Source organism: Sceloporus occidentalis, unplaced genomic scaffold (genome assembly GCF_023333645.1).
Source record: "Sceloporus occidentalis isolate IW3139 unplaced genomic scaffold, rSceOcc1.0.p SCAF_4, whole genome shotgun sequence".
Classification (NCBI taxonomy): Eukaryota; Metazoa; Chordata; class Lepidosauria; order Squamata; family Phrynosomatidae; genus Sceloporus; species Sceloporus occidentalis.
Window position 1 is genome coordinate 72,471,403 of NW_028316984.1, and position 72,089 is coordinate 72,543,491.

Genomic DNA, 72,089 nt, shown 5'->3' on the forward strand with positions numbered 1-72,089 from the left:
GGTTAAGAGCAGGAATTGATGGTATGTGGCTTATTAGCTAACAGAGACAACAAAACAATGCAGGCACTGTCTACACTGGATTGATTCACTGTATTCCACTATTGTACACCACTTTGAAATGTATTGCCCCAAAACTAATTGGATCATTTTGAGGTAACGCATATTGCAATCTGGATCTGGATCACAATGGAGAGGCAAATATTTAAGTTCCCCCCCCCCCCCCACTGCTGCTGCTGCTTCCCTACATAGGGATCCACAGAGCTTACTTCAGAGAAAATATAAATAAGGAGATGGAAAGTCATTTTTGTTAGCTAAGTCTTCAAAGTAATGTGTAGTTTTGGTCTCTGTCACTGGCAAAACAGAAGTTCCTAGGAAGCTTAGAGTAGCCATAGTGGTCTGAATAGAGAAGATTCACTGAATCAGTAGGGACTTGGTAAGTTATGTACATTCCATTGATAGAATGACTCTTCTCCAGCTGGGAGTAAAATGGATTTAGGGTAAGATTTCCTGAAGAAAATAGATATCAACATTTTTATGGTTAGGTAGCTAATTTTGGATTGTTTAACCAGACATTCTTTCATTTTTAAAACAACAACAACAATAACAACAATATAGCTATGGAATCATCTTATAAAAAATTACTTACACATGTTGAGGTATCATGGCTTCTCTCAAAGAATTCTGGGAATTTTGTTTGGCAAGGCTGCTAAGAACTGTATATCACAGATTCCTGGATCATTTCAGAAAAGTTTAGTTTTGAAAGTTTCTTGGGGAGATAGCATGCCAATTAAACCAGTTTAAGCCTCTGTGGTAGATTTGCCTGTAGTATTTTGCAGCCTAATAGGAGAAAGCAATAAGAAAAGGGAGAAAAAACAAGAAAAAGGCATTCCCTATGTAAGAAGAATGGCTTTTCTTGATGCCTTATTCTATTCTTTGATGAACGTAGTAATAGGAATGGATAAATATTGTTCTATTTTATTTCCTTGACACAATCTTTCTAACATGAATGAGGCAATATTTCTTACTGCCTTGTGTTGCTTCTGAATTATAGAAACCCGCTCTGTAGGTCTGACCTTTTCTGTAGGCTATATTTTGGATAGATGGGCCTTCTACTCCATTTTATCAGCCTCACTTAACTGGTGGAGTAAGGATAGAAATATTTAAGTAGGAACAGTTGAAGATGCATTACTAAAAAGCTTCAAAGCGTAGGATGTTATTTCCCAGGACGCATTCAGCATTAACATCCTGCTATCTCTTTGGAGCTGAGATAACAGAAAATTGTGTTACTGAGAAGCCAACAATTCTCATACTAAAGACTGAAATAGCAAAGCTGAACAGTGTATATTTATGCTCATTCATTCTGTAAGGCAACGATGAGGAATTCTACATTTGTCTTGGACAGAAATGTAAAGGCACACCTTTGATGACCAACCTATGAAATAATGAGACCACACACAGTCTAGTATGTTGAGATAGGGACCATTTTTAAAAATTTATTTCCAAGATTTATATCCCGCCTTTCTCCCACAATGGGATTTAAGGTGGATTACAATATATTTAAAAAGACAGAGCTAAAACATTGATTACAAAAGTTAAAAAAATAATTAAATACTACCAGCATTAAAACACAGCATAGTTAAAAACAGTAAAACTCATTAAACATTAAAACAGCACACCACATTACTCAAATAAAATCTACCAACCAAACATCTGCCTAAATAAAATTTTCTTCAGCTGTCGGTGGAAAGAGAGCAGGGAGGGGGCTGACTTGACTTCATGTGGCCGGGAGTTCCACAGTCTGGGAGCAGCCACAGAGAAGGCTTTCTCTCAAGTCCTCACCAAGCACACCTGTGAAGATGGTGTGACTGAGAAAAAGCCCTCTCCTGCCAATCTTAGTGCTTGGGCTAGCTTGTGTAGGGAGATATGGGCCTTCAGTTAGTCTGGACCCAAGCCATTTAGGGCTTTAAAGATCAAAAGCAGCACCTTGAATTTTGCCCGGAAATGGACCGGAAGCCAGTGCAGCTGTTTAAACAGGTGAGTGACATGATCCCTGTAGCCAGCCCCAGTCCACAGCCTGGCCACAGCATTTTGCACCCACTGCAGTTTCTGAACAGTTTCCAAGGGCAGCCCGATGTAAAGCATGTTAAAATAGTCCCAACAGGACGTAATCAAGGCATGTGTCACCATAGCCAGATTTGACTTCTCAAGGAACAGGTGCAGCTGGCACACTAGTTTTAACTGTGCAAATGCCCTCCTGGTCAGAACTGAAACATGGGTATTCAAGCTCACATTTGAATCCAGGAGCACACCGAAGCTGCAAACCTGAGATTTCAGGGGGAGTGTAACCCCACCCATCACAGGCTGAATCTCTGTTGTCATGGTTTCACCACAGTTTCTTTTAGACAAGCTGGGAACATGCCTTGCTGTAGTGAGGCATTCACCACTTCCCTTACCCAGTCAGCCAGTCCTCCTTGGGCTGCTTTCAACAGCCAAAATGGGCATGGATCCAGTATGCACATGGTGCCTCTAACCTCTCCAAAGATTCTATCCACATACTCAGGTTGCACAAATTGAAATGTATCCAATAACACTGAGCAAGCACGTGCCAAGGTTACATCTACCAGACCTGTATGAACTTCAGCATCAAGTAAGGGCGAGTCAGAGTAATTTTATCTGCAAAGTGTTGTGCAAACTCTTCACAGCAGCCTATTGAGTGGTATATATACTGCTCTTGTGGGGCAGAATGCAGAAGGTCCCTGACCACTCGAAACAACTCTGTTGTGTGGATGCAATGGTGGCAGCAAAGTAGGATTTCTTTGCTGCTACCACTGCCACAGCATAGACTTTCCAATGAGCTCTAGCCGATGTTGAGTCGGACTTGCTCCAAGTCTTCCACCACTTTCCCTCTACTCTGCATCCTACTTGTTTCATCAACATCAGCTCCCAGGGAAACCAAGGTGCCTGCTTGGTTCCACTCTGTGGGAAGGGATGCTTAGGAGCAATCGTGTCTGCAGCCCTGGCCATTTCACTATTACAGAGATCAGCCAAGTCTTTGACAGGATCACCTGCCAAGGCAAGAGGAAACTCCTCAGTAGCCATCAGGAATCCATCTATATCCATAAGCTTTCTGGAGCAAACCATCTTAATCAGTCCCTCACCCTGCAGAGGCTCTGAGTTCCAGTGAATCTAAAGCCCACTAGGTAGTAATTTGTCAATGACAACAGAACTACTGAAACCTCCTCCACACCCAGATCATCAACATTCTGTCCTGCATGTAAAACTAGGTGTAGAGTGTGTCCTGCAGCACAGGTGGCACCAGATACTACTTCGGACAACCCCATGGTTGTCATGGCAGACATGAAGTCCTGTGCTACTCTCACAATATCAGTTAGTTGGAGACCCAAGTGCCATGTAACTGAGTGAGCACCCATAATTTCTCCCAGCTTCTGCCAATCTAGCAGTTCAAAAGCATGTAAATGTGCAAGTAGATAAATAGGTAACACTTTGGTGGGAAGGTAACAGCATTCCATGCAATCATGCTGGTCACATGATCACAGAGTTGTCTTTCACAATGCTGGCTCTTGAGCTTATTAATGGACATGAGAACCACCTCCTACAGTCAGACACAACAACCTTGTCAAAGGAGGAAACCTTTAATGTTACCTTTTAATCTTTATGGCAGGGAATGTTCAAATTACAGTGTGGTCTTGGTATCTGCTGAGATATGGTTCCCTATGGATACTAAAATCCACATGTCCCATTATACAAGTGCATAGTAAAATGGTGTCCCTTATATCGCCCACAAAACTACAGTTCCCAGAATTTCATAGCACTGAACCATGGCAGTTAAAGTGGTTTAAAACTGGATTATTTCTTCAGCATGGATGTAGTCCAAGAGACCAATGCCAAAGGGAAAGGTCTTATATGACCTTCCAGCTCCTCCCTCGTCATGGGGCACTGCAGTTCTAAGCATCACTATGCAGAGTCCTTGCCTCCATCCTGGAGGTGTACAAACCTACTCTGAAACCACAGCCATCTATGGGTGCTGCAGAGGGTGAAATTATGAATCCAGTTCAGACAAATGGTCCACAGTGTTTGAAGGAAGACAAACAGAATATACATGGTTGGGGGTGGAAACAAGAGTGATATAGTTTGGTGACAGGACCTAATTGAACAGATTGTTAGATGCCATGCCCTTCAATAGACATTTCCACCCTAGCAGTTTCCAGGGGCATTTCAATACAAATTCCACCACCATCCCCACCCATTTGTAGTCCAACATATTTGGCATTATATTGGGGAAGGGAACTTTAAAATGGGAGACATAGGGGAAGTTCAGACAGGTAGGTCTGACTGCTTGTTAGTGCTGAATTAGGGCTGAGCATTTACATGCTCAAAGCCCAGTTCTGTTGCACATGCACCATTATGACACGTGGCCGTTGACATGGGGCATGCCATTATGACGTACAGGTGGCACAGTGTCCAAATGGCGCTGGCTGGAAGGGGCATCATCCTGGCGCATGAGCGCCACTATGGCACCCCTTCCAGGAAGCTGCTTATAGCAGCTTCTTTTTGCTCCTGAGAGGGAGTGTTTCATTGCCGTGGCATGTGGTTGCCACAGGAACATTCTGGGGCTAAAAGGGGCAGCATTTAGCCGCTTGTCTTTTGAGCCCTATAGCCACTTTTTTAGAAGCCAATAACAAATTGTGCCACTAAAATTCAAATGCCCAAATTCTGTAGGTACATGGTGGTTCAGTAGTTAAGACACTGACTCTGAAGATTGCAAGATTGTCATGTCTGCAGTTCAAGGCCCAAGTGCCGCATGACAGAGTGAACTTCCATCATTAGTCCCTAGCAGCTTGAAAACTTGTAAAAGTGCAAGAAGATAAATAGGTACCACTTTGGTGGGAAGGTAACAGTGTTCCATACTGTCATGCTGGCCACATGATCACAGAGTCATCCTTGACCATGCTGGCTTTCCCGGCTTAGTAATGGAGATGAGAACCACCCCCTACAGTTGGACATGATTTGACAAACTTGTCAAAGAATAAATATTTACCTTTTTATTCTTTCTGAAAGAAAGAATACATCTTGTTTACTTCTTTATTACAGAAAGCAGTTCTAGACCCAGTACAGACTGCCTGAAAGCAGCAGTCTGGGGCTGACTTTAGGGCTCGGGATGTGGAGCAACTGCATGGTCTCAAGCCCTAGTGTGCAGCGGCAGTGCCATCATGGTGAAGCCCCATCCACATGGGGGCCATCATGATGACACAAGTGTGGCACAGCATCCACAAGTCGTGGCACCATGCTTGCATCATCAACGTGCGACAGTGCACCAATGGTGCCCTCATGGGATCTGCCACATGCCAAAGAGAGCCCGCTTTTAATGTAGGGAGGCCACACAGTTTGGCTGCTGCGGCATCCCTCAGCAGCAAAAATGGCTGCAGGCCACAATTTTGTTTGTAGCATGAAGTGCATGGACCCAAGATGAAACTAAACATCTCTAGATTTCTTTAGTACCTGGATAGGAGACTTTGTGGAAACCATATATAAGCTGGCCTGATTTTATTGAAAGACGAAAACTGTTTGCACTCAATGAACTCAGCAGGGGGGAGAAGAGAGGAGGGGGCAGAATCTTGCCCTTCACAGTAAGGTCAGGCAAAAGCAAACTGTTGCAGCTTTTCCTAGTTTGGGTGTTCTTCACTACTAACATTTGCCATCTTGACCACACTCTGATGTTGTTTAGCCAAATGTGTTCTGGTCATCATCTATATAAATGTTGGAGGATCTGTCAATGGCATGTGCCCAGATGTGATAGTCAATCTGCCGCTTCTATATGCAGACTGTTTGAGATTGTTTGATACAACATTGTGTGGAGTGATTCTATGTTGCCTCAGCTCAAGTTCCAAGGGTGGGAATTCACAGCAGTCTCTAGTTTCTTCACTTTTATTAAGGAAAATATACTAATAAAATCAGATGAGCCAGTGACATTTTCCTTATTAAACCTTAGAATGATCTGCTAAATTTCCTTTTTCAGATCTAAAAGCCACAGGAAGGACCTTTCTGTGTGGGCATGTTTGCAGCACACATTCCCTAATTCCTAGTAAACCAAAAGCAAACAGTTTTATCCTTTTGTGCTTCATGTTTGCCAGAGGGAAGCTGAGAGTCATAATTAACTGTCAGACTCCACATGGACAAACAGTTGCGTGTGTGTGTGTGCTTGTGTTAAACAAGCCTCTGTGTGAAATATAGGAGGGAAAGCAGAAATCCAGAATAAACAAAGGGTCATGTCAAATATGCTGTGTAGTGCAACCATAATATGATGCATCCTTGATATATTTATATGTGTATTTGTTAGTCAGAAACACACATTACTGAACAGCACCTGTTTCTGAATAAACAAGGCCTGATATGAGAAGAATTTGTGGAAAAATCTGTTTTCCAAGAGAGGTGGGTGGAAAAGTTTTTTTTATTTCATAATTAATTTCCCTAATTTGTATCTCATCTTTTCCCTAACACAGGACCCATGGTGGCTTACAACAACTTTTGAAATACTCCATTCCTTTTTGCAAGGAATAAAACACTTATCTGAAGCTGAACAGAGACTATCTACTATGTATGAGAATACTTTTGTGTACTCTGTGGCTTGAAGCAATCTTTAAATAGCACCTTGAATAGGACATGTTTTTGTAGTTCTGTCTTTCTCCAAAGCATTCTTTAAGAACCTTTCTCTCCCTGCACCTCAGTTTCCCTGAGGAGCAATGGTTTTCCTGACCAGCAGGAAACTTGGGTGAAAGACAGAAATGGCAGATTCTCTCCCCACTTTTCCTGCCCTTCTACAAAGTATCCTGCAAGTGAAAAAAATCCAGGCAATCATAGTGGTCTTGAAGGAGAGTTGTTGTTGTTTTTATCTTGTGCTACATCTTGTTTTCATTAGAGAAGAAACTGTGAGCATTTCTGCAACTGTTTCTTATCCTGAGCCACACTTTGTGCATGGAAAAAAGATCCCCATCTCTGTACTCACCAAAGGGCTTGAAGGAGAGAGAGAATAAACACCACAGGAGTGTGCCTATGGGTGGGCAGAATGAGGACTTTGTTCCTGCCAAATAAGAATCCATCCCCATTAAATTTTCCTTCAGTCTCAAGGGATTTAGATTGAGAGAGGGGGGAGGGGACATTGTTCACACCCAGAACTCTTACTTTTGCTGTGTATGCATTCCTTTGGGAATTTTGCCTGCTCATTTTCTTTGGATGGCTAATTGTATTTGTAAATACTCATCTGAAGTTTTAAGTTATTTAAAGGACAGAAATTTGAGTACTAAAGGAAAATTTGATGCGGGAGCAGAGATCTTATTGAAGGCAAACCCTGCAACCCTGAAAGTAGATCCCTATTCCAAAAGATGTTTGTGGAAAGTTAGAGAGGGAGGTGGGAGGGAGGGAGGCTTGTTCCCCTCCTTTTCTTAATGCATGTTTATCACATGCCCAAATAAAAAAATCCATAGCTTTTTCAGGAAGCCTTCTCCACATGCTAATATGAGGTTTCAAGGTACAAAATGTAGTGAAAGAATCCTCTGTAGTAAGCCAAGTAGATAGTGGTTGACTTCTGCTCTTACGTCCTTGTTTGTTTTGCTCTTTTGAAATAAAAATGAGATCCCGTGTGGACTAAAAGAGAGTCTGTCATTTTGTAATTTTGCTGCCATTGCATCCAAGTAGAGCATCCCGCAAAACAGCAGCAAAATCAAATGTTTATTCTCTCTCTCCTTTGTTCACAAATGTTAATAAATGTTAATAAATCCATGCCCATCTTGTGTACCTCAGTTTCCTCAACTGGCAGAAAAATTCACCATCCAGGGACTTCAAACCTCCCTTTTACCTTTACTAGGAAGGACTAGTGAAGAAACCCATGTGCCAATGGCCAGCCCTGTAGCACGAAAATAATTCTCAATAATATGAATACCCTTCCTGGTCATGTGGCAAACCCTTGGGAAAATACAGAGGGCCACCTGCCAATACTTATTAAAATGTAAATGATTACATACTCCAGCTAGCTCATAATAAAGTTGGTCAGTCATGTTAATAAAGTATAAGCTGCTGATTTAACTTTGAGTCAATGAGGCAAGGGGTTCTTTCCAACCAATCAATGTTAATTGTATCCACTGGCTACTTTTCTTGGTTAATGGGTTTTTTTAAAATATTGTGATAACAATGGAAGTGGGGGCATAAGATCCTCCTCTTTCCATCCTCTTGATATTTGCATTGTTTTTCAGTCCTCTCATCTCCTTCTATAGGAAGAGTTCAAAGGGGCAACTCTCTTCATTATCTTAAGCCATGCTTTAATGAGAGATATGTACTGAATACATATTGCTGGGTTGGGCAATGGGAAAATATTGTTGGGTCAAGTTTATAAACTTTTGCAGAATCAAGTACTAAAGCCTGTGGGCCACACCAGTTCAGGCAAAAAAGGGTGTATGTGTGTGATCTTTGTGTGCTTGTGTCTTTCAGTAGTGTCAGAATAAAGTATAATCAATTTAGTTATGAATTAAGATCAACATTTTCCTTACAAAAAGAGAAAAATTAATATATTTTAACTAAGGTTAAAATATAAGGTTGAGTTAGTATTTCAGCGTGAATTTCATTCCAGAATTATGTTTTAATTACAATATTAATTAATTAATCTAAGTAAGAAGTAATGTTGCAAAAATCCAACATGTGGGAAATGTAAAAAAAAAATGTTTTCTCTTTGGCACTGCCTCTCATTTACTGAATCAGTTTTGCTTCAGTAAATTCTGTTGGATTTTGGCAAAACTACTTGTATGGTGATCTTGAAAAGCCTAGTTATATTTTTTTATGCAACATTACTTCTTTCTTATTAGTCCCTTGTCAATGAGGAATTACAATGTTTGAGGTCCAAAACATACTGCAGAAATAATCCAGTTTGAGACCATTTTAACTGCCTTGGCTCAGCACTAGGGAATCCTGGTAATTGTAGGTTCTTGTGGCACCAGAGATCTCTAATAGAGAAGGCTAGATGTCTCACAAAACTACAGTTCCCAGAATTCCCTAAAATTGAATCTGGGCAGTTAAAATGGTGGCAAACTGGATTATTTATGCAATGTGTTTTGGACCCAAGTCACAAGATCTGAACTGCTTACTCAAGGGTCATTCCAGTGGGACAAGGTGTGTTAAAGACTTTTGAAGTCAGTCAGTCATAATTTATTATGGTCCATAGACCCAAAATTTAAGCATTCAGTCAAAATATACATAGCATCAAATTCCCCAGATAATATTCCCTACTCTAGTTCAAGAATCACAAATGTTGCTCAACTTTGTCCTTTTGTACATAGAGGGTTCTAATCCTAACTGCTTCAGAGAGAAATTTGACAACTACAAGAGTGTCAGTTGGGCATATATCTTCCAGTAAGAATTTTACATAAAAAAGGTCTGATCTCCCTTTCATCTTACTTAATAATGGATAGATTTAGGCATGTCTAATCTGATTATAAAGGCTACAGTGCAAAAAAAAAATGTACCATAGGCTACTTCCAAGTTATTACATGGACATCCTCTTTTGGTGCAAGGAACACCAGCAAATCTGCCACAAAGTAGTTTGATGGAATATACATTTCACCTTGCCTTATAGAAAAACTGACGATACTTGCCTAGAGGCTCACCAAATAACTGGCAATATGGACAGAGTCCACATAATGTATGTGCATTGTACTGGGGAAACAAGAGAAATAGGAACGTGAATGCAATTCACGGAAAGCTATTTCCAGTAGCATTAGTTTAACAGACTTAGGAGCAATGTCTAAGCCCAGATGTGAAAGAAGAAATGGGGAGAGGCCAATAGATGCAGCTTTCTTAAGCGTGTTACAGACGCGCCGAAGGGGCGTATTAGGGTTAGGAGGGGGCGTTGTAGGGTTGAGAAGGGGTGTCACTTCCGGATGCCCCTCAACCCTAGTACGGACCGAGTCCGTACAAAATGGCGGCGCCCGTCCACACGGGGGCCGCCATCTTGATGTAGCGGACGCATTGCATCCGCATGTCGTGTGGCACAAATGATGCCGTGAGTACGCCATTGGCGCCTCGCAGCATCATAACCAAGCCACAAAGAGAAGCGCCATTTTGGGGCTTCTTTTTGCAGTGCGGAGGAGCCATGCAGTTTGTACGTTGGGGCTCCTCCGTGCTGCAAATGGCGGTGGTGGCAGACTGCCCATTTTGGGTGGTCTGTAAGGTGCCTTTGCTACATGCTTGGACCAGGAACTAACATAGGGCTGAAACACACTTCCCATATAGCTCTGCTTGGGGCTGGTTTGGGAGCATTTACACACACCATGCCTCCAAGCCAGACAGAAGCCAAGCCAGAGATTACATACCAGCCAGCTTCTCTCCTGCTTGGGGTGTGGCACTTAGTTGCCACTTTTCTCAGAGCTGGCTTGTTCAGAGAAAAAGCTGGCTCTTTAGAAGGAGTAGCTTTTTTTCTGTCCTAAAAAGGAGCAGATTTTATCTGCTACTTTTTGAGGTGGAATCTGGCTGGATTGGGGCCAGGCATCTGTTTGCCCTCACCCTGATCCAGCCTAAAAATGCCAGCTTTAAGCCACCCCTTTTGGGCTGTCTATATCCCCCACTCCATAATTATCTTGTGTTAAGGAGACCTAAGCCCTCACCAAATACTATAACCTTCATCCATAATTTAAGGACAAGCCATCAAGCTCTGCTAGATAAGGGTCTTTCCCTTGTTTCCAGCAACAGCACACAAATAACAACACATTTTGGAAATTGAAACAATGATCTCAGGAACTTGGTATGTTGTTTGTCCAATTCAGGAGATAAATCCCCTATCTAAGTATTGGAAGCATATAATAATTGTGGCACAATTTTGGCATTAAACACTTTCATTGCTGATGGAATATAGAGGCTCCCTTTTGAGGGAAAAAAACAAATTATTGCAGATGACCTTCTTTACACTAAATAAATAAATAAATATCCTGAAGATGCGGCTTCCAGGTCAGGGAATGATGAAAATCAATCCTAGGTATGTCAAGCTTTTTAAATATTCCAGTGTATTTCCATTATTGTCCAGTGAAATTTATAAAATCTGTTTTCAAAGACCATTACTCTGGATTTTCCAGAGTTTATTTTCAGTTCATTTCTTTTGCAGTAATAAAAAAAAATTGAAATAGCAATAGCAGCTTCATTTATATACCACTTCATACCACCTAAGCAGTCTCTAACCGGTTTACAAGTGTAAGTTAATTGTCCCCAACAAATTGGGTACTCATTTTAGCAACCTCGAAAGGATGCAGGTCTGATTTGAGCCTGAGCCCTTGGCTAGGAGCCCTGGTGGCACAGTGGTTAAATGCCTGTACTGCAGCTACTCACTCAAAGCCATAAGGTTGCGAGTTCAGTACCATCAAAAGGGCTCAAGCTCAACTCAGGCTTGCATCCTTCCGAGGTCACTAAAATGAGTACCCAGATTGTTGGGGGCAATTAGCTTGCACTTTGTAAACAGCTTAGGGAGTGCTTTAGTGCACTGATAAGTGGTATAGAAATGTACTTCCTATTGTTATTGCTATTGCTAGTATTGAACTCACAACCTTATGGTTTGTGAGTGAGTGGCTGCAGTACAGGTATTTAACCACTGTGCCTCCAGGTCTTATACAACAGAGTAAAACAGCATCATCTGCATATAATAGAAAAGGAACTTTATTTTTGAAGTTGTTTCAGTAACTGAAAGTCCACTCAGTTCAACTGGAAGTCATAAGGAAAATCTCATCCCCCTCAAAAGAAAAAGAAAAAAAAAGCAGGTGATGTAGAATCACAGCCATTGTTTTTATTTGAAAGCATTTGTAAAATGGCATCCCAGGAGCTGTATACTTCCAGTGATCTGAATGGTCAGAGCAATTCCCTACTAAACTGCTGGTTTAACAAACAAGGCTCTCAGAAGTAAAACATCTCATAAAACATCTTCCTATACAGATCTACTATCCGGCACCCTCTGTCCCACCCTAGTAATACTTTATCCTCAATATAAAGGCAGATATTCATTATGGACAAAGATCCATCACTGTCAAATCCACGAATGTTATAGATAGATTTTTAGAACACATACAGCATGTATCACCATTAAAACAGGATCAAAGCAGAAATGACAAGAAAGAATGATCAAAGGGAGGAAAGAATCAGAATGAGAATAAAAGGTGTTGACACTTTACTCTCTCCTAAAAACTCAATAAGAGAAATATAAGATAACCAACTGCCTTTGTTCATCCCCACCTCCACTGGAATTATCAAGAGGTAATAGATGTACCATTCACGACTGATATACACTATTGCACAAGTGGGCAACTAGTGATCTTGGCAGCAGGTTCATCATGCTGCAATGAAGCAGACAAAAACAGTGGCTCACATATCACTTGGAAAAGGTGCATGAAACTGGAAAGATATTCCAAATGTCTTTTACTGTATTCCTCTTTCATGTCATAGGATCAAAGATAGATGAAATGTGTCAAAAATCCTCCTGTTGTTTAGGCGATCAGTGGATGAACTTGTGTGAATATACTTCATGCAACAGAAATTGGATCATTTGGTGAGAACAAAGTTGGTGAAAAGCCATGGGGGGGGGGGTGATGAAGTTGTTCTGACAGCCGTGGAGAATAACACAGTGACCATTGAAGACACAAAGAACTTGTTCTTCCTACAATCAATCAATGTTACAGTCTATCATTTTATTTATATACCCCATCTTTCTCCAAAAGTAGGACTCAAGGTGGCTTACAGGAATAAGGAGAGATACAAGTCAAATCCCATATAGCTAAAAGCATAAAAAAGGTACAGACTGAAAGAATACCAAACTATCTATAGACATGGAACCATATAAAATATTAATTTAAAAGCATACATTAGCAACTGTGAAACAATAAAACAGAAACCCCATAAAATAAAATAAACAAATAAAAATAAATCAGTTCCAAATGCCTGCTGGAAAATAAAAGTCTTCAAAGCACAATAAAAGGCCAATAAGGAAAGAAACATCCTCCCTAGAATGAGAATTCCAGACTCTTGAAATATCTGTAGAGAAACCCTTGTAATGTATTCCCACCAAACATGCCCATGAAGGTACCTGTGCCTCTGCATCCCACTCGCTGGCCATTTATCTCTGTGCTAGGTCTTTAAATAATGTAAACTAGTATCAAATCCACTAATACTAGTGGTGACCAGCATTACAGTTCTGGAGGACTTTTGAATCTAATAATTGTTCCACACCATACTTTGGAGTCCTCCTCCTCAACCTGAGACTACAGGACAGCAATGCATCATGTATGGAAGATGTTATTTATATCCAAACTTCAGTGTTGTCATTTCCAAAAAAACCCCATGTGAATTAAAACAAATACTTGGAGAGTCCACTGGTTGGATCATCACAACAATTGAGTAATTACTGTTAGGATTACTTGCAATATTCTTCTTTCCTTCTCCAATCTATAAATGTCTCTCCATCAAGCATCTTTCGCATTGCTTGTGGCATTCAACCACCTCAGAAATGTTTTATTTATTTATTAATGGTGGCATACATTAAGAAAAGAAAGCATTGGGTGGGATTAAGGCTATTGTGCTCAGCTGCCGGGCAACCTTTATTCAGAATAAAAGGACTTACTGACAATTTGATTGCAATCATTGTATTTATAGCTGAAGCCTTTGAACTGATACATCATTTAGAAGTAGTATTCTTTTTTCAATTCAAAATTCATTTAGCAAAGTCTAACAATTGATCAAATTATATCTATACAGTCAAAAGCCTCAGTGTTTAAAGAACAGGTCCTTTTGATGGTGAATTTTTGACAAGATCTGAACAGTTTGTTCATGTTAATGACATTGTTGTTATTTTTGTTCTATCTCAAAGCCTGAGGATGGAGATATGAAGATTATTAATTCAGTGTGAGAATTTTCTTAATTAGCCTTCCCTATCTCAGGTTAACACAGAATCTAGAAAGAAAGGTTAAACCATTAATCAGAGATAACAGCTATCGTATGGCAGTGATATCTGCTGATGGATGTTTGAACCCATTGAAATCTTTTGAAATACACTGAGCAAATATGTTGTGTGTGTGTATGTGTACATATGCCTTCAAGTTGTCGGTCAATATATGGTGACTCCATGAATTTCATAGAGTTTTCTCAGGCAAGGAATGCTCAGACGTGGTTCTGCCAGTTCCTTCCTTGGAAATATAGGCTAGCTATAGCACCTTTTGTTTGTTGGTGGTTTCACATCCAAATACTAACCACAGTTTGTATGGGATCTGGTACCTTTAGACACCACAAAGCAGAATATCACATATCTGTATCTGTCATGCTGGGAGCTAACAGAGAAAGGAAAATGGACCTCATTCATACAATCTAAAGAGAGATCTATCTTTCCTCACTTTGACATTTACAGATGCACACCTCATATTCATGCCTATAATGAAAAAACTGTAGCAGCAAATGGTGCCATTCTATACTGTTCCTGTGCCGCATCAATGATATCAACCATGTAACATTCTAGAATGCCTGAGGGAGTTGGGAATTGGAGGCACTGTGCTCCAATGGCTCCATTCCTACTTCTAGGGTAGATTCCAGATGGTGAGGCTGGGGACAGCTGCTCTTCTAAAAGATAGCTGACATCTGGTGTCCCTCAGGGAGTCATCCTGTCCCCCATGCTATTTAACATTTACATGAAGCTGCTAGGTGAGTTCATCCGGAGACATGGGACGCGGTGTTATCAGTACACTGGTGACACCAAATATGGTTCTCTATGTCTCCAACCATTGCAGTGACTAAGGATGGCATCTCTCCTCTAAATGCCTACCTTGGGTCGGTAATGGGCTGGATGAGGGAAAACAAACTCAGACTGAATCCAGAGAAAATGGAAAAACCTTTCAGCATCCTCTATTAAGTTGCTGCTGGTATTATATCTTTGCAAAACAAAACAAAACAAAATCTAGGAAAATGTGGGCTAAACAATGCAAATTTTAGGTGGAACTGTAGTTGGCTGAGAGACTGCACAAAAGTGCTCAGCAATGGCTCTATACCGCATAAAAGTGACCAGGAGAATGCCAATGGTTCATGTGCTGGACCCAGTGCTATTCAATTTATTTATCAGTGACTTGGATAATGGAACAGAGGGCATGTTTATGAAATTTGCAGATGACACCACATTTGGAGGGGTAGGATCAGAATTAAAAATGACTTTAAGATTTGAGAGCTGGACCAGAACTAACAAAATGAATTGCAGCAAGGAGCAATGCAAGGTACTAAGGTAGAAAAAATGAATGCACAAATATAGGATTTGACTTGCATTGACAACAATACATATGAAAGCGATCTAGGATTCTTAGTGAACCATAAGCTAAACATGAGTCAACAGTTTGATGAAGCAGCTAAAAAGGCTAAGATGATCCAAGGCTGTATCAATAGGAATGCAGTGGAAGATCAAGGGAAGTAATAGTCCCACTCTATTCTGTTTTGGTCAGACTTCAACTGAAATACTATGTACATGCCTGGGCAGGGATCAATGGATTCACACTACAAGAAAAGAGATTCCACTTAATCATTAGGAAGAACTTCCTGACAGCAAGAGCTGTTTAATAGTGGAATATGCTGCCTCAGAGGGTGGTGGAATCTCCTTCATTGGAGGTTTTTAAATGGAGGCTGGATGGCCATCTGTCGGGAGTGCTCTGATTGCATGGCAGGGAGTTGGACTGGATGGCCCTTGTGGTCTCTTCCAGCTCTATGATTCTATGATTCTATAATGTGCTTGCAGTCTGAATAGGAATAGTCTCCCTCCACCTTAGAATCCCAGTTAGTGCCTATACTAGTGTCATTCCAGCACCTAGTCAAAAGATGCTATTTTATTAAAGCCAGCTGACCCTAAGTGATTTTATCCAACATGCACATGTGTTATGATTTACATTATTTTATATAGTGTTTTAATTGTGTTCAGTAGTTTCATGGTTTTTAATCCTTTAATAATTTTAAGTGGTTCTAAAGAGATTTGCTGAGAACCTCAGATATAAGGTAGGAAATAAATATTCCAATAAATAAATAGAAATAATTACAATACACACAGAGGCATATCCAATTTTTTATGATAATCTGTGTCCTCAGTTTTGATTATTTATCTGTTGCTGTCTTAACTTGTACCCTGAGGAAAAGCAGGATGTAAATAAAATAATAGGAAAAGCAAGAATATCTCCTACTCCCATTTTTATTTAAGAGTTTTTCAAGTTATTTTTATAACATAGAAAAAGTGCAGTTAATTTTATGAGGAAAAGGGGGAAACTTTAACTTTAAATTAATATCTGGACAATGCTGATAGGGAAGAATTTTATTTCAGATCATTTTTCAAGCATTTTCCCAGTACACATTCCTGCCCCCCTTCATATGTGACATGAAAAGATTTTGCGGTTTTAAAAATTTCTAGTGCGAAAGAAACTGAACCTGATAGACTTTACCTTCCCTCCCTTGGCTGCACTATGACCTGAGAACAAGTTGTGTGAGGAAACGTAAGTTCAAATTATAGTCTTTATTAGTTTCAAAACAACAAGTTAATACTTAATAATAATACTTAATACATATACATACACATAGAGGGGGGGGGGGAAAAGAAAAGAAAAGATTAAGTTCAAATTCTGATCCTCAAATTTTTCACTCCTGGTTTTCAAGCCATGGCATTTGTTGATGTAATGAAGGAAAAAAGAAGAACAATGAAAATGGTATTTCTCCCAGTTTTCTCTCCAGATAGGGCATCCTTTTGCATCATATGAGGATGTATTGATATCAGCAAGTGGCGTTTCAGCAATTACTTTGATTATAAACTTTGATGATCTTGTGGTGCTTCCCAGCAGATTTCCTAAACAACCTGATCTCACAGGTATCCTCATACAGCTATTAGGAAGCTTCAGGGCTATTGACAGAGGGATTTAAGACTCTTTGGAGTGTAAGTGCTATTGGGAATGTGAAGTTTATACCTCAGATGAAAGATGGATGCAACTCAGATCCAGTAACCTTAAGAACTTCCTCTCTGCTGTCACCCAGTTATAGAGGGTCTAACACATGTCAGAAAAGGAGAGAATCCTTTCAGATTTTGACTTATGGTGAACCACAAGGTCAAGGAAAAAAAATCTTTATCAATCCAATTCACATAAAACCCAATGAAAATCCTTTCCCTATTAGCTGTGCAGGACATTACCACTCATGTTCTCAAGGATTATGAGTTAAATCTCTCATGTGATTCCCCCCTCCAATAATTAAATAAGCTGTAATGAAATTATGTTGAAGTAGTCAACTATCCACAGGGCAGATATTAATGAAAATAGCTTGATCCTTTTTGACACCATTACTATGCTTCAGAATATATGAAGACAGCATTAAGGAAATGATTGGTATTTTTTTTAAAAAAAATCCCTGACATCAGATCTTTTTTTTTAAAAAAAAAAAGATTTTGAAACTTATTGCAGAACTTTTGAGCAAGCAACTTTAATGACACAGCTGCATTTAGTTGTCAAGAGTGAGAGCTTTCAAAGTACTTTGCTGATGCAGACACTGGCGAAACCCGCCAGGCACTTTGCTGGGAGAAACAACACTGAAGAGGTTTGTGTCACCAGAGGATTTATAAAGCTCAAAACTTTTGGAACAGAAATTAATGAGACACAAGATAAACTGGCTGATTCTCTACATTTGCCACCGCTAAAGCTACAGTATCCCCCTGAAAACAGAGCAGACCTGTGGAAATCAACCACCTCTATGTTCCCTTCTTTTTTAAAGAAAATTTTAGGGAGCAGGGAATGGGGTAAATGTGCCCCTCCAGATGTTCATGGCTTGCAATTTCCATCAGCTCTAAACAGCAGAGCAAAGATTTTTATTTTTCTTTATTGCAAAGCCTTTTAAAATGTTTTAATTTTGTGAGCTGCCTTGTGTCCCTTTCTGCGAGAAAGCTAGCATGGAAATAAAATATATATATATAAATAAATAAATAAATAAATAAATAAATAAATAAATAAAAGTGAAGGATGCTCACAGTTGCTGCCAAGAACATTTGGAGAGCCCCACAGTGCTCATCCCTCATATCCAAGGTTACACTGACCTTGTTGAATATTTCTTGATCTCTTCTGTCTAACAGCCCATATCCTTTGGGTGTCACCTGGTGCACCTACACACCGCCCACTCCTTGCATCCTCTAGTGATGCTCCTGACTACAGGTTGAGTCCTTGTGGTACTATATGTGCGTGTAGAAATATGCATGAGGGGAACTTGGGTGAAACCTGGCTAACGAAATAATGCTGCAACCCTTAGCTGGGGTCAAGACATTATTTTTTTGGCAGCTACAAATCCAGCAGCTACAATTTTTTCCCCACTTCTTGCATCTCAAACAGCCTTCTTTATACAAATAGAAAGTCTTTCCAATCCTGTGCTGCTGTTGGGACTTGTGAAAGGGTAACTGTCAGCTCAAAGGAAGCAAAAAACCAAGCAGCTATGGGAGGATCACAGTAAATCTGCATTGAATACTGAGGTTTAGTATAAAATTTGAAGGATATATACAAAATACTGAACCTATTGGGCAATAGGTTTGTCACCTTTAAAATTCAGATTAAAATCTGCAGTGGTTAATGACCCCAATAACATGGAAGCCACCACTGGGCACAAGCTCAAGGCTTGCCCTATTATTTTAGACAGAATGAGGGGGGATTTCAGTAGGGATTCAGTAGGATTCCGTCATAAATGTCATTCTTATGAGCCACAATAAGTAATTTGACAATTTTCTCCTTACTGTGAGAAAGTTATTAAAAACCAACAACCCTGAAATATTTGAAGACTATTCACATTTGGGGATTTATTTTGTCCCCCAAATGTTCTTTTTTTAAAATAGAAAAGGACATACTTCCTGCACAAAACAGTATTGTCTGTGCAACAACAAACAAAAACCTACACAGAACTGCTATTGTGGAAATTTGTTCTGTGCAGGAAACTTATTTTATTTTGTGCTATATAACCTGGGCTGAAATAGTCTATAGTTTGGAGAATTCACTCTGCCTCTGCCTTCCTAGAAATCCTAATTTCAACCTGGCATCTAATCTTTTTTTTCTGTACCTTGCTTTCAACTTGTTTTGAATACTTGCAATGCTTAGTAGATATTTCAATATGTGTCAGGTTCTGTAATAACTCTATATAAATAAACTAATATGTAGAAGCCATCAAAAATTATTTATTTTCCATTTTAAAAACTGAAGTAGATTGTCTGTCCTTAATCTGGAAGGGAGGGAAGCAGGCAGGCAGGTAGGCATATACTTTAATTTTAAAGAGATGATCAAAATGAAATGTCTGTACTGGTAAATGGCTATCTTGTCATTTCCCTACTATCTCAAAACATTGCTACAAATCTGCTGTTCTTCAAAATGTTCCCCTCAAACTTGGTATTTCACATTAGATAACATGGTCCTAATGGAAGTAGCTTTAAAAATATAAATTTCCAATGAGTTGTGGCAGACCCTCTTTTTACTTTCTATGAAATCCTGTTGTAATTTTGTAATTTTGACTTGCAACTTGCTTTTTTATTAAAGGCCTGGCAAAAAAGAAAAGATCTTCAATTGTCTATGAAAGGATACCAAGGTGACTACAAATCTAATCTCTCTCAGATGGAAATTCCAGAGCCTGGGAGCAGTTACCAAGAAGATTCTTCCCCATGTTCCGACCTGATGTGCCTGTGAAGACAGTACGAAAGAGAGAAGGGCCTTCCCCCTACCATGCAGCAGGAATTCCTATGCCGGATGGTTTCTTGGTTCTCTAGGAAATGTTTTTGGGTGGTTAGTGGCCTGCAGAGAGAAGGGAAGATCATTCCATGTATTAGTTATACACTTATGTAAGCAGATGTACAGTGCTAGACATCTAACACTTGCTTGAACAGAATAAAATTCAGTCTCTTATGCAGATGTAACACCATGTTATCATGCCAATATTTCACAGATGAAAACCAGGACATGTGTGGACAAGTAACATCGGAGTGTGGTCAAGATGGCAAAGGTTTATGATGAAGAAGAACAGGCAAGCTAGTAGGGTCTTTCCAGGGTCTACAGGGAAGGGCAAGAGTCCACCACCTTTTCTTCTCTTACTCCCCCCCCCCTTAACTGAGTGTACACTAACTTTACACTTTGAACTCAGGTTGGAGAAACCAGAAAATGCCAAGGATAAATAGATAAAGTGGGAGAGGAGATTAAAAAACAACAACAGGGATATTTTAAAAGCAGCTGGAAAAAAATGAGATGATAGATGATTAATAGGCACTAACTCTGCCAAAGCAAGATAGTGAAAGGGTGTAGCCAACTAAATATGCTTTGTTGCATATGCTTTCATAGACTTGGGGACCAAACAGACAGGCCAAAATAAAACTGCTTTGAGTCACTTTGGAGGTATGCTTTTTAAATGACACACACATCTGAAGAGGCTGGGAGCTGCGCCAAAACCATGGTCTAGATGCGTGCGGCATTTAAACAGCATACCTCCAAAGTGACTCGAAGCAGCTTTATTTTGGCCTATCTGTTCAGGCCCATAGTCTACAAAGCTTATGCTACAACTTATTTTGCACAATTAGTCTCAAAGGTGCTACAAGATCCCTTTACATACTGATATTTCAAACGAACACAGCTATGTCTCTGAATTCTATGTCTACTTAGTTTGCCTAGTTCCACTAGGCAAACTAAGGGAAAAGGTGGCTGAATGTACCAGCTTTCACAGATTGTAGTTTAATAAGCCAGTATTCTTTCTTAATGGGGCATGCTAATGTAGCCAGAATATTGTATTCTTCCTAACCCTATCTAGGCCACTTATTAGAAAGAACTTCCTTGCTTTCCAGAAGATGTGGATAAATGTAAGAGGATTAACATTTCATCCTTAGTCTCAAAACGGGAGGGGTGGCATTGTGCCTCCAGGAAACCTTAGAGAACTGTACCCTCCCCCACTGCCCCCATTACAATTTAACCCTTATGTTTAAAACTTTCATGTGGGGGTGGGGGTGATTTCCATGCCCCAGAGAGCATTGCAGTGCAGTTTAACAATGGTTTAGCCTTCCTTGCCTATTTAGGCCCTGGAGAGGCTTTGCCACCTTTCTCCCAGAATGGGATTCAAGGCAGGTTTTAGAAATAGCATTTTTTAAAACAAACAAACAAACACATTCACAATACAATTCAAAAACAATTAAAATTGCCTCATCAAACACACTGAAACCATTTTAAAAACTGCCAAAAGTTTAAAACATAGAGTAAAAGTTCAATAGGCTTTCCTTCTTCTTTTTTAGAAAGCTCTTCTGGTGTTATGATGCCTCCAAGTGGTAAAATTGGCCCCAGAAAATGTAGGAACAATTTTGACCACCATCACTCCCCAGAGTTGGAGGCCTTTGGGTGGCAAAATTGGCCTTGGAGTCTCCATGTAACCCACATCTCATCTCCCTTCAACCTTTTGACCATGATAGATCATTAGGTAGTCTTTGGGCACCTTGAAAACTAACAGATCATTTAGTTTAAATGTCTATGGAATAAGAATGTGGGGCGTAGCCCACAAAAGCTTATGCCAAATAAAACTTATTAGTTTTTAAGGTATGTTCTGCTGACTTGCTTATAAAGCACTATGCATGCTGTGGCAAGTGTGCAGTTGCATTATCATTCATCATGAATAAATCATTAAGCAGGGATATTTATTTGTCAGTGTTGATAGCAAATGCTATAATTTCTGGTCTAATAACAACAAATCTACAGTTGCTGAGCTACTGTGCTAGTAAATGTGAAAAGAAAAGGGGGGAGCTCTTTTCACATTTGTATTTAGATACTAGCAGATGAACAGTTTGTTAAGCAGCCCTTCCTAATAGCTACTCATCATTTCATTTTCTTTTAAATGGACTGTTTCCTCCTGTTTTAGTGTGGCAATGGAAAGAAAGATCTTTGTAAACAACCTTGCTGAGGATATATATTTCTTGCTACCTAATGGAGGTCATAGATTAGCCATTGGTGTCATTCAGTATTATCTCTCATTTGACTAGGAATATATTGCCTCTTAATGTTTTCAGAAATTTTTTTGTTGCTTTATGCTTTCAATTTGACCTCATCTTATGGTGATCCTATCATAGGGCTATCTTGGCAAGATTTATTCAGAGGAGATTTGACATTTCCATCCCTCTGAGTCTGGCTTGCCTATGGACACTCACTGGAGTTCCAGCACTGAATGGGGATTCAAACCCCCTGGTTTTCCCAAGGCCTAATCCACCACTCAAACCAAAATACCATTCTGGTTCTCTTTCAGATGGAAGAATATTTTTTCCCGTCTTGCTATTATGTAGTTCAAAGGTGAGTATTGTACGGCCCTCCAGATGTTGCTGGAATGAAACTCTCAATATATCTCACTACTAACACTGTTGGCTAGGGTTTCTGGGAGTTGCAGTTCAACAACATCTGGAGGATCAGGTTATTTCCACCCTTTTCCTGACAGTAAGCGCTGTTCAATAGTGGAACACACTCCCTCAGAATGTGGTGGAATCTCCTTCCTTGGAGGTCTTTAAACAGAGGCTGGATGGCCATCTATCGGGGATGCTTTCATTGATAGTTCCTGCATGGCAGGGGGTTGGACTGGATGGCCCTTGTGGTCTCTTCCAACTCTACAATTCTATGATTCTATGTGATGGTTGTTGCCAATTGCCTGAAATCAACCTGAACCTATGCCATTTCTATGAATGAGAGACCTCCAAGTCACCCTATTATCATGAGCCCTGTTCAGATCTTGGAGACTCAAGCCTGTGGCTTCCTTGATTTCAATCAGTAATGTAGTGTTTTCCTACTCTCTCCCATTTTATCAAACATTGCCATCTTTTCTAATGAGCTATTAGATGTGTCCAAAGTACAACTGTCTCAGTTTAGTCATTTGGATTCTAGTTAGAGTTAGACTCTAATCTTTCCTGACATGTGAAGTCAAGCTGAAAATTGACATTAAGAGGCACACATTCATAATTCAGTTTAGGAGTAAAAAGTTGAACTACATAAATGATGACCAATCAGACAAGTTGAGGAGCATATGAAACCAGTTCCAGGTGGTCAAAGAGGAGCATAGAATATATGAGACCCAGTAGCAATATCGAAGTCCAGATGTAGCACCTTCACAGATGCACATGGTGGGAAAGACCTGCTTCCAGCATTGCTTTAAAGAAGTCATTTGGAGCCTGCCCAGTGCTATCTGCTCTTAAGTAATTGATACAAAGATCATTCCTGCCTCTAGGATATAGCAATTGCCTTTGAGTTAGAGACATCAGAACCTTAGCTGAAGTGATTTGATCAGAAGGAGATGCATGTAAACAAAGTAAAATGTATGGAATCACAGGAGTCAATCATCATTTTTGGCATGGCTCTGAGTCCAGTCAAAATATTTTTGAATGACAACATCATTTAAGGCAACTTAAAAGAAATGAAGGAGACACTGCCATCAGCATCAGAAAAGAGAAAACAAAATGAGATAAAACTGGAGATTAAGGTAAGATATGAGTGAGGGTAATCGAACGTGCCCTCTATTTGGATGGAACCATATCACTTTAGTGATAAAGCAAAAGTATGTTATTTTCTATTTCCAAAGCAAAAATGTAATATTTGCTGTTGGAGATGTGTGTCTTCCTGAAAAAGCAACTCATTTGCAAAAGTAACATTGGATCCAGTCTGTGTGAGGATATGTGTATGTGGGGGAAGGAGGGTGGTAACTCATTTTGCAATTAAACCAATTGCCTCCAATTAAGCAGCTTGAACAGCGAACATGTTTCTAGCCAACAAAATGTTCTGAATAGGGAATGAACAATGAGCTATAGCAAGGCACATTGTATAATACTTTGGGAAAAAATGCTTTGAATAGAGAATGTTCATTGACAACAGTGGAATATATGTACTGCCCTTAGCTGAGCTTGTGCTTTCAACAAAAGATGAACATTGAGCTATAGCCCAACAATGAAGCAAACTAGTAAATTGACCCTTTGAGACATTTGGAGTGGCAGGAATACAGTATCTACTTGCAACTCTGAAAAAACTTGTGGGTTTTTTGAGCTATGAGGCTGTGTTGTAGAGGAGTTTATTCCTGATATTTTGCCAGTACCTTTGGCTGGCATCTTCAGAGAATGCTGGCATGGAAGAGAGTAGGGTATATATACTGTGGGTTGAAATAAATAAATTTACATGTTAATCTGTGTATTGTTCTGTTGTTGAATGACAAGGCCTCAGGGTATCTGTTTAATTAATGATCCATCGTCTGCTGGGAAATCCCCCTGACCCTGGGTGGTTTTCATTTGCATTTATTGGGTCTTGATTTTGGTATTTTTCAGGACCAGCAGCCAAACTTTGCTTACTTTAAGAGTTTCTTCTTTCCTGTTAAAGTTGTCCAGGTATTTATGGATTTCAATGACTTCCCTGTGCATTTTGACCTGATAGTTGTTGTCATGGTCCAGAATTTCAGTGTTTTCAAACAGCATTTTATGCCCAGGATGGTTTATAACATGTTTTGCAACTTTTGATTTTTCTGGCTGACCCAGTCTGCAGTGTCTCCTATGTTCCTTGATTCATATTTTAAAAATGTGTTTGGTGGTCCCTATGTAGACCTGTCCACAGCTGCATGGTATGCAGTAATCTTCTGCAGCTGTGAGTGCAGCATTTGCAGACTGGGTCAGACAGAAAGTAAACAAAGTTTGGCTACCAGTCCTGAAAAACACAAAAATCAAGACCCAGCAAATGGAAATGAAAACCACCCAGGGTTTCCCAGCAGACAATGGATCATTAATTAGACACCCTGAGGCCTTGCCATTCAACAACAGAACAATACACAGATTAACATGTAAATCACTTCCTCTCAAACAACAGTATATATACCCCTCTCTCTTCTATGCCAGCATTCTCTGAAGATGCCAGTCATAGCTGCTGGTGAAATGTCAGGAATAAACTCTTCTAGAACACGGCCCCATAGCCCCAAAAACCATCAACACACAAAAACAAACTATGCTGCGACCCATGAAAGCCTTTGATTTCAATCTGCAAAAACTATCCTAAATATGTAGCTTTCATAGTCATGAAGCCATAGCCAGGAGCAGAGTGGGGAGGGGGGAGGGGAGAAGGTTTCATAAATTTTTCCTCCACTAGTGCAATCTGTCCATGAGATCTATCCCAATATGCTGCAAAACTCTAGGGCAAAATGAACTTTTCATTGTTCATCCCAAGCACATAATTCCACAAGCCTCTAGATGAATCTGTTGCTTCCAAATCACCCAGAAAGAATATTGTTGGAAGAGAATTCTCCAATTCCAGGCTACCTAGGCACCTGATTACATTTTCAGATTTGCAGAGTACCAGATTCTGTACTGAAGTCTGATTGCTCATAATGGCTAGCAAATTACTGCTTTGCTGCATTCTAAAATTAAGCTCCGTTTTTCACTTCAGTTAAATATAAATTCTCCGCCTCCTGTTTCTGCAGCTGGAAATGTTCTTTTTTCTTTTACAAAACCACTTCTAGTGCTCTAGATATAATATGTGTGTGATTCTGATTGCTCAGAATACAAAATAAAATAAAAACCAGTCAAATTCACAGTTTTATGCAAGGGGATACTTGTCTGTATGAGCTTGAAGAAAGAAAAAGAAAGAGAGAGAGAGAGAGAGAGAGAGAGAGAAAGCCAGAAAGAAAAGTTTTTGAAGTTTGCACTTCATCACCTTTCTCATGTGCTTTTATATCAATTTCCATTATTTCATAGACAAGGGGTGCTATTTTCACTTAGGCCATGTGCCATCACCTTACTCAACTCACCATAGACAACTTGGCTTGTCTAGATGGACCCTAATCTGACAAGGATGTGCTGGTACAAAGCAGTAGTCATTCTTATATGTGTGCTTGAAAATATTAGCTTGTATGGAAGCTGATGCCTTGACCCATCATCAAGACTATGTTTAAACCAGTAGCACAACTAATGGATGACAAGTTTGCACATAGACAACCGGTTGCTCAGTAGCTTTGCACAATCACCTGCACAATAGAAACTATGCTAACTCTGAAATATGCAACTGTTAAGACAATGGCAAGAGAACAGTCCTGAGGACAATGTGGACAGCCAAAAATGCAAACAAATGGGTCCTTGAGCAGATAATGCCCAAAAGCTCCCTGGAAGTCAAGATGATAAAATTGAGGCTGTCATATTTTGGCCACATCACGAGAAAAGACAATATGCTAGGAAATGTGGAGAGCAGTAGAAAGAGAAGAAGACTGAAGAGAAGAAGATGGATAAACTCAATGAAGGAGGACATGGGCTTGAATTTATAGGACCTAAGTAGAACAGTAGAGGATTGGGGGTCTTGGAAATATCTCATCCACAGAATTGCTATGAGTCAGGGACAACTCAAGGGCAGTTAAGAACAACATCGAGAAGACAATGGTAGATGTCGAGAACTAAATCTTTGGGAGACAGAGTGAGTGAGAGACAGAATGAGAAGGGGGCTGCAGACACTAGCTACGTAAGTGAGAGCAAAAGAATGGAGGACATGGGAGAGTATTGGTCTACAGCCTATGTGCATTCCTACCCAACCTGGGATTTGTAGTTTTGTGAGGCGCCAGCACTCTTTGGCAGAAAATGCTTAAGACCTTGTAAAACTACAAATCCCAGGATTCCATAGAATCACCAGCACTTAAAGTGGTGTTAGATTGCATTGTTTCTACAGTGGAGATGTACCCTTTTGGAATGATGGGCCTAGACAGGCCAAAATAAAGCTGCTTTGGGTCAGTTTGGAGGTATGCTGTTTAAATGAAAAACTCATCTTAAGAGGCCAGAAGCTGTGCCAAACTGCACTCTTTGGCATGGCTTCTAGCCTTTTAGGACGCATGCATCATTTAAACAGTATACCTCCAAAGTTACCCAAAGCAGCTTTATTTTGGCCTGTCTGTTTGGGCCCTATGATACTAAAAAGACTGTTTAAGCCAAGCTGCTCATAATGAGATTGTATTGAACCACTTTCTTATGCATGAGCCATCTGTTGATATGGATTAAAATTTGTTAACTTTCCTCTGTATTTCCCTATCACTGCTGTAACACACTATTGAGCTTACTTTCCTAGTTTTCTTCTGTTTCAAATAATACTGAACACATATTTTCAGTCTATTTGCCTATCAACAGCCAATAAATATGTATATTGTTTTCTAAAACCGCCTGACAACAGCTAATACTGAACAATATAAAAGCTAAATTCCTTCAGTAAAACTAGCACACTAATTTTTGTGTAGGATGCGCAGGTGTAGTTGTGTGCACTGTTTTACCCATTGGCTTATGAAAACAGATCAGTATTTTGAACTAGGTCAATTTAAATCCAGCAGTTCCACTAGTCTCCATAGGGGATATGGGAAGAATATCAGAAAGTTACTGAGAAGCAACCAATGATAAGGTTGGTTCCAAACCTGTTCAAAGTCCTATGTGCTGGCTGCAAAGGAAACATGGAAAGTATGGAGGCCACCATCTTTTCCTTGGTGTATGCACATCTTCCTTGCAGGAAGATCCATCTTCACATTAGCTGTCATTATGATTCTGGAACTAGCCAGTAAATTAGAGGTAGGTAGGCTGACTGGCTGATGGGTGGGACTTTCTGGGCAAACTAGTTCCCATTCACACTACTCAATTATATCATTATTATTCCACTTTAAGTATCATGTTCTATGGGTCCTGATGGATCTCAGCTGATGCTGCGATTGTCTGTATCTCGCTATAGGGGCATATTCAAATGCTTCTCCCATGTCCCCTAGTCACCACCAGCCACTGAATGGCCATGCAATGGCTGAATGTTGAGTATGGTGGGTGGGTATTGGGTGGAAAGATGTTATGTATTACACTACACTGTGGCATACACTGGCATATAATTCTTTACTGAGTTTGTTCTTAAAGGAAGCCATGAGTAATTTTGGCAATTTTCTTCTCACTGTGAGAAAGTCTTCAAAAACCAGACAGTTTTTGAAGCCCATTCTCAGTTCAGGGTGTATGTCATGCAAAATCCACACGTAGTTGTTTTGTGCAGCTGGCGCCTCACAAAACTACCTTTTTTTTTTTTTTTTTTTCCCCAGGAAACAGAATTTACTGCTCAGAGAAAAATGCTTTTTTGTGAAGAAAATGATGTTTCCTAAGCAAAATTGTTGCATGTGAATTTTGCACAGAATAAGTTCAGAACTGGGAAGATTCTCATCAGGTCAAGGTTCCTCATACCACAGTTTCTTGACACTGGAAAAACATAATTCTGACCATTTGTTCTGACTATATATTTTGAATTTTTGCAAATAGTCTATACATTCCAAGTCATACAGGATGTTGGCTACTATATCATATGCAGAAAAGAAATTTTTCTTTTTAAAAAAAGTTTTTAAAAACTCAGTTCTCTTCTATCTAATTAGCTTCGTGTGTATATTTTGCCCTCTTGTTTTTCTTACAGCTTTCCTTTCCTTTCATCTTTAAAAATATGACAAAGTAAAGAAAATCAATTCAAGACATTTAACATGCATCATTCATCACATTAAATAACCTGCCCTTCAGCAGCCAATATATTAAGCATCCATTCCAAATTGTATGTCATGCAATCAAGTCAGACTTCTTGGGAGACTGTAACTAGTTCTGTCCCATGAATTAATTTCAAGATTGAGACTCCTAAATCTTAGATTATTTCAGCAGCTGAACAGTAGCTGCACTGCTGTTGCTTCCTGTGCTGCTGGCTAAGGTAAGAAAAAAGAAATATGTGAGATGACCCTGGTCAGTGGCTACCTTTTCTCATTGTTGATACCAACCTATCAACAATGGTGATAATACAGTGGGTCTTTGTTATCTACTTAGGTTTGGACCCAGGACCTCTCATGGATTCCAAAATTCATGGATGAATTATTAAATATAATGGCATAGTAAAATGGTGTCCCTTATAGAACATGACAAAATCAATGCTTGCTTTTTAGTGTGTGTGTGTGTGTGTGTGTGTGTGTGTGTGTGTGTGAGTGTGTATATATAGTTGATATTTGAATCTGTGGATAAAGAATCCATGGATATTGAGGGTTGATCACCAGGACTGAGTTTAAGAAGATGATCACACAACATTTTTTGCTCAATCCAGGCTTGAACGGGTGTTATCACATGGGAAAACACTGCCAATGCCATTGGGCAACCACCACCCATCTCCCTGCCATGCTTAGCCAGCCAATTCTGAAGGACAGAAGCTTGCTAAGTGTGGCTGGGAAATGGGTGGTGGTCGCCTGGCAGCATCGGCAGTATTTTCCTGTGAGTTAACACCCGTGCAAGCCCATGTCTGGATTGGGTAAAAAATGTAATGCGCTAATTTCTGAAGATTTTTCTATCTGTCACAGCTGGAATTAGAGTGGCACCAATACAACTTTCAGACACCAGGTTGTTTTGGATTATTTGGGGCGAATATAAAGCAATGAGAAGAGTAAATCAAAGCCCATCATTTTGGAGATGGTGGCCCAGATCATGTATGTATAATTCTCCACTACTGTTCTTCCATAGGAAGTCTTCTTCCAACCCCATGTGTAAGCCCAGTTGAGAGTGCTAGGGCATCTTCTTTCTGGCTAGTGTGGGCAGAGGGATCCTGAGAACATCCAGCGGCACCTTCACCACAGGGATAAAAGGTAGGCATTGCTGTATTTCCCTAGATAACCTGCCAGCTATTCAGAAGATTAATTCTTTTCCTTTTTGCTGGCTTTCAAAATTCAGCCAGATTACTTCCACAAGCCACTGATTTGCTGTGGAAACAACGTGGGCGTTTGGGGTTGATTTCAATGGATAACCCTAAGTTCAAATCATATGAAAGGGAGGAAGACATCCATTTGTCCACTTTTCCCACAATATGCATATATTTAATGAGCCTTTGTATCTATGTCTATCCTAATTTTTTCTAAGATCATAAGTCAGGTCTTCTAACTCCACAATACTCTTTATAGTCTCTTTTCCAGCTTAACCATAGCCCCATTTGGATGGTGAGGCAGTTAGAAGTTGACATAGCATTCCAAATGAGTACATTACATTACATAGATTTGTGGGGGGGAGGGGGAGCTACAATATGCACACTTTGATTTTCAGTCCCTTTGGAAAAACTCCAGTATGGAGATGTCCAAAACGTATTGAGCTGATGTTTTCTTCAAACTACTTTTGTCTTTTTCCAAGTCCACCACATATAAAAACAGACCCTTACCCTGACATCTCCAACTGAGATTTATGATATTCTTATACATCCTTGCTATCTTATTTGGAGTTAAATACCCTATTTATAATCTTACATATATTTTCTTTCAAATTATTAAACAAAGTAAATTGTATATCCACATTTTCCCCATCCATTTGTATATTATGTCCAAAGTTTTGGGCCCACATTATAATGTCCTCTTTTACAGATTTATCTTCTGTCTCCAATTTCAAAAGACATTTATATACTTTTTAAATTACATCATCATCATCATTACACAATTCTAAATAAAAATAATTTTCTCCAAGCTCTTTAACCAATTCACTATTATTTTGTTTAAATCTCTCCCTAAATTGCAGATAAGCAAACTAACTGAGAGCTATACCCTTCCCCAAAAAAACCCATCTCTTTTGATTTAAACTCCCAATTTCCTTGATCCAAATACAGAATATTATTGTAGTGTAACTAATTCTGTTTTTTAACCCATTGTCTACTAAAGAAAGCTTCCCATGGTGAGAACTAATAATATTTTAGGAGGAAAGTATTTGCTTATATTTACACCAAAGTCACAGGAAAGTCTTCCTGATACAGCAATTTTTTCTAGCATGCATCTTAATTTTGTCATAGCAAAGATACCCATACTAACAAAATTTTAAATCATGACCTTCAAGATCCAGGAGTCTTTCATTCCTAGATAAAATCTATTTTTTTCAACCAAACAAAACAGCAGGTCTTATAATGCAGTTTAAGATTAAGTAATCCCAGTCTACCTCTTTCTTTACCATCTCACAGTATCTTAAATTTTATCCTGGGTTTCTTTGCCTGCCAAACAATCTGGAAATATATTTCTGTCATTTTGCAAATGATATTGTTATTATGACGATCATTTAAAAATAAAATAAAAGCTTTGGTTTTCTTACTGCATCTGGTTTAGCTCCACTCTGTGATACGGTACTCTTAGATGTGATCATGTCAACTGCCCTGGTCCTTTCCCCATTCCAGAGATCAACCATGGCTTCAACAGGGCCATCTGCCGAGGCATCAGCAAACTCCCCAAAAGCCATTAGGAGACCATCTGGATCCATAAGCTTCCTGGGGTGGACCATCTTAATGGGTCTTCCACCCCTGCAGAGGTTCTGAGTTCCAGCAAGTCTAAACCTGCCCAAGAAATGATCTGTCCATGACAACATAACAGTAGAAAGTACCTCCATTCCCAGATCACCATCATCCTGCCCCCTGAACAGAATATAAGGTCTAGAGTGTTCCGGCAGCTTGAATGGCTCCAGATACTAGTTGGGACAGACTCCTAGTTGTCATGGAGGACATAACATCCTAAGCCATCCCTGATAGGGTAGCCTCGGCATGAATGTTGAAATCCCCCAGCAATATAACCCATGGAGAATCCAATACCACCTCCAGGACCACTCCAGCAAGCTGAGACAGGGAGACTGTTGAGCAGTGGGGGTTGGCGGTACACCAACAGAATCCCTAATCTGTTCCAGCTGCCCACCTTTAAATAAACACACTCAAACTCTGCAGACTTAGGGATAGGATGCCTGGTCAGAGGGATATTATCCCAATAAACCACTGCAACTCCATTTCCCTATCCTCCAAGTCTTGCCTGCGGCTGCACAGGAAATCCTACTGGGCAAAACTGAGAGAGATTAACCCCTTCTGCAGCCTCATCCAACCATGTCTCTGTAATACATGCCAGGTCAGCATGTTCATCCAAGATCAGATCCTGAACAGGAGCTGTTTTACCATTCACTGACCTGACATTCAGCAGCAGCATTTTCAACGTGGGGGAACTGCTGCCTTGGCTATCCAGATTATTTGGGATAGGAGACCGTTTGGGGGTGGCTAACACCCTATCATAAATTCTACCCACAGGATAATGCAACTGTCTGACATTTCCATATCTTCCAATACCCTGTAAAACTTCAATGGCTGCTCCCTGAGTAGCATTACCTCCCTCTTTATGCTGGTTACACATCGCCCCTCCCCACATGAATAGCCATTGTTTACCAAGATTCAGAATATACATCATTTTAGGATGTGTATTTCTGGCCTGGGAGGGAGTGAAAGGACAGGCCCAACGCCATCGGGCCCAGCCTCGATTAAGGAAAAGAGCCCTCCCTCTAGTCCATCTGCCTTGGTCCAGGCCTCAGAGGGAGAGAAGAATTCTGGAACTGTTTCCCTTCCCACCACCATTCCCCTCTCCTTTTGTGTCGTGTCTTTTAAATTGTAAGCCTGAGGGCAGGGAACCATCTATTATCCACTCTGTTGTAAGCCGCCCGGATTCCCAGTGATTGGGCGACATATAAATAAATAAATTATTATTATTATTATTATTATTATTATTATTATTATGTGTGGTCTTCTCTTTTTAAGTAATGTCATGATACTCTCTTTTCTTCTTTTTCTTAATATGGTGGATTTTAAAATCCACTCTTATATCCATAATGAAAAGGAATATCACATGGTTTTTATTGCTTTCCAGAGCCAAGTTGTTCTGAACTTTTCAATTATTCTGGGTATTTGTGTTGTTATAAACAAACATAAGAAGTCAAAATGGAGATTAGACCATTCCCTTTCTCTCTCTTCATGTTTTCATTGCTCAGAGTCCATCCTAAATAATATTTTGTTTCCAATCTCTGATGCTGTACAATAATCAATGGTAGTTCTAATGCAAAGTAGGCCATCACACATGGTTGAGAAATGCTATAAAAAGGTATTCAGCATGATGATAATGAGAACAAGGGAAGAGGAAGCTGGCTGAATTGAAGTCAAGACTAATTTTGTGTCATTATACAATATCAGATGTAAATTGCTCTGTAATGCATGCATCCATTTAAACTGGGTTGGTCACTTGGAAATGAGGCCATTCCACAGTCTCTGAATTATTGTCTTTTTCTCCTTTCTAGTGAGATTGTTTTGCAGTTTTAGTTTCCCCTCCACTCTGCAGAACTGAATGACAGGACTCAGTAGGACATTTGAAAGGTCAGCCATTCTGAGCACACAAAAAGAAGAAACACTTATTTCAGCCATTTTCATCCATAACAGCAAAGGAAGTGATAAATTTCATTTCAATTGTCATTTTGATGAACAGGAAAGGAAAAAAAATCCCACAGAGGTTGGTTCAAGTTCAGTAGATGAAGCCACTGGCCAAGAACAATGGAACCACTGGGTTGTATATTCAATGACATATTGCTCCTGGATTCCCATCTCTTTATCACACTTTAGTGTGACACAAAGATTACCATCTGAGAAACACTTTCAGCCAACCATATATAAGTCTTTCACTGTATCAGAAACTTGTACGTTGGCAGAATAAAATTGAAACAATGAACAATTTTATTTTATATTATGTTATTTAAAAATCTGCCTGTTCATCTTGAAATACATTTTACTCTTATTTATGTGCTTTATCTGTTGATTTATCTGATTTACAACTCATTTTTCTCTGGAATGGGATTAAAAACAGGAACTTTTTATACCTATTGTCCAGTTACTATGTATTTTCTGAAACCAGACAAAAGTCTAGTCTTCTGAAGAGGCCTTTTTAAAGAACTACTGGCCTGTTACAGACTGCCAAAATAAAGCTGCTTCGGGTCTCTTTGGAGGTATGCTGTTTAAATGATGCATACATCCTAAGAATCCAGAAGCTGCACCAAAGCTGCACTCCAGTGCTTAGGAATGGAGCGTGGCTTTGGCGCGACCTCCGGACTCTTAGGACCCATGCATCATTTAAATAGCATACCTCCAAAGAGACCCGAAGCAGCTTTATTTTGGCAGTCTGTAACAGGCCACTGTTTAGCAAAATGAGGTGGGATTAACGCAAGAGATTTCAGATAAGGAAAACACAATGTGCCATTACAGATTGTGGAGATTCACATTTATGAATACTTCCCTACATAAATAATTGCTTATAAATTAAAAACTAGCATGACAGTATGGGTGGACAGGGCTAAACACTTTATGCATAATGTGCTATGTTTGAAAAGAAAGATTCAAGAAAAGTTTTATGTGGAAGCATATTCATAAAATCTATGCATTCCCCAATTTGATACATTGGAGTCTATTCTACAAAAGCCTGGATAAAAACAGCCTCCCAAAATGTTTCACATTATTCATGGACATGGTGGCAGCTCATGGCTCCAATGTCAGTTGGTTGGTGTATCTGCTCTGGATTTTAGACTAAACATTAAATGAGTTAACCAACATGCTAAGCTTTGGGGAGGTAGCAATCTTGGATTAACCAGGTAGACTGACCAGGTTGCCAGTACATATAGTCTAGAAGTGTGTCCCACCCAAGACCCAACCTGTCAAAGTCAGGTTGTGGGGGGCGGCAGGGAGCAAAGGAAGGAAGGAGGAGGATGGAAGGAGGAGGAGGACTCTTGCATGTTCAGTTCAGAAAAAGACAGGGCAAGTCCCTCAGTGGTCAGGTAGGTAAAACTTATTCAATCAGTCAATAGGCCACATCAAAAAAGACAAAACATACATTAAAAAATTATCAAGTACATCCAAACTGTATTCAATTTGAAAGAGAAGAAATTCAAACCTATTATATTACTATGATATTACTATTAGGAGACTACTGAAACTGAATCATATTTCTGCTGCTACTAGCTATGCATTAACCCAAGGCTCTTCTATCCTTGCTACTGTGATGAACTGACTCAAAATCCAGCCAATCAGAAGCCAGAGACCCTAAGCCAATCAGGTGCTGGCTGAGGAGTTTGAAGATTCCGCATGGCAGTTGGTTTTAATCAGTTAGGGTTTGGAATCTTGAGGGAGGAAGCTGGTGTTCAGTCGAGGAACAGTAGAGTCCAAGAGAGGACTGGGTTCCAGAAGTTCCTGAGGGAACAGCATTTTGTTAGAGTGAGGGTTGATCATAGACCAAGAAAGGGTCTGATAGGTCCAGAGAGGGACAGTATTAGTTTGGGAGTCTAGAGAAGAGAGACTCAGTGTAGCCAGACTCTGGAAGAGGGGTTTCGGTTACATAATTTCCTGAGGGATATTATAGCCTGTGTGGCTGAGTTATTAATTGGGATTTAAAACAAACCTGTATATATGTAACCAAGAAAGACACAGTAACAACTTCATGTCCAAGTTATCTTTTCCCATTCTGTTTTAAAATAAACTTTTATTCTTGTTTGAATATGCGCTTGGCCTGTGTTTTGAAATCAAACCACGCTACTGATCTTTAGATGGTGTTGGGCCATCATAGGAGTGTATCTTGGGGCCCTCCACAAAAATTAGGTGGGATAACAAAAGTCCCAAGCACCTGCCACAGCTACCACTTCAAGCTTCATTCATTTTTTTTGTCACTGCTGCTGCTACTCATTATCCAAAGCCTCTTCATGTCTTTTCTATCACCTTACAAGCCTCTGGTCTTGTATTCTTCCTTCTCTCCCAGTGTTCTGAGCACCCAGCAATTATTATTATTATTATTATTATTATTATTATTATGGCCATTGTTGGAGCGACAGACAAAAGGGCAACCAGCAAGCTAAAGAATTCCAGAAGAAAATTAGCATGTGCTTTATAGACTATAGCAAGGCCTTTGATTACATAGATCATGAAAAGCTATGGAATGCTCTTAAAGAAATGGGAGCACCACTGCATCTGATAGTCCTGATGAGTAATCTGTATTTAGGAGAAGAGGCTACTGTAAGAACAGAATATGGAGAAACAGAATAGTTCCCAAATGACAAAGGGGTCAGGCAAGACTACATCCTTTCTATTGAAATTTTATGCAGGAAATATCATACAAAGAGCAGGCTTAGACACAGAAGAAGGACTTAAGATAGGAGGAAGAAATATCAACAACCTAAGATATGCAGATGACACCATACTACTAGCAGAAAACATTACAGACTTCGGAGAATCACTAAAGAAAGTCAAAGAAGAAAGTGCAAAGGCAGGCCTAATGTTAAACTTAAAGAAAACAAAAATAATGACCACAGAAGATTTGCCTAAATTCAACCAAGATAAAGAGGAAATCAAAATAGTTAAAGATTTTACATACTTTGGATCATACATTGTACTGTCGTACTGTCCAGTGCCATTTCTGCAACCTTCAGTCTGTTAACTCTGACCATCTCAGTAAGACTTTGAATTCATCTCTCTCTTCTCTTGATCTTGGAGACTCTGCTGATTCAGCAATGTCTTTATTTAATTCCACTCTTTCTTCAACTCTCGACAGCTTTGCTCCTGTATCTGTACGCATGTCTTCCCCTATGACTAGGCCTCAGCCCTGGCTCACTCCCACTATCAGGTTCCTCCAGTCCTGCTCTAGAGCGGCCAAACGTCTTTGGAAAAAGTCTAGGGAACCGGCCGATTTCATTCATTATAAATTCATCCTTTTATCTTTTTCACATGCTCTGTCTATGGCAAAACAGAACTATTTTAAATCACTGATCTGCGCTAATGAGAGGCGTCCGCGGCGTTTGTTCTCCTGCTTCAATACACTACTAAAACCTTCCTCTCCCCCTGTCTTCTCATCATTTTCCCCCACTGACTTTGCCAACTACTTCATCACTAAAGTCACTACTATTCGATCTGAAATAGTTCCTCCCGACTTGTCCCTTACCCCTAACCTCCTGGTACCTTCTACTAATAAACTCTCTGGGTTTCCCCCTGTTTCTCTAGATGAACTCTCTACGCTGCTAAATTCTTCCAAACCTACTACCTGCTCTCTTGATCCTATTCCCTCCCGTCTCCTAATCTCTATAGCCCCTTCTCTTCTGCCCTCGCTCCTCTATATCTTTAATCTCTCTCTCTCTATGGGTTCCTTCCCTTCTGACTTCAAACATGCTCTCGTTTCCCCAATTCTGAAGAAACCCTCTCTCGACCCCTCTTCTTTGTCTAGCTATCGTCCAATTTCTCTTCTTCCTTTTCTTTCTAAGGTCCTAGAACGGGTCGTTTATTCTCGCTGTATTAAGTTTCTTGAAGCCAACTCCATCCTGGACCCTTTCCAGTCTGGCTTCCACCCACGGCACTCTACAGAAACAGCCCTCACCAAGATCTCAAACGATCTCTTGCGGGCCATGGCAAACGGCCTCTACTCTATTCTCATTCTTCTTGATTTGTCTGCGGCCTTTGACACTGTTGATCACTGTCTCCTGGTTGATTTACTTTCTGACCTTGGGTTCTCTGACTCTGCTCTTGACTGGTTTAAATCTTACTTGTCAGACAGATCTTTTGCAGTGGTCACGGGTGGTCAGACTTCATCCTCTGTTCCCCTATCTGTTGGAGTTCCCCAGGGCTCTGTCTTGGGTCCCCTTCTGTTCTCTCTATACACACTGTCCCTAGGTAAACTCATCAGTTCTTTTGGTTTCTCCTATCATCTCAGCTGTATCTCTCCACCCCTGACCTTTCTCCAAGGCTTGAACAGCAAGTTTCTTCTTGTCTGACTGCCATCTCTCAGTGGATGCAGCTTCGGCGCTTGAAGCTCAACATGTCTAAGACTGAGCTTCTTGTCTTTCCACCTAAACCCACCCTTCACTATTCCTTTTCTGTTTCTGTCGACGACACTTCTATTCAACCGGTTCATCAAGCCCGCAGTCTTGGCTTCATTTTTTACTCTTCTCTGTCATTTATTCCCCAGATCCAGGCCACTGCCAAGGCCTGTAGATTCTTTCTCCACAACATTGCCAAGATCCGTCCATTCCTCTCAGCCTCTACTGCCAAGACTCTAGTCCATGCCCTAGTGGTTTCGTGACTAGATTATTGTAACCTCCTTCTGACAGGACTTCCTCTTTCACACCTCCATCCTTTAATCTCTGTCCAGTATTCAGCTGCCCGTATTGTCACATCCACTCGCCGCTTTGACCATGTTACACCTCTTTTATCCTCCCTTCATTGGCTCCCCTTCCCCTTCCCCTTCCGCATCTGGTACAAGCTTTTATTATTGACTTTCAAAGCCCTCCATGGGTTGACCCCTCCTTACTTATCTGACCTTCTTTCTCCTTACATTCCTACTCGCACCTTCCGCTCTTGTAGTCAAGGTCTCCTGTCACAGTGTAGGACTACCACTGCCCCCTCCCAAATTCGTCCCTTCTCGCTTGCTGCCCCTTACTCCTGGAACCTTCTTCCCCCACATGCACACCTCATCACTTCTCTACCCAGTTTCAAAACTGAATTAAAGACTATATTGTTTAGAGAAGCATTCCCAGAGGTGAGCCCCTCTCTGACCCAGGAAGCCTCCTTTTAACCATCCATTAAGAAGCCAAGCCCTTCCTCCAGTTGATCTACCTTGGTCCAGGCCTCAGAGGTGGAGAAGAACTGCTGGACCTGATCCCATTCCCCACCACCACTCCCCTCTCCTTTTGTGTCGTGTCTTCTTAGATTGTAAGCCTGAGGGCAGGGAACCATCTAACTAAAAGATTGTATGTACAGCGCTGTGTAAATTTACAGTGCTTTATAAATAAAGGTTAATAATAATAATAATAATAATAAGAAGAAGAAGAATGGAGACTGCAGTCAAGAAATCATAAGAAGATTAGGAATGGGAAGGGCACCTAAAGTGTAAAGTGTAAAGATATATAGCTGAACACTAAAGTTAGACTCATTCAAGCCATTGTTTTTGCCATCCCCATGTGCAGATGTGAGAGATGGACAGTGAAGAAAGTAGATAGGAAGAAAATTAAATCTTCTGAGATGTGGTGCTGGAGAATAGTGCTGAAGATACCACGGACAGCTAAAAAGACAAATAAATGGGTCCTAGAACAGGTCAAGCAAGGATTCTCCCAAGAAGCCAAGATGAATAAATTGAAGCTTTCATACCTCAGACACCTCATGAGAAGGAATGGCTAATTAGAAAAGACAATGATGCCAGGGAAGGTGGAGGGAAGTAGAAAGAGAGGATGACCACACACCAGATGGATAGACTCAATCACTGAGATCATAGGCCTGGTCATGCAGGACCTGAGCAAGGAGGTAGAGGATTGGAGATGTCTCAATCACAGGGTCATCATATGTTGAGATTGACTGAAAAGTTTATACACACACACACACACACACACACACACACAAACAGAGAGAGAGAGAGAGAGATTTTTTTTACAAAAAGCTGACAACTGTCCATTTAAACATTTGGAAAAATGCCAAAAGTAGTGGTACTTTGTTCTTATCTAGACATTAGTTCAAGAGCTGTCAATTAACTTTTTATATTGAGAAATGTAAGAAATAGTAGTCTGTCTCAGAAGCAGATTATTCAAAATCAGAAAGTGAGCAATGAGTCCCACCCACCCCACACAGAGTGCAGCAGAGAAATAAAGTGTGCTTGAATTTTGTAAAATCATATAAAGTAGATTTATTTACAAATATGAAAGGCTACACAGCATCTTTTGGTGAGAGGCTCTGTATCATGTGCTCTTCAACCATAGAAGAGACAGGGAAATAGAGAGATGGGGGGGCAACAAAACAGAGAATGAGCAGAGAGTGTGGCTATGACCAACAAATAGGAAATGGCATGTATGCAGCAACATCTGAGTATAAGCATTCTAAGGTTGCTACTTCTAAATGTATTAAAATTTGCAAACATCAGATTCCTTAAGCATGGCTAGACAGAAAAAATGCACACTATGTCACCTTAACTCTGAATCTCACACCTATGTGTCTTACTGATAAACTTATTTGGAAAAAAAACCAATGGAAACAAGAAACATGTACTTCTACCTTGTGTCATGTAACCACTTTCATCCTGTCTAGAAGAATGAAACTTGGGACTGTGGCGGAAAATATGGCAGTACTACTTGCCATACCTGCCTGCTAAACTACCTGGCAAATTAGGCGTTTAAATATGCTGTGTACTTTTGGCTTTCAGTTCTTCCCTGGATGTGATTATGCAAATGCTTTCATCAAAAAGAGAAAGATTAACCCTTATATGAAGTTGAAAGGTTTCTCCTGACATTCTCTGAGCTTAGAGAAACCAGAACTTTCTCATGTATAACAGCATCACTTATTGAACAGTTGTCCACACAAATGTGAGGAGAATGTAAGCTGAACAATGTGAAAGAAATGAGATTTCCAATGTTTAGCAAATGTATGCATCATGAGACAAATGCAGATTTTGGAAAATAAAATCTTCAGAACATGTCTTTTTTTTTTTTTTGGTGAGAAACTGACGGAGCTGCATTTTAAATGGGCTCATTACATTACAATACTGTTGGGAAAGGAATCAAGCACTGACAATTTCAACTTTTCATCATAATTGGTTTGAGGATGTTATGAGCACACTGGGGCATATAAAATCACAAGCACAAAGGGCTCACAGACATAAAGAGCACAACATCCATGTCCAGCCAAAGATAGTAACAGCTTTTCTTCTGAGTTGTCTGCACCAGGAAGGCAAGGTTGGGTTTGGAGGTGAGTCAACCAGTTCTGAAAGAGGTTATACTCCTCCTAAAAAACTGTGTTCACAACTTAGGAGTGCTTTTGGATCCATGCTCCAAATGACAGCTCACATAGATGTGACAACCAGGAATGCTTACCATCACATTCAGCTGTTATGCCAGCTGTGTCTCTTCCTTGAGCTGGAGGACCTAAATATGTTAGTGCACACAATGATAACCTCAAGGATGGACTTTTGCAATGTGCTCTACATCGGGCTATCTCTGTACCAAGTTCAGAAACTTCAATTGGTTCAGAACATGGCAGCCAGATTGGTTACTGGGACGTCCAGGAGTGCTCATATTACATGAATATTAAATTCACTCCACTGGCTGTCAGTTAGTTTCCAGGCAAGGTACAAAGTGTTGGATATTGGCTTTAAAGCCCTACATCGTTTGGGTCCAGGTTACCTACAGGATCAGCCATGCAGCTGTGCCACCACTGAAAACAATGGTACTTTGCCACCCTGGCTGCCCGAAGCCCAACTCGCCATTCTCACTGCAGTGGGTGGCAGGGGGATACCTCCTCCTCTTCGTCCTCCAGCTCTTGCAGCTGCTGCTGTTCCCTCTGCCCCCTCTTCTTCTTCCTCCTCCCTCCTTTTCCTCCTCCTCCTTCTCTTCCTTTTGCCTCCACCTCTTCCTCCTCCTCTGCCTCTTGCTACTGCCGCCACTGCATTCTCCTCCACTTCCTCCTCCCTCCTCTATGCCACTGCTGCTTCCTCCTCTTCCTCGTCCACTTCTCTCTCCTCTGCCACCAACCCCCACATGGCCTTGCCATCTGCAGATGCTGGGATCCGTGGATGGCAAGTCCACAGATACCAAGGGCCTACTGTAGATTGTTTAAACATGTATGTGTATTGTTTGTTCTTTTAAACTGATGCATGCTTTAAGTTGTGTTTTTAACTGAAGTATATTTTTGGTCTGTTGTTGTTTCCCACCCCAGTCCATGGGGAAAGGCAAGTAAAAAAAATAACAACACAAATGCCCCTCCCTCAACTTTTATGATTTCTGAACACCAGAATAGGGCTCAGGATAAGAATATAATTGAATTTGTTGCTAAAAGAGATTATGTTAGGACCCTAGTCACCTCCTCACATTTCATCATCATCATCATCATCATCATCATCATCATCATCATCATCATCACTACTGTTATTAGGAGATTTAGCTATATTCCATCTTTTCCCCAACCTGAGATGTAAGGCAGTTAACAAACATAAATGTAAAGAAAACTACAAAAGTTTGATTTAGGATGCAATCCTTAAAGCTTTGAATAAAAAAATATAAAAGAAGTGCAAATACATTATAGACATTCCACTATAAGGGTTTTTCTAATTTTCCTCTGCTCCTAAATGCATAACTGAAACTCCTGCTACCTTATTCATAAGTGCTGTCATGAGATGTCCTTTACATGAGGAAGAAAAATGGCTTGGGCCAGTCCTTTTCCCCATGTGGCCAGAACTCCTTCTCTCACATTTATAAATCAGTTTTGCTAGCAATGTTAAAAATAAACCACAGATGTTTATTGTCTTTGAGATGCTATTTGCATCCTACATTCCCAAAACAATATGCAAGTCAGTGGTACCCTTAAATTTTTCCACTTCTGTGACATTTGTCCATCCTTCTTTGTAAATATCTAGTATGAATGGCAATATGGTATTCCCAGCAAGGAAGAGAGAGAGAGGTGGAGGTTATTTTCCTGCTATTAATATTAATGGCATTGAATGAACTATTTCAGTATGCTTAAACAAAATCAGATTCCCATCTCCTAAGACTAATACAATACTACAATATAATACTAATACAATATAAATATAATTTGTGGGATACACTTTAACTATCAAAACACATACTGAGAGGCTAAACCAACCGGCATTTAATGCCGGCCTCAGGGCACAGTGGGGGCATGGCATGTGCATGTCACATGCTCCAGCCCCCCAAAGCCAGTGTCTTGCCATGAGCCCAATCGCATGGCGGGGGGCATTACAATACTCCATTGTGCAATGTTTAGACACACTGTGCCAAAGGAGTGCCAGAAAGACACCACTGTGGTGGCAAGGACACCTTTTTGTTGGCGCTAAAAGGAGCAGCATTTTGCCTTTCTTTTTAGTGGTGGCAAAGCACTGGATCGAAGCCACGGTGTGCAGTTGCTGCAGCCTCAATCCATCAAGAAAAGGGGTGCCAGGATGCCACTCCAAAGGGGCAGTCTGTTTAGCCCCTGACTCATATGAGAATATTCACTGTTTAAACAGCTAAAGAATGAGCACATGCCAGTCTTAAAAGAGAAGAAACATCTGGGCTTCCCCAAAGGAAGACTTCATTTTGAGCACAAGGCAGGTTTCATCTCATAAAAGGTATTTGTATTATCATATGAGGTAATGAATATTTTCTTAAAACTCAAGTGCAAGAAAATCAAAATTAGATTACTATTTCATTGGTCATCTAGCAAATTAATCTGTCTTGGTCTGTATAGTAATAAGGCATTATTTAACAGCAAGTTGCACACATACACAGACACCTGAGCACATGTGCACGCATATGGGTAAAAGCTATCTGATATGAATAAGAATTTCTGGAAAAAATAACACCATAGACATTGGCCGCGTTGGTAAGGAAAACAGTAGGTAATGAAAGGAATATGTCTAAACCTGCTTTTATTATGATATTTTCTGAGTGCAATATAAACAAATAGAGTGATAGAATGCAGCCTTGCCTGACTCCTTTGCTATTTGGGAGCCATTCTTTTTCTCTAAATTCTGCTCTAACAGTAGCCCACCATTTTGTTTTCCATGTTTGTTGATATATATTAGTTAGTGCTAGAGTTGATTCTGTCTGTGTGCATTGTAGCAGTTCAACTGGAATTTAATATCTTTATTTTATTGTGGCTTTCACTTCAATTTTTAGAATTTGTGGTTAATCTTCGTATGATTCTTCAATCCATGTGTCATTTATTTTTATAATCTCTTTTATATAACTTTTATGTGTATTGCATTCAACATCTTTTTATTTCTTCTTGATCTTGCAGTACGTTCTTTTTCTTGTTGTAGAACATTCTGATTCTTGGTTTGAACCTCCTTTTGAATGCCCAGATTTTGTAGAAAAGGTCTCTTGTTCTTCCTTTTTTCATGTTTGTCTTCTGTTTCTCTGGGTTGATCTGCATTGATCCAATGGTGCCTCTCTGCTAATGGAATTCAAAGACATAGAGCTTTATCACACAAGATGAATCCCGCTCCAAAACAGGATTTTAAAAGTAGGAAAAAAATTGCTAATGCAGGATGATTTTCAGACATGTTTCTCCCAAACAGCAATAAGGCGAAGATAAAGCAAATAGAAAGTGGACAAAAATGACACCTTTTTATTTTCAGGAAGTTCCCAAAAGTAAAAAGGTGTCATATTTGTCCACTTTCTGTTTATATTTGTGTTATTGCTGTTTGGGAGAAATGTCTGCAACGTGATGCAAGATGCACACTCTTCTTAAAACCAAAATATACTTATATGAAGTTGGGTCCTCAAACTGAGGCAGACCCCTTTCCTCTAACTCTCTGTTTCAAATTACTGTGTATTAATGATGGTAATGTGGATGTAATTTTAAATTCCAGACGAGCTTTGATTAAAATAAAATATGAACTTTATTAAACAGTTGTTTTAAACACACGTTACTTGAATAGCTTTAAATAAACATTGGTTCAGGCACTTGTGTTTCTTACTTCAGCTGATAATATTACTTCCTTAATGTTAACTTTGTACAAATGTATCAAAGTTACAGGTTCTCAAGGGCACTCACCCTGTCCTTTCTCTTGCTTAGCTTTCCTAAGCCCTATAATAAATCTGCCACTCAGGCAAAGTATAACCCGCAGGTTATTTCCTCAAGATAACTCCCTAACCTGGAGTATCTATTACGTTATAAGCCCCTCACACTGGACTATAACCTCAGTCCCACCCTGGAACTCTCAAACAACACATCACTCTCTGGACTTGGCAAGACCCTATCTCTCTGGAGTCTAAACCTTATCTACCTTTCTCTATCAGCAACAGCCCTATTTATTGTCTCCAGCCTTCACTGTGATTGGCTGGCACCAGCTCTCTTCCTATTGGTTGTTACTATGCTGGCCCATCTCTGTCAGCATCCCATTGGCTGACAACAGCTGGCTTGTGCATGGTTGTTGTTAGCCTAGCCTAATCTGCCTTTTCTCTACAACTTTGTCTGAAAAACATCCTTCATTTGCAGGGTTTTTGTACTTTTAAATCCCATTTATGAGCGGGATTCATTTAGTGTGATAAGGTCCATAGTTGTGTTAGTCTAGAAAATCAGTATGCAAAGGAATCTTGCAGCACCTTTGACACAAACGTAAGGATTGATGTTAGTAGTATAAGCTTTGGTAGACTTGAGCCTAATTCCTGCATGCATTTGGTGGAGTGGAAAGCCCAGGGACAGACCTACGTAGCAGTCTCTCTGTGAGAATGTCCATAGGAATGAAAAACTTTGTGAGTGTAGAGATGAGGTGATGGTTACCGGGGGACAAAACAAAGATGTTGCCTAAATCCAAAGTTAGTAGATAACCAAATGAATGAGTATGTAGAGAGAACTTGTAGCACCTTTGGGACTAACTAAAGAAAGAAGCTGGCAGCATGAGCTTTCATAGGCATACAGTAAGTCTACTTCCTCAAATGCATCCGGTGGAGTAGCTAAAGTGCATTTTTCTGAATTGTGGTGTGTGTGTGGTATTCCACATGACCCCAGATGGACCCTGCCATGCAGTCTGCCATAATCCCCAGAGTGGCGGGACATGTACGCACTACACCAAGGTGAGGTCAGCCTAATGGGACCTTTTGGAACAATACCCCTAGGACTAGCCCAGCAGGTAGTTTGGGAGTTGCAAATGGGATCATCATCACCTCCATAATCAGAAGAATGGGCGATGATTGTCTGGATGTCTTACCTAATGATTTAACTTCTTTCCCATTTTCTTTGACTATTGTCAGATCAGATTACTCCATACAGTCTAACAGCTTTGCCCTGTGGCTAGTTTTAGCCCTTAAAAACCCCTATAAATCTACCTTAAGGTGGAAGTTTGGAGCTCATGGGGACACTACATAACTGATCTCCAGCCTAGCACTTCCGTTCAACCAACACTCTCGGAATGGCTGTATCTCACCATACTTCACCTAATTGGAGTCTGGAAGCAAGCCCCTTCTGTAGTAAGTATTGCCCATAGTTCTGCCTCAAAACTATTCCAAGCTTACCCCTGATTTCTTGAGCCTTGAATAAATGAGTGTGTGATAGCGAATTGCTGTGTGATTTTCTCTTTTAAATAAAATATACATAATTGAAGACTTCTGCCTCTGCATCATTTCTTGGATCCACCACCCCCTCAGTATACAAGTGGGAGAGAGTTTCGTAGGGTCCTTGTAGCCGACCTCCTCTCAATTTGAGCTAAGTAAAATTCCCCTAGAGAGATTTTGGCGACTTATATGCCCTAGAATGTGAGAGAATATGAGTACTGGGATGTAGTATGGGAGCCAAAAAGAAGACGTGATAAACTGACCAAGAGAGCCCCTATGAGGCTGGGGGATTACTTGGTGTAGTAATACATGTAGAGTGTCAGGAAGCCCTTGTCTCTGTTCAACCCACTGCTGATGGGCTGTAGCTTGGTGATATATAACACCCCTCAACTCCATAAGTGTGGCAGCAAGTAATTTTGTTCTCTCCTGGCTGGATCCCTGAACAGAATCGCTCTTCTGAGAGGTGGGAAGATACTTTCTTGCAGGCCTCACTTGTAATAATAATAAATAGTATGGAAAACAATGTAACAGCATTTTGGCTGTATAATCAGCTGGCAAATATAAGCTCTTCTCCCAGTGGATTTGCATTTGAACAATTATCTCCTATTTCCATCTTGTTAAAGGAATTAAATTACTAACAATCTTACACATTGTTACATTAACAATGCCACTGATGCATTTTCTGGGAAGGCAGACCAACAAGACAGGAGAATTGATCCAATAGACACAGTGGCAGAAATGGAGCTGTGCTCTTTTCCACCTCATCTCACATGCAGAAGACATTTAGATTGCAAAATTAATTCAAGCACATTACATTTTCTTTTCTTGGTAACTGGGCTGGTTCAAAAATGCTGGTTCCATGATAATTTTCTGTCCATTTGATAGCAACCTTCAAGTATGCCAGTTAACATTTTGTTGTTTATTTTGACAAGGAACATTTTCTTCAGGTCATAAATGTCTAAATAATACTTTTGTGAATGGCTGGACTTATTGAAATCTCTTCCACTTCTGTAATATATTCCTTCCTCTGACAGACATGTATGCATTTCTGAAGGTTTATTGGGGGGGGGGGGGGATGGAAGTCTCATATAAAATGTATTGCACATCATTTATTTCATCTCTATCTCTTTTTATAAACCACTCAGTTTTTATTTATCAAAGTAATCTCCTTCTGAACCTAAGTAATGCAAGGCAGAGATTAAAATGTGGTGTGTATGAAACAGGGCTCATAAATGATTGTGTCCCCATGCTTTAGCATTACCACTTGGGGGAATCAACGTTGTTGAAAAATTAAATGAGCCAAAACTGACTTCCTAACTAGGCTTCATTCTTCTGTGTCCACACAAATCAGATTTGGGGACAATCTAAATCTATAGCAGGTATAGAAAGTGCCTCTCCCTTCTGAATCTATTCCTAGAATGTTAATCCAAAAGTATAAGAAACATCTCCTTGAACAAATCTGTAAAAGCTTTAGTGGTGAGCTGATCAGGATGATTATTTTTTTTCCTAAGGCTGTTTAATTCTGCCATGGAATTTTCTAGGATTTTCTTTTCTTTTATTTTCATTTCATTTCTCTCTCTCTCTCTCTCTCTCTCTCTCTCTCTTTTTTTTTTTTTTTTTGTGGGAGGAGGGGGGGCACAGGATTCTCACCTTCTCCAGAAATGCATCATCTACATTTTTTTCAAAGACATATAGAATATTAAGTTTTTGATGTTTGAAACTCATATTTATATCCAATGGTATGTGATATTTGGCAAGATATATTTAGCACTTATTGGGTTGTGTCTGATAGGCTTAAATGTTGATATTCTGCAGTGCATAGCGCTTTCATATTTTGCTACAACAGAAAGAGGTGAATATGCAAGTATGAAGTTGAGTATGCGCGTGTAGCATCAATGGGGCTTGTGACTCCCAAATGGTAGTGTTTTAGTAATAGTTTTTGTTGCCAAAATATAATTCATTCTTCCATGTGAAACTGGCCAGTTCTGTTTAGCATTTTGTCACATTCATCACATGGTGGTTAACTAGTTTTGCAAAAACTCCTCATCTCCATCTGCACTTGGTGAGGTATAACAGCATTGTCACATTGTATGGTCTCTGCAACTGATCATTATTCCAACTCACACAATTTTTATGATAGAACTTATCATGTATGGACATCATTAGACATTGTAAACAACAGAAATGGTAAAGATCCCTCCTTCCTCCATTTCAGAACATTCTCCTATTATTCTGATTTGGATCCCTAGGGCCAGGGCTGTACCAATGGGAATCTGGATCCAAGCAACCCATTGCTGGGGTTTATTGTTGTTAGCTGCATTCAAGTTGACTTCAACTTATGGAAATCCTATGAATGAAAGACCTCCAAGTGATCTATACTGAATAGCCCTGCTTAGGCTTCCTTGATTGAATCTATCCATCTGGAATACAGTCTTCCTCTTTTCCACCTTACTAAACATTATCAGATTTTCTAGTGATTAATATCGTCTCATGATATGGCCAAAGTATGACAGCCTCAGTTTCATTTTCTTGTCTTCTAGGAAGGGTTCAGGCCTGATTTGTTCTAGGAACCCTTTATTTTTCAGCAGTATCCTCACAACTCTTTTCCAACATCACATCACAGATGTTGATGACTTTATTATTATTTGATGAACTGTTGTATTATTTTAATAAAATGAAATTCTTATTCTAAAAAAATGCTGATTCTGTGCAAAACAATCATGTGTGCATTTTTGTTCAAAATAAGTCCTTAATTGCAAATAAACTTCAGAAACTGTGTAGTTTTCAAATACTTTCTCAAAGTGGGAAGGCTGCTTTTGCTTCCTTAAAAAAAGTTAGTGAAGAATTGCATCCCTATTGAGAACCTTAATGGATCATGTAATCATTCTGTATCTTTATATTGGGACATAGCCAGACAAGATGCACACTCCAAGGAATATACAGTACTTCTCTGATCCTTCCTGCTCTCCATCTGGCCCAGAACTGATGTGAAGTGGGGCTGTAGTGGTTTTGTAGTAACTTCAGGGGATGGTGAATGGTTGGCAGTAGTGTAGTTCTGCATGCAGAGAACTATGCTACACTGGGCCATATAGGATCCTGTCCATTGTTGATTTGCATGAGTGTGCCATGGTTGACAGTGTCTTGCCCTCATTCAAACATGAAGGTAGGCTTACTGCTGGTGACACACACAGTTGTAATATTGCATACCTGTGAAGGTACACCTTTCTCAAGAGTTCTAGACCAGCCAGATGGGTGTGTCCAGGCTTGTTCTGGCTGCTTTTGGTAACCACGGCCAAAAATAAAATTTAAAAAAAATCAGCCTTACATTGGGACCGAGGTGACATCTTCTTTCCTCAAATGGGCTTGGATACATATTTCACAGCTTCTTGGTGGCTGGGAGACAGAACTTTGTCTAGAAGCATCCTGGGTTTTGTGAACCAGACAAAGCAGCTGGGCAGAGGGAGAAGACTCTCTCACTTCCTGTGAATACTGTGACTTATACTTCACCAGTATGAAGTAGGATCTGAATCAGAGTGTTAGGGGCAAAACAGATTGGCAAGAAGTGGGGTCTTGAAGCCACCCCTTCTGAAGATGGGTAGGGGTCAGAGCAATTAGACACCATAGCCCCAATCCACCATGAAGCTGGCCCAAAAAGGAGTGGCAAAGATCCACTCCTTTTGGGGCCATGGAAAAGCTGCCTTTACTGGATATGCCATGGCCCCATGGCAGCTTCAAGACACTCTGGCAGCATGCGGCATCTAAATGGCATGCTGCTGGAGTGTCTTGAAGTCACACATGTCTGGGTGGCTGCCTGGCTTCTGGGTGGCTTCAGGGTGTCATTAGAGTGTACGGTGTGTTAATGCCATGTTCTGATTATGCCCTGAAAGTGAAACATTCTCTGAAGATGCCAGACACAGATGCTGGCGAAATGTCAGGAAGAAACTCTGCTAAAACATGGCCACATAGCCCAAAAAACCCACAAAAAACCCTGAAAGTGTCTTTTAAGGGCTGTGTGTTCTGGCCCTTAGGCTGGATATATGGTTGTAACTTCATACTGAGATAATTTCCCCTGACATCTGTTTACATGATTTCATGTGGTCCAAAGTTGAGTTTAGAGTGTACACTACCCCAAGATGAGGCAGAGAGAGTGAGAGATCAGAGGAGATAGAGAGAAATTGCTATCAGCATATTTTACATTGACATCCAGATAAAGTTTTTGGGACATTATAGAATACACTGTATAAGAGGGCTGAGTGACTGTATAAAACACTCTGGACTTTCTTTCCCTATGCATTTGCTGGTACTAAGGATTGCTTTACTTTGCTCCTTGGCAGGGCTATCACTGAGATAGGATTTATATGAATGATTAAAAACAAAACTGCATGATTACTGCATATCTATATATATAGCTATTTTCCATCTTTTGGAGTGTATACCTTGTTAAAAATTATTTTCAACATTATTGATAACATCTGGTGAGAAGATTTGTGCTGGCTGCTGGACTAAAATACAAAAGGCTACATCCATTTGTTAATCCTGAATACAGTAGACCTACTGAGTCAGTGGCAATCTACTAAGTCAATATTTATGTATATTTCATTGATCTCACTGATTTCAGTAGATCTAATTAAATTGGGACTAGCAATTGGATTTAGACTAGATGATGTTAATGACCTGCTCTCTAGGGTGGTCTTATGTGATGGGATCTATATTTTAAGAACATGATTACTTTGGGTGTCACATTATAGGAGTGACAGGTTTCATTTTTCTTATGCAAAATGCATACCTTTAAGATGATCTTCTACATGTAATTTCTTTTTTTGATTTTTATTAATTAAAAACAACTGCTTAATACATCATAATAATTGCAATATTAATAAAATCTTTCTATTTACATCTTATTCTATGTTTCATGCAATTACAATAAGTTGTAATGTAAACCAACACATCCTTGCATATATTTCAACAATATTTGCCTAATCATTACATTTTTAAATATCTTTAACTATTTTTTATTACTCTTCATAATATACATGCCCATTGCTACCATATTAATATTATGGCCAAAGTTTAATCTTGTAGATTCCAATATTCTTTCAGAAAATCATCTAATATCTTCCAATTCTTAACCTCTTCTTTTTTGTTCCTTAGAATCATAGTCAATCTGTCAATTTCTCTTAAATCCATTATTTTTTGTAGCCACTCTTCTATATCTGGTACTCTTTTGTTTTTCCAATTTTTTGCCAGTAATATTCTGGCTACTGTTACGAAATGAAGAATAATTTTCCAATATGTTTTTTCTATTGTATTTCCCATAAAGGATGTCCTATTTAATAAGTAAAGTTCTGGAGTCATGGGGAATTTTATTTTAAACATTTTTTGTATAATATGATGATTATTTTCCCCAAAAGCTCTTTATTTTAGAACATCCCCACCACATGTGATAATATGAGCCTTTCCCAGTCTTACATTTCCAGCACTTGTCATCGCTCAATTTGTACATTTTAGCTATTTTAACAGGAGTAAAGTACCATCTATTAAATACCTTCATGTAGTTTTCTTTGAGGTCCTGTGCCACAGTGAATCTAGTTGTTCGTTTCCAAGAATTTTCCCAATTATCCAAACTAATTGTATGTCCCACCTCTTGCACCCATTTCGTCATACTATCCGTTATGGTTTCATTCTCTAATTCACAAGTAGAGAATGAATTAGATCTTCTACATGTAATTTCAAGTGATTTCAACTCCCTTCACATTTCTTCATAGCTCAGCTAGCAGGACCCACTGGGAGCTGTCTCAGGTCCTGAAGCCAGATTGGAGCTACAGTACTTGCATTCTTCGCCTTGCCTTGATACTGCATTGACCAGATCATCTTTGACTTGTTCAGAAGGAATTTAGTCTGACTGATTTTCCTTCTCCCACCATATTTTGTTGCAAAATTCACATAGAAATAAGTGTGTGAATTTTAAACTTTCCTATAGTTTACATGTCTTTTGCATATTAGGTGCCTTGTATAATATCCCTTCCCTTTCTTTTTTTTACAGACAATGGCTGAGTAAAAAATGGTGATGATGATGATGATGATGATGATGATGTAAACGATCTACTGTATCTTAGTACTGTGATACCTTTTTATACAAACCAATGTAATGCACTGTAACAGAAAACAAAAAATGTCCCATGCTATTTTATGGTTGAGACATGATGCAAGGAATCTGGTGTGAGTGCCTGAATAGGAAAGAAATCAGTTCTATTGCCCAAAATAAGAAATTGGAAGACAACATTAATCTGAAACTCCATCACCTTCATAGACAACCTATTGTGAAGTGTCTTGTTCATGAAGGTATAAATATGCAACCAGCTGAAACAAACTGGAATTAAGATTTGCCTGGGAAGAACTATGTTCTGCATGTTAGATATAGCCATATACAGTTATTGAACTATGGGCAAGGTGGGGGAACTTAATTCCCATGAAAGAACAAGAGATGAGGAAAAGTTATAGCTCAGTACACCTGGACATAGCTGTTTTTGAATACTATGTTGAATAGTCTGGGACTGCAGTAAAATAAAAATGTTGTATTTCAGAGGAAGTTCTGAAATGATTCAGAGCCACCCTGAGACTGTTCCTTGGGCATAAGAAGATGAAGATACTGGACTCTTTCAAAACCTGAAGACAATGTTTCCTCAGAGAATTTGACATGTACTAGCATACCTAAGGTGAAGCCACTGGAAATATCTCTGGGTACACATGGAAGAGATAGATTCAATAGCCAAGGTCATCCATGAGGCAGAAGATGCAGAAGTGGGAAGACTCAAGTGCACATCCACCTTATCTTGACTACAAAGAGTCAAGTTAAGATGACATAGACATTATCATTTTCTGTATGTTGTGATGTAGACATCTACAAACAGTTTACTGTAGACCAGTCAGGCACATCATCTAGGAATGTCTAGAGCCAAGGCACCAGATCCTGTCTGATCATGAAAGCTAAGAAGGGTCAGACCTGATTAGTAATTGAATGGGAGAATGCCAATGAATACCAGGTGTTGTTGGCTATATTTCAGAGGAGGGAACTTGCCAAACCACCTCTGAGGATTCCTTGCCTAAGAAAGCCCATAAGTTGACAGGTGATTTGGAAACATATACACACACTCAGGGCCAAAGAATGATGGAAACAAATAATCAGTATTACAAGATTTCAATCTTTTACTTACAGAAAACATTATTTGCTACGTAATTCAGGAAATAAATAAAAGGCCATGGCTTGGGGAAAGTGCATGGAAAAAGAGAAACCCTGCCAAATTCAGAGTGTAGAAAACACATGGCATCTCTGAAACTAAGGCATGCATTGGCCTACTTCTCCTTGTGTGTGCATGGGCAGCATGGAGTCCTGGATGAACTATGGCATCCAATCACAGTGTCACTTCAGACTGACAATCAGTTTTTAAAAATCAAGATTCAACAAGGAAAGAAAATTCATGTGCAGCATCACTGGTTGACCTTTGGAATGTATTGACTATGTCTGCTTTGGAAATTTGAAAACAGATACCGGGCATGGCTCTAACTATTGATGAACAGCTGGTTTTGTTCAGAGTTAAATGTACCCCCCCCCCCAAGTATATTTTTAGTAAACCAGGAAAACATTGCATAAAAATGAGGTAATGTTGCAGTCCTAAGCTAGCATTCTGAAAGAAACATTTACCTGCCAGGCAACCTGGTCACCATGGGCTACAGTGAAGTGACAGTGAAGTGACAATTCTGGCCAAACCATATCTATTTCCTGCATGTAATGTTTACCAGAGTAGAACTGGAAGAAGGTCTGCTCAAACCTAACATAAATTAGCACCATTTAATAAAATAAGTAATAAATTTCCCCCTCATTTTTACAGTGAGGAGGATGGTTAGAAATGCAGCATATCATGGAACATGTGAAAGAAATTTGCTTGTACTACCACAGCAGTGTTCAGGTATCACACCCTAGTTTTCCATAGAGAGGCAGGAAAAAAGCATGCTCATTTACTGGGGCCATTTATTTCAGCAGGGACTATTTTGTTACTGAGGCAGAAAAGATGCTATTAATATTAGGTCTTTCTGCACATAAACAGAAACAAATGATTTCTTTCAGGGCTCTTGAATTATTTGGGGTGAGGTTGAAAGTAATGTTTTTGTTGTGGTTGGAAATAAGAGTAGAAGCATTTTAACAAATAGAAACTGTGCTAGTTATATTCTTTTGGGGTGGAAGGAGGGTTGACAGTCCCTCAAACATTCCACCTTTTGCAAAAGTGTTTCCTGGCACTAGGTGCTGTAGAAGTCTTGTGATTCTGAATCCACAAATACTCCTGTAAACCTGGGATGTTTTTATACCCTGCAATTCCAACTAGGTCAACAAAACAGTCTAAGCCTGGGTTGAAAAAAAAGCTCAAGAAAAAGTTTTGTGAGTCAACACAGAAAACTGGTAAAATAATCTATGCTCTTTGCTTTCAAAATCTGATGAGAAAAATGTGTAATATGACATGGATTGGAAATGTATCAAACCTGTGGAACAGTGCAAGTGCCATTATGCCATTATATAATAATGTTCATATTTGCACAGATCCAAATGCAAGAAACAAAACAATGCATGGTTTACTGATTTGGTCTTTATTTGCTCTCAGATGGGACATAATTAGAGAAATGAAAGTATGCATCTTTGAATTTATGGAGCAATAAATGACCAAAATAGCAGAATAAACATTAGTAGAGATCATAAAAATATTGTGAAACATTTCCACCAAAAATAGTTACAATCTTGTTCTCTCAACAAATCCATGAAGACATTCACATGCCATTGCTCTTTGAAAAGCTAAGGTTATTCCTTGCAAAGGGAAAAGAGATCATTAAGAGATTAAAAACAAAAGAACTTTTTAGCTTCACACATAACATGTCTTTTAGTGATGCTATTAGGGAAATTAATGAAACCCATTTTCTTTACTCTGGGGCGCTGGAAAAGTCATTAGATTCGAATGAATACATAACACTACATCAATCTAATTTGAAGATAGGGAATCGGCAAGCCAGATGCAGCTTCAAAGGGATTCACCTTAATGGCAGTGATGCAAGTTTCATAAATTACAGTAGAAGGCAAATTACAAACAACACAGACAATGATTCAGCACTGTGCAAACATAACAATTAAGTGTGTCTATATTCAGCATCACCTTGACAATTAAGACCCCACACTGCTAATCTCTAGATTTGTCTCCTTTTATTTATTTTACGTTTTTATCTCAACAAGGCCTCTGAAGCTGCCATCCTTTAAATGCTCATGCTCATGCATTTAAAGCACTGATTTGAAATTTCAGTGGAGAAGTGAGAAGTGAAAAGCAAAAGATATCATTTGGAGAGATGTAGGAGGAAACAAAGGTGTTTGCGTAGAAATGCTTGAAATGCATAGTGATTATGCACATCACTCTTTAAAACAACTAAACACTCCATTTCTCTACTTTAGGTGGATGCACCTGGCCCATGTTTTTTTCCAAAGATAAACTTGACATTAAATGAATGAATAGAATATGCTATTTTTTTAAAGTAAAATACCCAGGCATATGAATTGAATATATATCAAGACAGATTTAGGTTGCAGAAATAATGCAGCTGGACTGTGCATGTCATGTCTCAATGCTATGGAATCATGGGATTTGTAGTTTCTGTCAGAGAGCTCTGGTGCCATAACAAAGTACAAACCCTGGAATTCCATAGCATTGAGCCCTGGCAGTTAAAGCAGTGTCAAACGGCATTGCTTCTGCAGTGCAGATACAGTCTTAGATTGTTGTTGTTGTGTGCTGTCATATTGTTTGATTTATGGTAACCCTAGGATCAATCTATCATGGGGATTTCTTGACAAGATGTGTTGAGAGAAGATTTGCTATTTCCTTCCTCTGAAACTAAGAAAGTGTGACTTCCCCAAGGTCACTTGGGTTGCATCCACACTGCAGAAATAATCCAATTTGACACTGCTTTAACTGCCAAGGCTCAGTGCTGTGGAATTCTGAGAATTGTAGCTTGTTGTGGCACCAGAGCTCTGTGGAGATAAAGAAGGCTAAATATCTCACTAAACTACAGTTTCTAGAGTTCCAGCCTCAGTGAGTTTCTGTGTTTGAGGAGGGATTCAAACCCTGGTCTTCTGAATCCTAGTCCATCACTTAAACCACTACACCAGTGGCATCTGCTCTGATTATAGGTGGTGTTCTGTGGAATCCTAGAGTTTGTAGATGGTGTGGCACCAGAGATCTCTGACAGAGAAGGCTAAATACCTTGCAAAACTACAAATCCCGGGATTCCATAGCACTGTTCCATGGCAGTTAAGCAGTGTCCAATTTCTGCAATATAAATGCAACCCAAGTCTTTCTTAATGTAAATTCAACTCATAGGTTTAGATATTTTACTGGGGTTTGATGCAAGAGATTTTTCCAGTCTTGCTAAAATGAGATTCATATAACTGCTGGGTAGGGGGAATCAAACCTGTGTCCTTCATAATTCAAAACAGGAAACCTCACTGCTCTGCAACTAATTGTAGATCAATCCTATTTAGCTTCATGTTTCATAAAATGTGGGCAGGTCCAGTTGAAGAGGAATAAGTCATTTCTGATGACAATTATAGTTCATCTCTAGCTGATTCCAATGCATAAGAGAGATGAGATGATTTGCCCCAGTCCAAGACATTTTCCAGCCTAAAATAGACACTCCCACCTCTTTATTATTATTATTATTATTATTATTATTATTAAATTTTATTTCTATAGCGCTGTAATTATACACAATTATACACACCCAAGACAAGATTCATAATAGCCAAAGTCAGGCAAGACATTTTGTATATGAGGCAGGAAATCTAACTTTCATCATACATCAAATCTGGGAGCTTATTTGTCCTAAGTCTACATGTAAATCTGATCTGCTCCCCTATGGTTAGGACTATATTGGGCTGTGTTCCTCTGCTAATGGGTAACTCTTTGATTCATTGGAGGCTTCCATGACTGGAAGGGGTAAATCTCCATTCCTTGGTGCCAACTTTCAAGCTGGTAGAAAAAGTCCCCATCCCTGTGGCATAGATATGTCTTGTGGGGACTGCAGATGAAAGAGAAAATCAGAACAAATCACCCCCTCCCCACTTCTGTTTGCAGAAATATCTGGTAGATCAAAAGACCAACAGAGGATTAACAGAGGGTGCAAAATCACACCCACCATTTAGTTTCAGATGCTGCTGAAATCATTTAGCAAGTGGAAATAATTTTCCTGTTTTATGGGTTGTGATGCCTTCTTTCATTCTCTGGTATGGGGACTGTGTTTATGAAAATGACATACATTGTTTTGTGTACAATATGTTCAAAGTACTTGAGTTACTGAGTCTTCCTGGTCAGCAAAGTAGCTTGTTTTGATAGTACGCCCGGTGTACTGATGAGATTAACTTTCTAATTATCCAGATTCATCAGAAACAGGAACACCTGCACTGGCAGAGAACTTGCAGCCAGTTAACATTAGGCGAAGAGTGTCTGCACCTGCTGAAAATATGTGTGAGATCACAGATCTCATATATTGCCCTTAATAATCACCAGTGCGATGATTGTGACTGATACCCTCTAGCAAGCAGAAGTGTGAAAGAATAACAGCAGGAGCAACCAGGCACTTGGAGACAGATATGATTTTACCAACAATCCCCCATCAATTCTTGCTTAAGATTTAGTGTGACAGCTGACTGACTCTCCACAATAAACATGGTTGAGCATAGGATAGGTTATATCTTCTCAAGAAAATATTATATTTTTGCAGTGTGGTAACTGTCACTTCACTAAATTTAATGAAACTCAAGAATATAGAGGAGATTTACAAGCTGGTGATTTTACTGCTTTTGCTGTTACTGCCACTATAGAAATTTTTTTGTCCCCCTTCATAATCGATGAAACAACCACACTGTAAATATAGGTTATAGTTTGTCTCACAGGAAGCTTTATGCTGCTTCACAAATGTCAAGAAGAGTGGAGATAAAAACATGCAGTCTATGCCTTCCTTCCTTCTCCAGTTATTCTTCCATCATTGTCCAACTATCCTATCACCCTTCCATATAGCAGATAAGACCATTGATGAGACCAGGGAAGGGGTTGCAATGCAAGGAAGAACTTGTGTGTTTTATTTGTAAGAAGTTACAGGTCATGGAGAGCTTGTGGCTCTCCTAAGCCTATTAGACTGCAGCTCCTGGTGAGGGTAATGGGGGCTGTAGAACATGAATCTCTGGAGGGCTAAAAGCTGCCTATCCTTATTTAGACAATCCATTTTTCTTCCAAGTTTCCAATGGAGTTTTATCTTGTCAATCAAAGGCCCCATTCCCACTTGGCAGATAAAACGGCATATATTGGCATGATTCTGACTCGGATTATTTTCCGTCTAATTCAAATTTTTTCCATCGTTTTCAGTAGGAAAGAAGGCAAATTACCTCGATTTTTTTAGACCCTGTTTTCGTTCCCATTTATTTTAAATCACTGTATTTTGAAGTGGAGTAATTTGCTCCCCGTTCCCATTTGTATCCGCAAGCTGTCAATCAAGTACGTAGGCTTCAGACGTCACAAGTATCATCACCTAATTCAAAACACTTTGACACGGTTTATTTTGCTCCCCGTTCCCATTTCTGTTTGTTTGTTGTTGTTTTTTTTGGGGGGCAGCCAATGAATAGCGGCTGCATCGAGGCTCATCTGTGTCTCCCCAGATTCCCTTTGGGAAAGAGAGAAAAGAAGCCTCTATTCCCCCTCAGATCCCTGGGCGTCCAGGTTCTTCTGTGTCTCCCCAGATTCCCTTTGGGAAAGAGAGAAAAGAAGCCTCTATTCCCCCTCAGATCCCAGGGCGTCCCCTTTCTGTGTCTCCCCAGATTCCCTATAGGCCAGTAGGAATAGCACCAAACTTGGCTTGTTGGGGGACTGAGGTCCTCTTTGAGTGAAGGTATGTACGGAGATACTCTTGGGCCTGTTCCTTTACTAGGAATGCGCAGACTGTACACCTTCTGAAATCAAAAGAAGACTTTTAATTTGGACAAAAATGCAATGGCCATTGTAAAGCTAGAGCATTTTAAAAAAGCAGTAACTAATTCCATTCTAACACCAATTTGTAGGTGTTACTGAAATTAACTGCTACAACAAAGGTGGCTTCTTTGAGTCATCAGATGACTTGGAAATGTAAACAATCAATTTTAAAAAATGTCTTTTATAGTCAGATTGTTCAATAACCACATTGTGAGTTGCTTTCTGAATAAAATTCTGAGTACGATGCAGCTACATTATATACCTTTTAATCATCTTGATTTTGTGGGGAGGGTATGCATATGCTTAATTTCTCCCACGGAACTTAATGGGACTTTAAAGTGTCCACCCAGCTACCCCTAGAAAAATTCCTTCTAAACTTTGGTCTGGTACAAATAGGCCTGAAAGCACGCCCTCGTCACATGCTAGGGTTGCCTCTTGGTGGGGCTTCCACATGCCCCTCAACCCTAGCACGTGACGAGGGCGTCACGATGGCAGTGCCCTGTACACATGGGCACCGCCATTGTTATGCAAGCACCATGTGGCATCTGCACGGTGCCGCATGGTGCTTGCGAAACAAGTGCACCAATGGCACACTGTGGCACACTTGTTATGCCACAACTGCAACGTAAAAAGAATCCACTTTTTGCGGGTTCTTTTTACTCTGCAGGGAAGCTGTGTGGTTTGGGAGCTGCAGCTTACCTGCGGAGGGAAAACAGGCATTGGCAGGCTGCCCTTTTTGGGTGGTATATACCGTGACTTTGGTAGAATGGATGAGCAAGTAGCATAATCGCCTAAGATACTACAAGAAGTTGGGGGCAATGCCTGGCTTTCATTTTACAAACTTACTGATAGATGTTTTGTGGGAAAGTTCTCTAAGTTGGATGGCCTCACCCTCTCTGTTTTCCCCTTCTCAGAAAACAAGGTACAACAAATGTGGTTTGGTGAATAAGCCATTTGCAATCTATTGAGAAGCACTTCCAAAATTTGAAAGATGGGTAAGCACAATATGAATTTCCTATTTTCTAGAACATTTAAGTTAGAATCTTTGAACTGTGAAATGTTTGCTGCCCATTGCTCTGAGATATTTGTTCATCTTCCACATGAGGGGCTTTCATAACCATGTGACAAATATAAACTTTCTTTTATCTAGAGATGAACAATCTTTCATTTCATTTGTAACAGGAGGAGGAGCAGCAGCAGCAACAACAAGGGATTTGTAGTGGTTCTATTTCGGGCCTTGTAGCAAAAATAAAAATGAGTAGGCCAGAAACAAATAAATGTAGAGTGAACTGGGCAATTAGCAATAACTACAATCAGACTAACTAAAAGATAAAAGTTGTGGTTGGGTAGGTATGTTGTCTTTCTTGTGCACTCCTTGTAACATCTCATTTGAAGAAGTTGGAAAATTTCCTATACATTTTATCCTACATTTTCCCATAGATTAGACTATGGACCTTATCACATGAGGCACTTACTGCTCTGGAATTGTGGCCCAAATGCTCCAAATGGCGTGGCAATGATGTGCTCCCTCTTAGGCGCACAAAGAAGCTGCCAAAAGCAGCTTCCTGGAAGAGGCACAATTGGTGTGTGCGCGCACCCCGATCGTATCACTTCCTGCCAGCGCTGTTTGGACACTGCCTGACACTCACACCATTATGGCACAACCCATGTGGATGGTGGCGAGCCATGATGGTGGCATCCTCATGGACTAGCGCTGCTGGGCTTGCAAATGCCCAGCTTCATCTAGCCTTAGTTTGTGGTGAGGACACTGCAAAGTGCCCATTTGTACTGGGCCAATTATTCCATTTTAACTGCTATGGCTGTATCCTGTGGAATTCTGGGGTTTATAGTTTAGTGAGGCCTAACATCTCCCACTGACATTTCTAACTGCTCCTCCCTAAACTGCAAATCCCAGGATTCCACAAGAGAGAGTTACAGCAGTTAAAGTGAAACGATAGCACTATAACAGTGTAGTGTGATATCCAACTCAATATCACAGGCCTGGGACAGACCGCCTGAAAAAAACCAAAATCAAGACTCAGCAAATGCAAATGAAAACCACTCAGGGTTTGGGGGGGAGGGGAGTCCTAGCAGACAATGGAGACACCCAGAGGCCTTGCCATTCAACAACAGAACAATACACAGATTGACATGCAAATCACTTCCTCTCAACCAACAGTATATATACTCCACTCTCTGAAGATGCCAGCTGCAGCTGTTGGTGAAACATCAGGAAGAAACTCTTCTAGAACACAACCTCATAGCCTGAAAACCCACAAAAAACTATTCATTTCTATTTGTTCATGTGAGATATAACATTACTGCAGTGAGACATAACATTACTGCCGTGAGATATAACATTACTGCCGTATAACCAATTATAGATTCATAACTGCTCCAGTGTGGTGTCATGGTCTGTGTGTGGGACTATGACTCTGGAGATCAGGGCTCAATTCCCCACTTGAGCATAAAAAACCCACTGGGTAACCTTGGGCAAATCACACATTCTCAGCCTCAAAGGATGGCAATGGCAAACTCCCTCTGAAGAAACTTACTAAGAAACCCCTATGATAGGTTCGCCTTAGGATCACCATAAGTGAAAAATAACTTGGAGGTAGACAACAACAACAAAGCAACAAATATGCTCCCTATTCATTAAAACTACATAGTCTTAATGTTGTTGTTGTTGTTGTGTACCTTCACATCAACCTATGGTAACCCTAAAGCGAACCTATCATGGAGGTTTATGGGGCTGAGTGCATGTAATACTATGTAAATGCCCCCCAGACTATCCTAATAGTCAGCAGCTGGCTCAGGCGAAGGAGACAGCTGACAACCGAGACACAAGGACAATGGTATTTCCAACCATGTCCCACTAGGGAGGCTGTGACATTTAGAAGCAAAATTCTTGCCACAATACCTTGTTGCAGCCTCACTTGCTGGAGGTGGTATGAGTAGCGAATCGTAAATCTTATCCTTGTTGTACTCTAATCCAAATTTGCACAGACCTCCTTCACCTAAGCTGCTAGCTGTTAAGATAGATTTGAAGTTGCCAGGCCTGGAGAAGTTGCATGTACACAGCAGAACTGATGCAGTATGGCACCCCTTTAACTGCCATGGCTCAATACTATGGAATTCAGGGATTTGTAGTTTTGTGAGATATTTAGCCTGCTCTGTCAGAGAGCTCTGGTGGCACAATAAACTACAAATCACAGGATTCCATAAGAGGAAGCCATGGCAGTTATAGCGGTGTCAAACAACATTAATTCTGTGGTATGGTAGCAGCTGCAGTTACATAAATACTTAACTAAGTAGCCAATGTAGACTATTGTTGAACACAATTTTAGTACAAATGCCATTATAATTATAACGTTAAATGACATGGGTGGAACATGACTGGGGACACACTACCCAAACCAGTTGGGGGGATTAACCACTACACTTATTATTATTATTATTATTATTATTATTATTATTACAAAGTGAAGTGGTCAACATTCCAAATGTTTTGGGTGGTGTGTCCCCAATCATGTTGGGGACAATTATTGTTCCAAATTAAAACAATACAATATAATTAAAATATATGCACAATAGAAGGATTTTATTCATCTTCTAATGCAGTTAGCTATGTAAAATAACTAGATATTATTTTGTACAGATGGCTCACTTATTAAGCCAGTTCACTCACAATTTCTAAAATAGGGGGGGAAAACACTTTTAACAGTGGAGAGCTTGCAAACTTCACACACGGTTATGGAGTCTTTGAACTGTAAAGTGCTTTCTCTCCACTGATCTAAGTTGTTTACTCATCTTCCAAATGAGTTGATTTCATAGATGTAGGATGGGTATAATCTTTTAGTTGCCCTTCAGTACTTCCCCTGTTCCACCGTACTCTTTCATCCACACACAAACATAATGAGTGATTCCTTTACTGTCAATTAAAACTGACATAATTCATTCCATTCATCCAAGCACAATCTCACAGCTTTTGCCGGTGTAAACCTTTGTAGTTCCATCTCTGTGAAAAACACCATTATGAACACAAGTGATATCACCTTCCACACTGGAAAATACAGATATCTGTTTCTAAGTCTGACTGACTGTGGGATGATTTTTTAAAAAATACTTTTCTCAAACAGCTATAACTTCAGAGGTATTTCAGCAGATTTAAAAATCCATCCTTAGTAATTTCAGTTCCCCTGCAAAATCAGATGTTGTAGAACAATTGTAGTGGTAACAAGATGATGCTGAAGATCCATGATAGGAAGATTAGATGAATGAATAACTAGATTATGAATAATCCATTGAGTAAAATGTAATTTGCCAAGAAAATCCTATGATAGGGTCATTTTAGAATTGCCATAAATCAAAAAATGACTTGAAGGCACATAACAACAATAAAAAAGATTCACTGGGCCTGCTGGGGAAATATTAGTCTCTGTCAATGTACTTATGGTATCTTTCCACAGTGGAAGTTGCTCCCTCTTCCATGCTTCCATCCCAAGTATGAGGCTGCTCATTCTTTGGGCCCTTTCTTAGCCACACCACTCTAGTATTTTACCAAACAATAAACTATATCCAGGGATACATAGGATTCTTCAGCCATAGCAGTAAAAGTGGAATCCTACTGTACTACTGCTCTAATTATAGACTGTGGTGAGCATCTGAAACATTCATTGTGATCAATGTGCCTGGAATGAGGCATGGAATGACAGGTGGTGCGCAAGAAGAAATAGATATCTTCTTCTACAAAGCCCTCAGTTGTGGAAACTGTGTTATACTGAGATATATAACCAATAGGAGTCTAGCTGTAATGAGTACCAGAACATCATTCTATCATTGTTCACTTACAACTTTAGCATGTAGTTATATTCATTTTTTCTGAGAAATATTGTTTCCATGTTTTGTGTAAGAGAAAGATGGCTGCCTTGAGAGTAAATGAATCTTAGATGTCTGTGAACAGACTGCTATAATGGTCAAGAAATTAGTCTATTTCTGTCTATGTCAGTTACTCAACACAGGTTCATTCTGTCCTCTTCACACATCAATCTGCAGGGTTTTTTTAAAAAAATGATTTCAACATGTGTTTTAAAACATTTTCTTTCAAAACATACATACATTTCTCACCATATTTTCACTCAAAAATAAACATTTTCTCATAATGTTTAGGCTTTAAAACACATTTTGAGATGCTTTTGAAACACAAAACTGTGTCTCAGTGTTCAGAAAATTCAGAAACAGATGTAAAATTGAGCTGGAATCTGTGCATTAGTCCAGGAGATACAGGTATTCAGAGTGTAAAGGAATCACAAAATGTTGAATATGTAATGCTTTCCTAAGTATTGAAGCACCCAAGAAACATTGAGATCCTCTGCTTTGGGCCTGCTGCAGGCCACAGGGCTAGGCAGCAGGGTGCAGACACTGTGGGACAAAGCAATTATTTGGATTGAAGAGCATGCCAGGACCCAAAGATAAATTCAAGAGAAAATCCAGAATTCAGGACTAAAGAACCACCAAGGCTGCAAGAACCTGTCAGAGCTCAGGGAGGACTCTTTTCTTTGTATGCTTTTAACAACTGATATTCCTGACAGTAACATCAAATTAGATACAATGTAAGGTACAACCAGAGCAGACCCACTGAATCAATGGAACTTACATAATAGTTGGCTTGCCAAGCTTTCATTGATTCAAGATGTTAACTCGGGTTGGGACTCACAGTTGGGTTTAGGCCTATCTATGACATAGCCAATATTTAGCATAAACCATTTAAATCTTGTTTGATTAGAAGTATTTCCTATATTAAGTATCATGCACTGAGCAACAAATATTAAAAGCTATGCTGAAATCCCTCCCCCCCCCCCCCCCAGTATATAAACATACTCTAACTGGATGACAAATTTTTTTCGTTTTGAGTCATTTATTGCATGTCTAATGTGAAATAATTAATACCAGATGGATTATTTGAATCTGGAATATTCAGAAATGAATATGGGAGATGGAGGTGAGGGAACACCTCTAAAAATAATTTGGATACTAATCCAGTCTGGGGCTATCTTTTGACATGCAAAAGTACCATTGAGAACAGAACCAAGGCTACCTGCCTTTTTACTTTTAATAACATTGATCTCAAATTGACAGGTGCCACTTTAATAACCATTCTGTGACAAAGGTGCATAATTGCACATACAGGAAGATATATCTGTAGAGATCTGAGCTTTTCTCTTGTTGCTCCATCTCCATTCTGTCAGTCTCCACAATAGTAGGAAAAAGATTATCTAAAGAATGTCTTGTGAGAAAGGGGAGAGTAAGGTGTTGCTGTGTCATTCTGTAATTGATCTACAATTTTTTTTCTGTGGTCCAAATAGGAAGAAACTAATAACATAGGGCTTAACTACACTGGCCAGAATACTTTGGCCTGCTCTTGGAGTATTTTGCCCCTGTAGTTGCCCTGGGTTTCTCCAGGGAACGATGCTGGCCAGCTGACTACACATGCATTCCACTATGCTGCCTGGCACTTTGGCCACCGGTGCAAATTTCTTCCTCTAAAGCCAGAAACCATGTGTCCAGCATCTAATACATGGCTTGGTGCTTCATTGTGACTTCATCACAGCCCACACCAGCAATAGCAGCAGCAGTGCTCGGCAAGACAGCAGGAGACATACGTGTACAGCTGCCCAGCATTGCTCCAGAAGGCTCCAGATTTACCAGCAACATCCAAAGCAAAAGTTGAGGATTGTTTTTTACATTGGTTTAGCGAGAGTTAGGGCAGATTTGGTGTGGTAGTGAACTTCCCTCATGAAGACTGTCCATACCCAAATTGGGGTTTTGGCCCTGTCTTGTGTAGACAGGTTGTGGTGAGGGTGGGGGAGAAAGCAGTGTAATTGGCCCATGTAAACATGCCCTTAGAAAGCTGAGGTCATGATCCAGCATTCTCAACAAACTGTGTAGCTCCCTGTGAGAAGTGGTTGTCTAGCCTTTCCATCAGAACATACACTTTTATTTAGAGCAATTGAGAAAGTTACCTTTTAGACTACAACCCCCAAATCCACAGTCAACACAACTATTGGTCATGCTGGCTGGGAGATTTTGAGAGTAATAGTCTTAATTAGGAATGTAATCCTTCATGGATTTTATACTTGTTGGAAGCCACAGGTAATGTTAGTCATTTTCTTCCTGTTGCATGAGAGTCTTCAAAACTGTGCAGTTTATGAACACTATTCACAGTTTCAGACTTATTGTGCACAATTTTTCACATGATTTTTTTGCATCCCAAAAAGCATTTTTTTGCAGAATATAAATTTAAAATGTGTTAAATTTGCCCCCAATAAGTTCTGAATTGTGAAGATTCTTTTCATTCCAGAATCCTGAATTTCTTTATACTTGAGGAAAAACGTTTTATGACCATCACTGAATAGTTTTGAATATTCCCTTCATCCCTAGTCCTAAAAAAGCAGTCCCCCCCCCCCCCCAAATTCTGATTATTTCATTAGGTTCAAGCCACCTATCAATTTTTAGCAACCTTCTGAATTTTCTAGAGTTTTCTTAGGTAAGGAGTTATCAGAAAGTGATTGCCATTGTCTTTATGGCCATTTTATGTTCCAGGATAATGTTCCACCATGGTCTTTGCATGCAGTTCTAGAACAGAAACATATATATATATGGAGTCTTCTTCCATGGAGTTCTTTAAACAGAGGCTGGATGGCAATCTGTCAGGGATGCTTTGACTGAGAGTTCCTGCATGGCAAGGGGTTGGACTGGATGGCCCTTGTGGTCTCTTCCAACTTTATGATTCTATATCTATATCTATATATCTAATAATAGAGATGTGTAATCTAATCCATACTGGAGGCTCTGACCAGACCTTGGTTGGACAATGCTCCTACCTATGCTTTAGACTTAGGCACGGTACAGACCACTGAAAAATGACGGCCTGCAGGCACCTGTTTTTCCATCAGACAGAAGCCACAGCTGCCAAACCACATGGCTGCCCTCCAGCAGAAAAAGAGCCTGCGAAAAGTGGGTTCTTTTTACGCCGCAAGGGCAGCATAACAAGTGCACCACTGGTGCACTTGTTAACGTAAACACCATTATTACCTTGTGACATGCTAGGGTTGTGGGGCGTGTGGGTGCTCCACCCCAAGGCAATCCTAGCACGTGATGAGGGCATCACTGAGGGCCTGTTTGTACCGGGCCTTAGAAAGCACTGAGAAGGAAATGGGATTGTGGTTGTTTCTGGACTCAAATGTCCCCATTGCTCCCAACTAGCACAGCCAGTTGCAATGCTGGATGGAGGAGTCTGGTAACTGTCATTTAAAATATTAACTTTTGCATGCTCTGGTATGTACATAAGCTTTCTATGTGGTTAGAAATTTTACATACTGGTGTAGTAAGCATAGTCTCTGCCTTCAAGCAGATGAGTTTTAGAATCTTTGTCAGCATCATGGCCAAACATTAATAGCTGTCCAGTGCCATAGAAGGTGTCAATTTATATTTAACAGACCCTGCTAGATAATTTCACCTTAGGGAGATTGTACTTTGAGGATGGACTGGAGGAGTAAACTTTGAACCCGTTTGTATTTGGCGTGGGAGATGGTCATGCCTGCACATTTCAGTTTTTTTTTTTTTTTTTTTTGCTTCTGCACTAGGGAATCTATCTTTCACTTGTTTCAGCTCAACCAATGTTCCCTCCCCATTAGCCACCCTTGGGGAACTGGAGTGTCACTTGTGTGATAGTCTGATAAAATTCAATGTTTAGGGGCCCATTTTTACTCCTCGTTGGGAGGGGATGTTAGACTCCAGCAACTAAAAGACTAGAATACTTTCTACAGACCATGTACTGGATCATTTGCCACCAATAAAGCTTATATTATAAAAGTGACATCTATCAATTTGCAGTTCCAAATCATTTTTTTTAATTGTCAGCTGCTGCAGCTCTGAACAACTGAGTTTCTTCTATTTATGTATTTATGTAATGTCCTGTCTGTCCTCCATTGATATCACAGCAGCATACATAACTCTTGTCCTTTCAAATTTTGCTTTACAATCACCCTCTGAGGTAGCTCAGGCCGAAACAAAATTATGGCCTGGAAGTCACTATGTGTTAAATCTGGATCTCCCAAGTGCCAGTCAAGTACTGAGACTACTACACTATACAGATTCATACATACAAAGATACTCTTTGTTCTCTTATACATATATTTAAGGACATTAGGAGGTGAAACATATGAGATGCAAAACCAATTTGCCTCTCTATCCAGTAGGCTTCTCTGGCCCCACAGAGATGTAGGAGAAATTTATTCTTCTCTTTACAGTGTTCAGTTATACTATAGCATTGTTTTCAGTGCTTTGCAGTCAACAGCACTATAATACCACTTTGTTATTGTGTACCTAGGTTATATCACATGATTTTCTAGGGCTGAGAGTATGTGAGATTTGCCCAAGGTCACCCAGCGGGTTTTCATGGCCGAGTGAGAATCAAACCCTGACCTCCAGCACTCAAACCATTATACCACATTGGTTCTCTGCATACCAAATCTCAGTTAACTCTGAAAACTTTCTTCAAAATTGAGCTCTCCTGTCTGAAAATGCATACAAAAATGCATTCTGTGATTGGGGAACATCTTGAAACAATGAAAACAATGTTATGTTTTGTAAAAGAAAAATTACTTGCAAAAAGACATGTATGGACTGAAACAGACTGCAGTAATAATCCAGCTTCATACTACTTTAACTGACCTGGCTCATGCTAAAGAATTCTGTGGACTGGTTGTTTTTTTTAAGGCAAAACTGTATACACAGATGCATGTATTAGGAGAAATACAATGAAAAGTGCATATAATTTTCATGAAATATTTTCTAATTATTGGTCTTTCTGCCGGACTGTCTGTCTGTCCTGGGATGAACCCAAATTATGAGGATAAAAATTCTTGAAGTTTGGGATGCACATATTAAGGTTGGGAAAATGTGAAACTTCAGAAATCCAAAGTAATCCATGTCAGAGTACAGAGCACTCTGGGAGGAAAATGTCATAGATGTGGCTATGGCCTGAAACGAGGACAAGGTGAAAAGATAAACTGAGTTTAGGTGACAGACATGAAGACTCAACATTTGGAGAGTCCTGAGTCATAGAAAGCTGATGTCAGAGGGGTAGGAGATGAAACCAGAAGGATTCAATTCTTCAGACTCAAAGCTGTAAGGTGACAGGAAATTGGGTCATGTACCAGTAGTGGGGTGGCCTCAAACCCCAGGAGGGGAAAGTGTATGTAAGAATGCTCGTTGTGGTGATGGTTGTAAATAGGAGTCTGGCGAAGCACTTTGAAAACTGTTGTATATATTGGAACCAAAATTAAAAGCCTCTTTGTGAGTACTCAGCAGTCCAGCAGTTATTTATCTAGCCAGCAGCTTCTGCATGGGAGGAATTTTTCTCTGCAGCCTGCACAAAGCTTCACAGCTGAGACCTTCCTGTGATGTTCCTGTTCCAAGCGTATGTCTTCTGCATGTTGCATGTTGAATCCTTATTTTACATGTCCCAACAATCCATCCTTAGTAAGTGAACAACACTGGGACACCTGATATGCTTCAAAGTGGACCACAATGGAATGCATACCACGGAACATTTAAATGAAAGACACTTATCTGAGATGAAATGAAAGATGGTTAGAGTTTGGAAAATTCCTTTTTTGGCCAACAAGTCTTAGAATGCTCCAGCCAGCATGGCTACAGGTCATGTTGGCTGGAGGATTCTAGGAGTTAAAGTCTCCCTGCCAAAGAAAATTTTCCAAGCTCTGAAAACGATCAATATGTTGCTTGTGAGTCAGTGAGTGCAGTCATTCCTTGCTTAATTTAACAGCTTTGGGCAATTTAACAACAAACCCACATGTTTTGCAGGTGGAAGCTCACCCTTTAATACCATTTACAATACTGCATATTTTTCCTTTGTGTCTTGCAGTTAAGAAAACACCTGCTCTGAGCAGCCAAGCTCATACAGGATGAAAAATCCAGTGGGAACACTATGCAATTCTCATTAGTTCTTCAGTGCTTATGTCTAGTGGGCATTTCTATCCTAATTGCATATTAAGCTACACTTCCTACATATGAGTGGCACTAGTGCTAGACAACATCAAGGTCTACTTTGTGTCACTCCACACTGTGAGAGATAATATATTCCCCATAAATATTCCCAAGGCTTCCTCATTGCCCTACTTTAGAGGCCTCCCTTCATACATTGCTTTATTGCCAAACTGTCAATGACAGTTGATGCATTTTATCACAACCTTACTTTGGTCTTAAATGTTTCACTCACCTAGATAATTATAGTGATGGAATGGTTCAAGAATTGAGTTCAATCCTCAGCAGAAAGCAAAACTTCTTGTAATGCCCTGTGTCTTTTGTAATGAACACACTTCATGGAGGAATCCAAAAAGAGTTTATTGAAAATATCAGAACAGTAGCACATCTTCTGCCAGATTTGAGATAACAAGATAAGTTTCACTTCTATGCCCTCTCCAAATTCATTCCCTCTTCCCTTCACATTCTGTTCCCATGAAAATCCAGGTTTTGCATGACTTTACTTTTCACAGAACCAATCCTCCCAGCTCCTTATCTCCTTGCCCTTAAACTCACCCAAGCTCCCAATATGGCTATAGCATGGTTAAGTGGCCTAACTTTAATGTAGCAGAAGGAGCCATGAGAGGCAACTCTGTCATCTTTAATATATGAGATTCACAATCAAGGCTCAAAGTTCATCAAAGTTCATCACTAGCACACAATGTACTTATCTTTACAACATCTAATGTACAAACAGACAAAGGTACATAGGTGTGTTTTTTCCTTATTTGGAGACAGACAATAATTTTATACTCAAAATTCCAGCATGGAGTAGTGGTTTGAACATTGGACTAAGAAACTGGGAGATCAAGGTTCAAATTCTATCTCAGCCATGGAAACCCATTGGGTGACTTTGGGGAAGTCACAATCTCTCAGACTCAGAAGATGGGCATGGCAAACAGCCTCTGAAGAATTGTGCCATGAAAACTCCATGACACTTTTGTCTTAGGGTTTGCATAAGTGGGAAATGACTTGAAGGTACACAACAACATACATATGCTGCTCAATTAACCCAGTTGTCATCTATGTTAAATAAAAGGCTTATCACTAGCTCTAGCGATCACTGTATTTGTGTTTTAAAATTATTTTTCTCTCACAGCTAAAAGTTGTTTTGTCTATTAGGTGCAGGGAATATTGTCCAGGGAAATCTATTTCAGGAAACATCAGCCTTTGGCATGAAAATGAAGTGGAAAGGGGTACATTTAAGGGTCAAAGTATGATATGGGTGGCAGTGCCAGTGTTGGTATTGAGTGAGGATATCAGAGGGTGAAGACACAATCAGGTTTGGGAAAGGGACAAGGAGAGGGGCAAAAGAAAGTTCTAAATGTAGGCTTTTATTCTAGAGACTCTGTGGATTCCTCCTACAAGACATGGCTTTTTATTTTTTGTTTTTTACATTATGACTATGACTTGGGAAGGACTTATCTCCCTTCCTTCCTTCCCAAAACATTCAATGCAGTTAACTAGACAGATTGCCTGATGAAATATACCTGGAAATATTATCCAATTATATTTTAACACTGAAATATCATTACTTAAAACATGAAAGGAGTCATGGCCAGAGGCCCCCAATGTTTAAATCCTGTGTAGTTCTGCACATATGTACATTCACCTAAGAATATGTGGACATAAGTGGAATCATGCTGTATTAGTCCAAAGACCTATGCAGTCTAACATTCTGCTCATATAGCAGCCAATCAATTGTCTATGGAGAGTCTGCCAGCATAACATGAGTACAATTGAATTGTTTTTCTTATGCTTTTCAGCAACTAGTGCATTGGCTCTGATGCTGAAGAACATATAGTCATTCTGATTAGCAGCCACTGATGATTACAGCCTCCATTAATTTATTTAATCCCCCTTTCAAGCCATACAACTTGGTAATCATCATTACATCTTGTGGGAGTGAATCCCAGAGTTTAACTATGCACTATGTAAAGAAGTGCTTCCTATTATCTGTCCTGAATTTCCCACCACTTAGCTTCAGTAGATGGCCCTGGATTCTG

The 72,089-nt window shown here is 39.8% G+C and overlaps 1 long non-coding RNA gene across 1 annotated transcript; it reads right to left on the reverse strand.

Moving 5' to 3' along the window:
* Nucleotides 1–16,656: 16,656 nt before the first annotated feature.
* Nucleotides 16,657–34,899, reverse strand: LOC149313992 (uncharacterized). Its single transcript, XR_016281105.1, has 3 exons — nt 34,810–34,899; nt 19,644–19,850; nt 16,657–17,129 (listed from the first exon to the last, which is right to left on the reverse strand). It is a non-coding gene; the product is annotated as an uncharacterized LOC149313992 (long non-coding RNA).
* Between the last annotated feature and the right edge of the window lie 37,190 nt (nt 34,900–72,089).